The sequence below is a fragment of the Cornus florida genome, unplaced genomic scaffold (assembly GCF_030987335.1).
Source record: "Cornus florida cultivar Cherokee Brave unplaced genomic scaffold, ASM3098733v1 CherokeeBrave_3.0.0_Hap2_Chr05, whole genome shotgun sequence".
Classification (NCBI taxonomy): domain Eukaryota; kingdom Viridiplantae; phylum Streptophyta; class Magnoliopsida; order Cornales; family Cornaceae; genus Cornus; species Cornus florida.
In genome coordinates, this window is record NW_026775575.1 from 115,717,453 (window position 1) to 115,778,400 (window position 60,948).

Sequence of the window (60,948 nt, forward strand, 5' to 3'; positions counted from 1 at the left end):
CAAAATCCCAAACATGTCCAAAACAGTGCCCAAAACTGTTCCGGAAATCGTCAAAACAAGGGAGCCTGCTCTTTAAACAACAGAGCAAGCTCCAAGCATCATGGAGCCAGCTCCCTAGCCCTTGGAGCCTGCTCTGTGAAGGGTGGAGCCGGGTCCCAACCTCCTGGAGCCGGCTCTCTCCCTCTTTAAGCCTACTGGTCCACTTTCTACTCCGTTTCTGATCATCTGCCTTATCACCGGCCTTTTCCTACCCTTCTGTTCCTCCTTAAAACTGGTCCTAACAGACTAATATATATCCAGTAGCATCCCCATAATTTGTTTACAATAGTTGGAACTCATACAACGATTAAAACAATACCAATTTGTTATACCGTAAAAACAGACGATGAACTTCCAAACTTGCAAGAATTATTTCAAACAAAAATTAAACATATACAGATGATTAATTTGACATATAATACGAATGCAAAAAAACTCAATTAATATTTAATTAACATCCTAGAGACCATCTAGGTATGCACAGAATACAGGCCAAGGGGAGAGAGACAAAATAGAACTTGCCTCTTAAGGTTTCGGTTTGAAACCTTTAACCGCCTTCTTCTTAGGTGACCTTTGTTGCCATTGAACCTCCTCTGCTGCTCTTGGTTTAACCCACAAGTCAACCCCTGGTCCTCCTCCTCCTTGGTTCAGCCCTCTGGACTGAACCCTAGATTCTCTTTCTCTCAGTTTCTCTCTATTCTCACTGTTCGTGAATAGGGTTTGTGCTTTCCACCCTAAGCAGACTTATAAAGATATACTTATATGCTCGACAAAAACCTAATTCTAATCCTAAGAGGAGAATGAAAAGGAAAAAAAAATAAAATAAAATATAAAAGAAAAATAAGTATAAGTCGGCTACCCTGACCCATCGTGACAACATATATATATATATAAACTGAAAATCCCAATTAGTGTAATTACTAATGACAATTAATAATTAACAAAACACTATATACATATATTTTAGATAACACATAGAACTATTTAAAATAATTTAAAAAATACAAGCAATTTAATCAAATAATTAACACCCAATTTAAATCACATAATTAAAATAAACAATTTGCTACATAAGCACATAGACACAAAATCAATTAAAAATGCACATAAATAAACTTTAAATTCTAATTTTATCCTTTTGAAAATTAGGGGTATTACATATATGGTCAATGAGGGTGTTGTGTACCAGTTTTTCTGCCATTGACGCTCAATGAATTGAGGTGTCAAATAGGAATAATAGAATTCTGCTTAACATGGTTAGATCTATGATCAACTATGCTTCATTATCTCTTTCATTTTAGAGTTTAGCCTTAATGATATCGATGCACATTATGAATTGCATTCCATCTTAGTCTGTCTCAAGGATATCTTTTGAGCTGTGTTTTTTACTAAATCTTAGTTTGAAACACATGCACATATGGGGTAGTCTTGCACGTGTGCGCTTGATATGGACAAGTAAGTTAGAAGCAGATCATGTGCATGATAGATTTGATAACTACTCTAAAGGCATTAGGATGGATTATTTTATGATCTCAATGATAAAAGTTGATTGTTTACACTCACTATTTATCTATAAGAGGATCATATTATAAATCACATACCTAGTAGCATAATGTTAGAGAATATGGTATGAGTACCAGATGTACCACATATGAACACACTTATTATAGAGATTAAGAATTATATATGAATTCCCTATTGGTGTCGGCATCATCTAGTACACAAATTCCTGCATTGGTACATTGATGTAGTGGGAGGATTATCATCCAATTTGACAGAATCATGTTTTTAGGTAAGACCTTTATGTACATACCTGTTAAAACATGAGTTGGACCCAGTAAGCTACACGGAAGCGTGAACCGATATAAATACAGATCGTTTTGGCAAGTTGCTATGAAATCAGAGTTGGAATCTATGTATTTTAAAAATATGGGATCTTGTAGAACTTTCTAGTAGGGTGATACCTATGGAAGGCAAGTTAATCTACAAAATCATACCAGAAGATTTCTTAGTGAATGAATCATGTGTGCAAAGGGTAATGTCATTATTTTTCTAAATTTTATATATTGATGACATCCTACTCATTTATAATGACGTGGAAGCTTAGTCATCAGTAAAGAGGTAATTGTTCAATTATTTTGAAATGTAAGATCTTTAAGATGTAAGTTATATTCCTATGATCAAGCTTTTGCAAGATTGGGTTAAAAGGAAAATAGGCTTATCTTAATAATCCTACATTGATAAAGTTTTGACCAGGTTTAGTATGCAAAACTCAAAAAATGAGTTCTTTCTTTATTGACATAGATTACTCTCTCTAGTAAGTAGTTTTCCAAGACTAGCAGAGAAGATTGAGCAAATGAGAATGGTATAATATTCTTCGGCATGTGGGATTCTCATATATGCCATGGTCTATACCAAATAGGACATCCGCTACATTGTAGGGATAGTCTGTAGATATCAGTCCAATTCCAGACTTGATAACTGGTTTGTTGTGAAAAATATCATAAAGTACCTTAGGAGAACCAATAATCTTATACTCATTTATGGATATGATGATATGGTTCTAGTCAGGTATGCTGATTCTGATTTTTAATCAGATGCAGATACTATGAGGTTCATGACTTAGTATATGTTCACTCAATGGAAGAAAAATCAATTGGTATATTGTTAAGCAGATTTCAACTGCTAACTCAAACCTAAAGGCGGAGTACATTGCAGCCTTAAAGGCAGCAAAGAAAGCCTTATGGTTTGATCTCATTGATTTAGAGGTTGTGGAGCATACTAGCCTGCCTATTGAGCTATATTGCGACAATAGTGTAAAAGTAGTCCAAACCTATGACCCAAGGTTCCATAGAGGAATAAGGTACACTAAGAGGAAGTATCATGTACATGATATTGTCCGGCAAGAAAATGTACTCGTGGCTAGAATATTACATTGAAACACAACTTTGTTGATCTATTAACAAAGGTGTCATCGATTAATAGTTTTGATCGTCACCTGGATAACATTGGAGTTAGATGCAATTCGAATTGGCTATAAGGGCAAGTGGGAGCTGTTGGGATTTATATGCCCTGGCATAGCAAATTCCTATTTGCATTATAGTGACATATGTTCTTGACATATCTGAAATATTTATGATTTATATAATTGGTGAATTTAATGTATTATGTTTCGATTCATTATGGAATTGATAATGTCCATTTGATTACAAGAGATATTTATATATGTATATAATGGTGATCAATACATGAATATAAATAGTAATCATAAATTGTTCATAGTCGGTAATTACGGATGAACTCATTATTAATTAAAATTTGAATTGGATCTGCGTTAGGTTAAGATATATTGTAAGAGCCTTCGTATATAATTGCTCCCTATCACTGTCATAGCATTTATCTCTTAAGCATGAGAAAAGTATAGACACTTTTATTAATTAGTAATTATTTTGATTTGATCGGCGGAATCTTCAGAATCCATAGACAGGCACTTTGGGTAATTATGTAATTAATAGTTAGAGGGTTATATTTTCAATATTTGCATCATTGCTACTTGTATTTATTTTGTATTGATTATGGTTGATCACAAAGTAAATTTGAATGCCTTCGTATATTTTTAGATAAAATGATTTATTATAAATTTATTTATTTAAATTATTATTTTTGTCAAACAAATATTTTATTGTGATCAAGACGAATATAATCAAAGGTACCAAAATAAATATATTAATTAAGTAGTTAGATTGATTACTTTATTTATCCGATAACTAATTATGCATAGAGGGGTCAAAGTGCAACATTGACTTGAAGGTTATTTATTATTAAATTGGAGTTCAATTAATTTCTTTTAGTGGAGTAGAAATTAAATTATGAATTAATTGAATTGGGTCCTGGATCGGGTCAATTATTAATTCATTGTAGCCAATAAAATAATAAGTCAAAGGATTTTCACTCATAGCCCAACTTGATATTGAAATCCTATTAGATTTGAGACATGTTTATTAGAGATTGAGAATGATTTATTGTTTCCTTTTCTTATCGTTATGTTGCATATATATACATAGTCCATGTATATTTTAGGTGACACTTTTTGGATGAAAAGAAGGAATATATTATTCTCTCTAGAAATTTAGGGTTATTGTTCTCATTTAATAGAGACTCCCACAAGCTTAGTTTTCCAAGATCATTCATAGAGGCTTATGGGTGATTCCTAAAGGTAAGACGATTACCAAGAAGATGAAAATCCAAGGAGAATGCATCTAGCAAAGGGATCTACAATAAGTGAGAACATTCACTTTAGATGAGAGATCTAAGGTTTACTCAAACCTTGATGTAAGTATTCAATCTATTAATTGAATGATACATCATATTTTATTTTTGCATAAAATTTGTCTCTATATGATAAATCAAAATTTATGTATGAAAATCCCTCAAAAAGTTTTTAAAACTTACACGTTTCCCAACACATCCGACTACTTGGTCCCTTCCGGAGCACGCCAATTAAGTATTGGCCAAGTGTGCTTAGTTTCCACTTCAACAAGTGTCGTGGCACGTATATCAACAATGACTAAGTTTGATCCGTTGTTTTGATATATAAACATTTTTATTATGTGATTAAAGTTACTTAGTGAATATTTGTCAATTTTGTGAGTGAATGGTCCCTTTTTATGATAGAACAGGATTTTACAAGTAATTCTTTTTTCTTTTCTTCCTGGTTGATTTGTGTTTCTAATGCCAAGAAAGTTAAGGAGTGATATTCCATTATTTGAAACTAAAATGTTCTTTAAAATTTTGGTGAATCTTAGTTGGCTACAATAAAGAAGATATAAGAAGATGAGATACAAGCACAGTTGGTTTGAGTTCTTTAATTATTTAAAAGCTGATAAGAGCATTTGTGTCACTCAATAATACAAATAAGTTCAAATTATGATCCAATCACCAAGAGTTTAATAATTTCAATTAACTCTTTTTCTTTTTTTTTGACAAACATATATTAACTCTAACATGAAATATGCACCTTTAAACAAATATTATTGAAAGAGAACTTGTAATATGTGATTCTAAATTTCAGCTCCAAAGCATGGATTTTATACTGTCAAAAAAACACAATTTACTCAATATTCATGTTTTAAACGAGGCCAATTAGCAACCACACGTTCATGTAGCAGAGGAGCCATAGTACATAAAACAATTAATACACACATCATTTTTCAATAGGGTGCAGACTTCGGACAAAGCTTGACCACTAACACCGATTTTGGCAAATTATATGGGGATGACGTGCCGGATATTTAAATGGTGATGTGACCACTATTTGAATGGTGATCCAATCACTAAGAGTTTAATAATTTCAATTTTCTGACAAACATATATTAACTCTAACATGAAGTATGCACCTTTAAACAAATATTATTGAAAAAGAACTTGTAATATGTGATTCTAAATTTCAGCTCCAAAGCATGGATTTTGTACTGTCAAAAAAACACAATTTACTCAATATTCCTGTTTTAAACGAGGCCAATTAACAACCAGACGTTCATGCAGCAGAGGAGCCATAGTACATAAAACAATTAATACACACATCATTGTTCAATAGGGTGCAGACTTCAGACAAAGCTTGACCACTAAGAGCATATGGGGCGTTACCCAATAGGGAGAGAGAGGTGTCAGTATGGAGAGAGAATGGAATGGTATGTTGAAAGAATTTGACCAACTTTATTGTGGGCCCTACAACCACACTCTACATCATGCTCCACTGACAGATAACCATTTAGACAATACTCCACAAATTTTTTTTTTTCTTTGTTTAAATCAAAAGGCAGCTTCAACAGAAATAAAACAAAAGGCAGCTTCAACGGAAAAAAACAAAAGAATGCTCCAACGGTCAATTACATTCCAAACGGTAAATTACTTTCAAACGGTAATAAAACGGCTATATTATTAGCCTATAAAAACCAATTTCATCTTCAATAATTATCATCTTCAATAATTCTCTTTCTCAATATTTTTTTTAACATTCATCTATATGGATCCTCGACCTCCGTTCTATCACCCCCATCTCAACCAATCTCATAACTCTGAATTACCACCGCAATCCAATTATAATTTGGATTCTTTGATTTTTTTTCAATCCAAAAATCCATCTCAACCCCAATACTCTTATTTTTCATTCCAACTTTCTTAATACCAACCCATACCACATCCCCAATTCCAACCCCATTACCAATTACAACCTTATCTATATCAACCATCTCAGTTCTGACCATCTCAACCCCAATCATCTCAGTTCCAACCATCTCAATCCCAATCATCTCAGTTCCAACCATCTCAATCCCAACCTTCTCAGTTTTAACCTTCTCAATCCCAACCATCTAAAACCCAACGTAAATCTAGGCTTTCGAAAACAAATTGGTCCATTGAAAAAGATGAAGCATTATACAAAGCATGGGATGACATTTGGGAAGATCCAATAACGAGTTCGGATCAGAAGCAAATCACATATTGGGAACGAGTCCGTGAAAATTTTATTCAGCAATCAGGGGGCACGACGTCCCGAAATGTACCAAGTTTGCAAAATCGTTTCTCACATATTAAAAAAGTTTTTAACAAATTTTCTGGATATTACAAATAGATCCAACATCATACTCCTAGTGGCTTCAACGTTGAAGATGCAGTAAGTTTTTTTCTTTATTTTAAATTTTTATTTAATTTAATTGGCAATCTAACTAATTTCATTTATTTTTTACTTTTTTATAGCTCAATGAAGCAAGTAATGTATTTAATACGTCAGAAAATGAGCCATTTAAGTTGGATCACTGTTGGTGTATTTTAAAGAATTCGTCAAAATGGAATTCAAGCTCCAACAGCAATGATAAAGGGAACAAAAGAGCAGTGAAGATCGATATGAATGAGTCTGGGAATTGGCCAGAAACTGTTCAACCTACTTCATCAACAGCCCAAACCAATCCATCTACTTCGTCAACACCTGGAGTATCAACACTAGGTTCAGTAAACCTTGGCGACGACGATTCACCTGCAATTAGTGTTGAAAGTTCGCATGGCATTGTACGACCCCCTGGACGAAAAACATCTAAGAAAGGTCACAAAAAAAGCAAAGAAGAGGTACAACATAACTTATTTCTAGAACAATTTAAAGATTTTACCCATCAAAGTGAGTTGATGAATGCCTTGGCAGTCGAATCTCAAAAAATGAAATTGAAAGCTACATTCGATTTAGGCTTGGAGCAAGAACGTACAAAAAGAATGGACATTGAGGCGCAAAAAGAATTAAAAAGGTTAGAATTTGAGACGCAAAAAGAAATGAAAAAATTGGAATTTGAGCAGAAGCAACTTGATTTCAAAAGAGAAATGATGCTTAAAAATCCAAATGATGCTCCAATAGCAGCAACAAAAGCATGGATTATTGATCAACAAAATGAAATTTATGCACGTTTTAGTAAAAGGGGTAGTTTGTGAAGCTATGTAATGTAATTTCTTTTTTCTACCTATGGGAAGCTAATGCAATGTAATTTTCTTTTTCTATCTCTGGGAAGTTAATGTAATGTAATTTTTTTTTTTTTTTTTTTTTTTTTTATCTCTGTGTAATGTAATTTTTATTTATATATGTAATGGATATTTCTTTAAATAATAGTTTATTTAAATTTCTTAACAAATCTAATCGAAATAAATAATTTTTAAAATATTTTTTATTCATCAGCAATATGAAAATTACATTTTATTCGACTACAACAAATTTAAACATCTTCATTACCAAATTGATTCCACAAATGTTCCATGAGATCTCTCATAAGATCAGCATTGCCTGATCTATTGCGAGTCCTACTTAGGCGAGATGAAATGTGTGCCGCCAACATTGATGGGTTTCGAATGTAATGTGGAAGGGAGATTGGGTCATCTGTCGGAGGTGTCCATTGCAAAATGTGTTCGCCCTCATCTTCAATGATCATATTGTGTAATATGATACGCGTTCTCATTATCTTGTTTAGATCTTGTGTATTCCAATAAAGTACCGGTTGATGCGTTATAGCCCACCTCATCTGCAACACGCCGAATGCCCGTTCTACATCCTTCCTAACAGCTTCTTGTTTGTTAGCAAATAATTTCTCTTTAATTGTTGTTGGGTGCGGGATGGTCTATATCAAAGTTGTCCACTTAAGATATATACCATCAGATAGGTAATACCCCATTGTACGTCGATGCCCATTTACCACGTAATTAATTGGAGGCATTAAATCATTGATCATGCTTTTGAATACTGGGGAATGATCGAGAACATTCAAGTCATTGTGTGAACCAGCCATACCAAAGAAAGCATGCCAAATCCATAGATTTTTCAATGCAACGGCCTCCAATATATGGGTAGGTTTATGGCTTCTTCCCGTGTGTGTGCCATGCCATGTTATGGGGTAGTTCTTCCATTCCCAATACATACAATCTATAGAGCCAAGCATACCTAGAAAACCTCTCTCTTCCCCTTCTCGAAGCAGACGTGCAATGTCATCTGCATTTGGTGAGCGTTAGTACTGCTCCGCATACACAGCAATTATAGCATCACAAAACCTCTTCAAGCTTTCGATCGCAATGCACTTAGAAATCTTTATATACTCATCACAAAGATCAGCTGAAATTCCATATGCGAGTATACGGATTACAACAGTCATCTTTTGTATAGGAATGAACCCCATACGATCGAGGGCATCGGGTTTCTGGATGAACCATTCGTCATATGTTGTAACACCGTTCAAAATGCGAAGAAACAACTCTCGTCGCATCCGAAACCTTCTACGAAATATGTTTGGTGGATAAATCGAATTTTTAGCAAAGTAATTTCGGAATAGCCATTGTGCTGCCTCATCTTGATCACGTTTAATATACTTTCTCTTACGAGGTTGAAAGAATGCCCGCACCCTATCGGGCGATAATAATCTACTTACATCGTTCATCCTTTTTCGATGGATTTCAAAAATGTCTTCCCCATCTGAATCTGACGAATTCAATGGAGAAATAGACTCAGAGACGGGTATATCTCGTGACGATAAAGCCATTGTTTTTTTATATAAAAAATATGAAGACTTAAAGAATAGAGAATGGGCTTGAGAATGCAAAGAAGTGGACTTGATAATTGAAAGAAGATAGAATTGAAAAAAGATAGAATGAGTAGTTTATATAGATATTGAAAGAACAAATAATGGACTTGAGAATGCAAAGAAATAGATTTCATAATTGAAAGAAGACAGAATGAGTGGTTTATATAGAAATTGAAATATAACCGTTGGAAATATAACCGTTGGAATATAGCCGTTGAGAAGAAAACAAAAAATTATTAAATTCAAATTCAAAATTTTTATTTTATTTTTAAATTAAATTAATAAAATAATAAATAGAGAATGAGATAATTGGGTTCCACTCCATGAAACATATGCATAAAAAAAAGTAGAGTACCACTTCATCACTTTTTAGCTTACGTGGCACTACTTTTTAAAAAGTAGATAGATAACTTGTGTTGCCCACACCACTTGCTCTAACACCGATTTTGGCAAATTATGTGGGGATGACGTGCCGGATATTTAAATGGTGATGTGACCACTATTTGACTTCAGCTGGTTTCTAGGATAGTAATACACAAGATAAGTCAAAATTGGAGGATAAAGCTTGATTTATTTAGATTTTGATAAGATTATTAAGTGAGATCAAGATGATCCAATTGACTAATGATGGAGTGATTTTGGAATTCTATAATTAATTGTAAAAGTCTCCGTGAGGTCTAGCACCTTACAATTAAAGGCATCAATAGATTTTCATTCTAATTCATACGTTCCTAATTTAATTCATTCTCAATTTAATTTAACTTTCTTTAGTTATTTATTCTAGTTTAGTTTCCTTAGTTAATTGAACTTTCTTTTGTCTATATTCTTTCCTACGCTTCATTTCTTATTCTCTATTATTTCCATTTACATGGAATGAATTTCCAGTAGCTTTCCATTTTAATTTCAGTTTCTGTCAATTTAAATCGCTATTTCATTACTATTTGTTTTTATCCAATTAATCCTAGATAAGGCTTTGCAAATTTAAGAGACAACATTTTGGCATACCTGGTGGGACCCACTCCTAGGCAAAAGAATTTTAATGGTCAGCCGATTCCTACTAGTGGATATGCTGATGGCGAATCGGCTATGCAATCTAACCTCCCATTAATACAGATCATGGATATAATGACACGAATAGAACGTAAAATGTATGTTCAGGCCTCTATGCTCAACACACATAAAGTTGATGTGCAAGCACAGATTAGCAAAAACATTAACAGGATGAGGGCTGAGTTACAGGTGTAACTCGGCGAATATAATCACAACATGGATAATGTGATGGCCCAAATATCGGCTCCTCAGAATCGGCAGACGCAGGCTGGAAGTTCCACGACTTATGACATGGTTTCTTAGCCGATTTCATTACCTTTGGTGATCGTTTCTCCACCAAGCTGGCATTAGTGATTTCAACTTAGCCGGATCAGCAAACAAACTTACCAGCAAACCTGCTGCCGATCTGGACAGAGAATCAGCAGCAGCTTGTGATATTCGCATGTAAGTGCAAAATTTCGCTCAACCAATAATGAGTGAGAAAAATAAAACAACTCACTCAATAAACAATAAAAATAAACAAGAACAGTGTATAGAGAGGCGTAGAAGTGCTTGATCCCTTTATTGGAGGTCTAGGCCTCTATTTATATACAAAAGTTAGAAGAATTATGGTAGGACTCGCGTTGCTTGTCCTCTAATTCTTTCTATATATCAATTTCTTTACAAATAGAATTCTTTCCTCTTTATAATTCTTCCCTTACTAGATTTTCCTTACACAGAACTTGCTTCCTTTGGTGAATCATTTTCCTTGCAGGACTGGCTCCTTCTTTAAATAGATTTGGGCCGCATTTAACTTGGTCCACATGACTGCTGGCGTCTTGATTCAAGCTTTAGTAAAGCTGGTAGTTAGATAACAGTAGCTTTGGGCTAATGACCAACTTAACTTGAGCTTTTAATGAGACGGGCTTTGAACTTTCTCGAAGATAAAGTTATATTTATGATGACGTGGACTGCTCTTATTAGAAGGAGATTTTTCCCTCCACACTTTACCCCCAATTCCCTCTTTAATTGGATTGCGGCTCCTATTAAAAAGGGAATTAAAGTTACACGGTTGTCTATTTTACAAAAAGACTGTTCGAAGATTGCCCATTGCCATTCTGCCTTAAGAGATTCCATAAGGGTTACTTTTGCTCTCACTACGTGTCTTGAATTCTTTACTCCGTCGTCTTATCAGGTTAGTTCTTCATCTTTTTCTCTTCGATCTTGCATTATGAGTACTTCGACTACTCCTGAACGTATAAAGATCGTAGATTCTGAGTCCACTCCCTCGTCTTCCCCTAATCTTATTAGGGTTCCCCCACCTAGGGTTTCGAACTTTCCTAAACCTGTAAGTGACTCGGCTAATCAGCCAGGTGCTTCCACCTCTGGGTCGGATAATATCCTCACTAAGGAAGAAAGAAATGCAATTTTGTCTATTCGTCGCATCCTGTTCTCTATTGAATCCGTAATGGAAGAATTCGAGATTCCCAAGGGGGTAGCAATTGCAGAGTACCCCAAAGGCGCTGATTTTTGCGCCGGCGAGGGCGTCGGAGAAGATGAGTTGCTCCTCTCTGTTGGGCACCTCAACGCTCTTAGGTTCCCCCTTCATCCTTTCTATCACTTAGTCTTCAACAAATTGGGGATTGCACCCCTGCACGTAAACCCTAACTTCCTTCAAGTAATCTCAACACTCCTCATTCGCCAGTGGCGGGAGAGTCTTGACCTGACTATGGCTGACTTGCTGATTACTTATTCTATTTCTAAGCATGGAACCGAACCTTATCGTTTTTTTTTCACTTCCCCCTTGCACCAAAGGATATGTATAGACCTCCCTACTTCTGAGAAGAAGTGGAAAGAGAGGATGATAATTGTTAAAGGGAGATGGGCCATGCCCCAATCGAGAAAACTCCCAATCCCTCGCAAGTTCGGGAATTAGGTATAGAACATCCCCCCTTTCTTCATGAAGATTGCTCTAACTGTTTCCCATGTCGAGTCTTATTCTTTCGATATATTTACGAGTTTCTTGGTGTTTTTTCAGCAACATTTCCTTCTTTGGCTACCAAGAAGAGGCTTTCCTTCCCGGAAAGGCAGGTCTGGAGCTACCCTCCCTTGGTCGAGAGCTTACTCACTTCTGCGAGTCTTAAAGCAGTTGCTTCCAGAGCTGTAGCCACTGATCTCATGGACCTCTCACTTCCATCATTTGACAGCTTCCCCATGACTGAGGAAGAAAAACAGAGGGCTGAAGCCTTGAAGAGGAAAGCTGCAGAGAATGCTTCGTTGACTATATTGTGTATAAATGAGCAAGAAAAGGAGATTGACGAAATCCCTTTAAACAAAAGGGCAAGGCTGAACCCCTCTTCAACCGCAAAATCCAAGGGTGCTTCCTACCCAAAAAGCAAAGGGAAGAAAACCGAGGAGATTAACCCTGAGGATGAGGTCAGCGCTTACGTCCTTGCCGAGGCTGGGGTACCTTGGACTCCTTCCTTCTCGAGGGCTGACAAGTCCATCCTCCATGTTGGTGATTCTATGATCACTAACTCATCTGCAGCACTGGCCGTTGCTCGGGGAATGTGGCTCCCCAAGGATGAAAAAATTATCGGCAGAATGGGGTTGGAACAGCTACTCCCATCTGCCCCTGTTCGAGCCATAGAGGTTTACTCCTTTCTTTATTTCCATTGTCATAATTGTCTTACAAACTTTCTTACATTGTTATTATCTCATGATGCAGGGCTTGTATCATACTATGGCCCTCTGTGCTACTACTGAGGCTCAGTCTCTTTCCTTTAAGAAGCTGGAGAAAGACCTTAGTAATTCTGAGAAGAAGGCATCCCATACCATTGCCAATGCACAAATTGCATACGAGGCTCGGGATGTTTACAAGAAGCGTCTGGCTGCTTCTGATGCCAAAGTTGAGTCGCTGGAGGCTGAAGTCCAATGCTTAAATGACGCCCTTAGCACCTGCATCGTTGGCGGGAGGCAAATGCAAGGTCGTTACTCCAATCTGGTGCGTTTGTCAAGTGCAAAAGCTTACCAGTCCGGCTTCAATCAAGGCTCAGGCCCCAAATCGATGGATCTTGATGCCTTTGATGTGAACATGGGGGTGTTCTTCCCTTATACAGAGGGTCCGAAGGCTCAGGAGGCTGAGGTGCTTTTTGCTGAAATGGTGAAGGCTCACCCGGAAGATCCTCCGAGCTCATCAACTCCTGTAACTCTTGATCCTTCAATTCCTCCACCTGCAAGTCTAACTGTAGTAGATGCTTTTGAATCTGCCCCGTTTGATCCAAAGAGGAAGTAGGATCAAGCATATATATATATATATATATATATATTTCCTTGTAATGAAACAATTTTGAGAATGAATGATATACCATTTTCTTTTATTCTGCTTCGATTGAGTATGCTTGTATGCTTCTGATATTGCACTTTGTTGAGAGATTTTTTTTTTTTTTTTAGAAGGAAGGTACTCTGCTTGAAGGTTCCTTATTTGTTTTAGTCCGAAGAAAAATAAATAAGAGGTTTTCCAAGCCGGACACTCAGTGTCCAAGGCGAGTTTTTGCCAAGCCGAACACTTAGGGTCCGAGGCGAGATTTTTGCCGAGCCGGACACTTAGGGTCCGAGGCGAATGAATTACTCCCTGGCGCTGAGCCGGAAGGAGGTTTTGCCGAGCCGGACGCTTAGGGTCCGAGGCGAGATTTTTGCCGAGCCGGACGCTCAGGGTCCGAGGTGAGATTTTTGCCGAGCCGGACACTCAGGGTCCGAGGCGAGATTTTTGACGAGCCGGACACTTAGGGTTCAAGGCGAATGAATTACTCCCTGACGCTGAGCCGAAAGGAGGTTTTGACGAGCCGGACACTTAGGGTCCGAGGCGAGATTTTTGCCGAGCCGGACGCTCAGGGTCCGAGGCGAGATTTTTGCCGAGCCAGACGCTCAGGGTCCGAGGCGGGATTTTTGCTGAGCCGGACACTTAGGGTCCGAGGCGAATGAATTACTCCCCGGCGCTGAGCCGGACGGAGGTTTTGCCGAGCCGGACGCTTAGGGTCCGAGGTGAGATTTTTGCCGAGCCAGACACTTAGGTCCAAGGCGAGATGCGCTGAGCCGGAAGGAGGTTTACATACATATATTCTTTTACTCATTGTTTTTTTTTTTTTTTAAAAAAAAACAACTTGCCGAGGACTAAAAAATGATAGGAGGCCAAGAAAGCGAGTAACAATGGCTGCGAAGTTTCCTATTTGTTTACTTTGGAGACTTTCCTCTATTGATACTCCCTCTTGGCAACTATATGTCATGGACTATGCATATATTAACCACATTTCCTTTCTATTTTTATTCGATGTGGGACAAAGAGCTTTATCCATAGGTCAAAACGCATGGTTTTTAATAACTTGCTTCCAACATTACTTTGCATAAAAGCATAAAATTGCATAATGATAGTGTAGTATGAAAATTTCTTTACATAAAATTTGAAATTTTCAAATTTCTTTCTTTGCATAAAAATTTCTTTGCATAAAAATTGCTAATGCATACTGCGACGCAATTGCTAATGCATACTGCGACGCAAAATTGAATAATCATAGAATGAAGGTATGGCCCCCATTTTTATGGAAAAAAACAAATAGAAGCAAAATAAAGTAAAGCATGGTTAACTATGGGCTTACGCAGCCTTATTTGTATAGAATTCTTAATAAAATTGACAAACTTAACTAATGGAAATACCGTTTAAGGTGTATTGCATTCCAAGGACGCGCAATGGGACGTCCGTCAGCTTCAGCCAAACGATATGCTCCCTTCCCCACTACTTCAGTAATCCTATAGGGTCCAGTCCAATTAGGTTCTAGTTTTTTTACATGAGCTGTCTCTTGCTTCAGAACCCAATCGCCTACCGCAAAGCTCCGGAATCTGACACGTTTGTTATAACTGTTGCGCAGCTACTGCTGATATGAAGTAAGCCTAATTGCTGCAGTATCCCTTTTTTTCATCGAGGAGGTCGAGACTATGTTCGAGCTACTGACTATTGTTTCCTTCAAGCAACAAGGATGTCCGAAGGGTTGGAATCGCCGCTTCGGTTGGAATCACTGCTTCGGAGCCATAAGCCATGGCAAAGGGACTTTCCCCCATGGGCCGCCGTGGTGTGGTTCGCTACGCCCAAAGCACCTGAGGGAAATTCTCGTACCATTTCGTTTTGAGTTTCTCCAATTTCCTCTTTAAACAACTAAAAATGGTCCGATTAGTTATTTCAGCTTGTCCATTCCCTTGTGGATGACTAACTGCAGCTAACTTTTGTATAATTCCATGCTCAGCAAAGAATTTTCTTGTACTTCTATTGTCGAGGTTCTTACCATTGTCAATCATAATGACTTTTGAGACCCCAAACCGGTAAATGATGTTGTTCCAAAGGAAACTTTTTACCTGCTCGTGGGTCACACTTGAGTAGGCCTCGGCTTCTACCCATTTAGTGAAATAATCTGTAGCCAATAGCACGTACTCCTTTTGTTCCACAGTCTTGGGTAACGGGCCCACCATATCAATCCCCCATTGTGCGAATGGCCATGGATTTGCCATTGCGTGCAAATCTTCGGCAAGTTGATGCTTCATGGGACCGTGACGTTGACATTTGTCACACCTCCGAGTATATTCTTCTGCATTCCGGGCCAAGTACGGCCAGAAGTAACCTTAATTCAGGACTTTATGCGCGACGGATCTACCCCAGAATGGTTACCACAATCTCCGTCATGGATTTGTTTCAACACCACAAGAGCCTCAGTAGGGCTTAAACATTTCAGGTAAGGACCTGAAAATGACTTTCGGTATAACTGATTGTTAATGATGGCATATTTAGCTACGGTGAGATGGAGCTTCCGTGCTTTGGCCTTCTGGTCTGGAAGAACTCCATGCTTGAGGTAGGCTTCCAATAGATCAATCCAGCATGGTTCTCGAGGAATAACTGGAATCACCATTACTTCCTGCGGAGGATTAATGTTGGGCTCATCCAAGACGTCAATCGACACAATCCGAGTTAGATCTTCATTTGAGGATGACGCTGATGTGACCAATTGATCTGCTTCGGCATTCTCAACACGAGGTACCTGATAGAATTCGATCTGATCGAATCCCCGTGCAACGTTCTCTACAGCTTCTTTATATGCTTTCATTCTTTCCTCTTTGGGATGGTACTGACCTGTCACTTGATTTATAACAAGCTGTGAGTCACTAAAAACCTTTAAGCAACGTACCTGGAGGCTGCTAGCCAATCGAAGACCAGCAAGTAATGCCTCGTACTCGGCCTCATTGTTCGTAGCCGGGAACTTCAAACAGATAGATTGCTGCAGCTTGGTGCCTTCGGGTGTTGACATTACAACGCCTACCCCTGCACTTGCTTGATTCGAGGAGCCATCGACTCGAAGTTCCCACTGTGGTTCAGGGTGTGCCGGCTCTTCGGGAGTATCTTCATACTCGAGAAGAAAGTTTGTTACGACTTGTCCTTTGTGCGACACCCTTGGCTCATAAGTTATGTCGAAGGAACTAAGCTCAATAGTCCACTTGGTAATTCTCCCAGATAAATCGAGCTTAAAGAGTATAACCCGTATAGGATAGTTGGTGAGTACCACAATGCTATGAGATTCAAAATAATGCCGAAGCTTCCTTTTGGCATAGATCAAGGCTAAGATGACTTTTTCTGCTTTACTATATCGTGTCTCCGCATCTGTCATGGTCTTACTTGTGTAGAAGACTGGATATTACCTCTTTCCTTCCTTTCTAATTAATGCTGCACTTGTCGCTATATTAGAAATTGCCAAATACATAATAAGAACCTCCCCGGGTTTTGGAGCGGATAGAATTGGTGGTTCGGCCATGTAACTTTTCAACCGACTGAAGGCATCCTGCTGCTGAGGTCCCCATATATCTTTATTCTTATATCGTATAGCATCGAAGAATAGTTTACACTTATCTGACAATCGAGATATAAACCAGCTGAGGGCTGCGATCCGACCAGTAAGAACCTGCACCTCCCTGCGATTTTTTAGTTCCTGATTTTGGATGAAAGCCTTAGCGTGAGCCGGACTTACCTCTATCCCTCTTTTATTCACTATGTGGCCGAGGAATTGACCTGATGATACCGCGAAGGAGCACTTGGATGGAATCAGCTTCATGTTGTACTTCTTCAAGGTATTGAAAACTTCCTGTAGATGCTTCAAATGATCTTCTTTCTTCACACTTTTAACCACCATGTCATCTATATATGCTTCAACTATCTTTCCCAGCAGATTATCGAATATCTTGTTGACAAGGCGTTGATAAGTAGCTCCAGCATTCTTCAGTCTGAAGGGCATGACCCTGTAACAATAAGTCCCCTTTTCTGTAATAAAAGCCGTTTTTTCATCTTCGGGGTTCATAGGAATTTGATTGTATCCCGAATATGCTTCTAGGAATGTCAGCCTCTCGTAGCCAGTGGTAGCATCAACCATCTGGTCTATCTTGGGCAGAGGGAAGCTATCTTTAGGGCAAGCTTTGTTGAGGTTGGTATAGTCTACACAAACCCTCCATTTTTCATTCTTCTTTTGTACGACTACCACGTTCGACAACTACTGTGGATATTGCACTTCTCGAATGAAACCTGCTTGCAACAATTTGCTCACTTTTTCAGCTATAATGTGATTGCGTTCAGGGGCAAACCTTCGGTGTTTCTGCTTAACCGGTTTGAACTCTGGATCCATCTTCAGACTATGGTAGGAAACTAAGGGATCGATCCCTACCATGTCTGAGTGATCCCACGCAAAGGCATCTGCATTGCTCCGGATAACATCAATTAATGCCTCATTTTCTTCGGACGTGGAAGAAGAGCCTAGATAAGTAACTTTCTGAGGGTCGCCTAGGATAACTTCCACGGCTTCGAGGGTCTCCTCGGTGGGCTTTGCAATTTCCTCTTCCTCTTTTACCTTAAGATACTTAGACAGAGGGCTTTGTAATTGCTATTTGGGTCCAGTTTTGGAAACCACACCTGGTTGCTGTTGAGTTGACACCCTCTTCGCCTCAACTTGTGTCAACATATAGCATTCATTCGCTACGACTTGATCGCCCTACAGATTAATTACTTCTTTCTCGTCCGAAGATAAGCACCGCATCACCTGGTAAAGGGTGGACGGAACTCCTCTCATCCGATGTATCCAGCCTCTTCCCATGATGAGATTGTAAGAATGATGGATCTCTGTTAAAACAAAGTTCTCCTTCAGAGTCCTCTTCGCCACGGTTACGGACAAGTCTATTACTCCAAGGGGATCTACTCTTGTGCCATCAAATCCCATCAACGGGCTGGAGGTAGGTCGAATAGATGATGACGGGATCTCTAACTGATCAAAGATCGTCTTTGTGATTATGATGGCGTTACTTCCTAGATCTACCAAAACCCTTATGATCATACAATTGGCCACTAAAAGAATGATGACCAATGGATCCTCGTGGGGGAGTTGCACTCTGGATAGGTCGCCATCTCCAAATCCAATACTGATGCTACCCGAATTGATAGCATTGACCAAGGATATCTTCCTGAGCTTGTGGGTCGCCCTCAGTCTGAATCTGTACACCTCCTTGAACTCTTGATCATCTTCAGACCTGCCATGTATTGCATTGATAACTTTTACTTGCGTACCTTCTACCTTGCGGGGATAGACCTCGCGGGGCTTTACATACTCCTTTGTCATGAGGTAATCCGTCAACTCACCTCTGGCGATCATATTCTCCACCTGTCGCCTAAGGGATCTGCAATCGTTGGTTGAATGCCCATAATCTCGATGATAAGCGCAATGCTTGCTTTTGTCCCTTTGCTCTAGGGGTTGCTTTATTGGCTGCGGAGTTGTGAACTTCGTCTTATTCTCTTGGAAGAGCCGAGCCAAGGTAGTTCGGAGAGGTGTAAATCCTTCCTCTACCCTTTACCTTTTTTCAGGTGCCTGGGTGATCGACGTTGAGGAACGTTGGCTTTTTTGAATCTTTGGAGTTGGAATTCTTTCTCGAGGCTTGTTTTCCACTGTCACGAGGGTGGCGTGCTGCGCTCGGTGGGCTATATTTTCCTCAAGCCAAATGTAGATCTGGGCCTTGGCATTTAGAGTCTGCATGTCGGGAGGAGAATACTTGACTAAGGAAGTGTGGAACTTCGTCCCCTGAATTATCGCGAGTTTAAATGTCTCTATAGCAGTTGCGGGATGACAATCCGCTATTTCTGAGGCCTCCGTGTTGAATCTTGACAAGAAATCCTGCAATGTATCCCCCCTTTTCTGCCTTACGGTGAAGAGGCTGGCAATGCTCTTCTTTTTCTTCTTATTTCCGCAATACTGTGCCAGGAACATGGTGCATAGAGTTACGTAATCCGGGATGGACTTATGCGGTCTATTCCTGAACCACTCTAGTGCTGCTCCTGTCAAACTGGTAGGAAAAACTCTACACATCTAAGGATCATTACGATCATCCAAAGCCATCTTTTGAGCGTAATGATCTAGGTGCCGAGAAGGATCCCCTGTTCCATCAAACTGGGTGAAAGAAAGCATGGTGAATTTCTTGGGCCTCTCAACCAGATACACATCGTCAGTGAAAGGAGTTTTGACCAAGGAATTTTTGTGTTCTCTAACCATCTCGGCAGGTGTCTGAATCTTCAGGAGTCTCTTCTCGTCAAAGGCATCCTGAACACCTGCACCATCTGAGATTCCATTAGACCACACCGTAAGCTTATGGCTGGATTCGACTTGCTCATCCTGCGTGCGACGAGAGATGTTATCTGAAGCCGCAGCCTCGGATCTTACCTTCCGTTGTTGCTGAACCTCATTTGGCTGAGCCTCATTGGGTCGTGCCCCATTAGGTGGAATCCCATCAGGCGGAAGTCCAGTAATCGGAAGAATATTCTGACTAGGGGGTGCTGCTGTGTCACCCACTGGTGGCGGTGGTGCCTACTGAGCCAGCGTCGTTTGCAGAGTGTTATTCTGCTGTTGAAGCAAGGCGATCTGAGCTACGCTTGCTTCGTTTGCCTGACGAAGTACGTCAAACTGGTGTAGAAACTCTTCACGCATCTTTTGCATCAACTCCGTCTGTTGATCTGCTGAAGATCCTCCGTTCGACATTCTGGATGGTAGCTGCAGGATTCACTTGTGAAACAAAAACAAGAGTGGGAATATATTTGCACACGTTTCCCACAGACGGCGCCAAAGTGTAAGTGCAAAATTTCGCTCAACCAATAATGATTGAGAAAAATAAAACAACTCACTCAATAAACAATAAAAATAAACAAGAACAGTGTATAGAGAGGCGTAGAATTGCTTGATCCCTTTATTGGAGGTCTAGGCCTCTATTTATATACAAAAGTTAGAAGAATTATGGTAGGACTCGCGTTGCTTGTCCTCTAATTCTTTCCATATATCGATTTCTTTACAAATAGAATTCTTTCCTCTTTATAATTCTTCCCTTACTAGATTTTCCTTACACAGAACTTGCTTCCTTTAGTGAATCCTTTTCCTTGCAGGAACGGCTCCTTCTTTAAATGGATTTGGGCCGCATTTAACTTGGTCTACATGACTGCTGGCGTCTTGATTCGGGCTTTAGTAAAGCTGGTAGTTAGATAACAGTAGGTTTGGGCTAATGACCAACTCAACTTGAGCTTTTAATGAGATGGGCTTTGAACTTTATCGAAGATCAAGTTATATTTATGATGACATGGACTGCTCTTATTGGAGGGAGATTTTTCCCTACACACTGCATATCAACCTTCTGCACTATATCAGCGAATTCAAAATAAGCAGGTAGCTTCTGAAGAATTCTTTGACCAGGGGCAATCAGCCACATATATAATTAACCAAAAAATTATCAGCTACCCTCTACCGGCAGGTGGTAAATGAGCCGCCCGCAGCTGATTATCCACATGTGGTACTCGGAGGCCTCTTCGTATTCATATTCGTGATATGGGCATGTTATGTGCGAAGGGTTTCTTGCGCTGAGGAACTCTCTTTGCCACACAGGAGTCACAGAAGGTGCATTTGGTGCACCCAGTGCAAACTCGGTGATTGTGCTGAAAAATTTGACAAAACCAACTACATCACACATTGTGCGGTTTAGGCGCAGTGCCCAGACGAATCCACCACAAAGAAAACGAGTCATGCACCTGTACGCATTTGAGAGAAATTTTATTCTTAATTCGGTTTATTAGCTTGCAAAATGTTGTCATAAGGGAAATGCAAGGAGGTAGTCATGTACGTTTCCTTTTTGGTACATGTATTGTACGTGGTTCAAACACAACTCAATTAATATATTTAGGATTGTCTTTGATTTAGAAAGTACTTTTAACTCGTGAATATAAGAAAAAATATCTTAGAGGATCCAAATCCAACTCTAACTTCACATTTGGGAGGCTGGAAGTTCAAAACTCAACTCTCTGGAATATCACTTAAGCGTAATCCTTGAGAAGAAAATTAATGAAACTTGACCAACTATCTACAAAATTTACATGGTGCTAAAAATAAGAAGAGTCTACAATAAATTTTCATGGTTGCTATCATGAAAATAAAAATAAAAAATACTGCAGAATAGTGACTTCTTTTTATAGAAGTGTACGTTTTTGTTGCTTCTATTACATGTCTAAAAATTACGAAACCATGAACTTGCAAGCTACACTTTTCAAAATACAGAATCGTGAATTTCCGTTTTCATTATGAATTAATTAAGGCAGCAAGTTAAGGCCACTACAAATTGTGAATAACACAACACACCTGAAAAACCAATGATTCCATCAGAGGCAGGGACATTAGTTGGTCCAAGTAAGGAGAGGGTGGGTGAAGCATGTGGTGGTGGCCGGAGCCCAACATTTGCATCAGCCTCTATGAAGACGACTCCTTGGCCAATGCAATCCACCATAAGTTTTCAGTTGGAGGCTTCAAATTAAAAGCCTACCTGCAAATGGGTAGTAAAAAACCAGTGTCTTAGCCAGTGCTTCTCTGATCACTCTCGCAGGATCTCTTCCTTCCATGGAAGGACTTCTCTTGTAGAACATTATCAATGGAAGTTGAAAACTAGCGAAAGCCTTCCTGGTCATCTATGTCTGAGAGCTGCTTTATTTCATGCATGTACCTAGACACTGCAGGCAATACAAGTTGAGGCTCATGCCTCATCACTGTCAAGACTATAGAGGATGGACATGCCAATTCTAAGGAAATATGTTCGTGTTTGAAGAAATGATGGAAAACAAAGGAGCTAGATTGACTGTAGAGTCGAATGGCTTTTTTTTTTATTATTTATTTTTTTATGTGAATATGTCAGTTGGCGGGAGAGCTATATAGAGCTCATCCATGCTTATATAACAAAGAGTAATGCTTGGATCCTGTCCTATCAGTGTAAGTACGTTTTGTCCTCCTCCCTGACTTGCCTATATGAAAACTTGACACCTATTTCAATATTGTATAATATTAAAAAAGAAAAGCATTTGGATCAACCCGTTACAAACGGGTTTTTTTGCTAAAGATTTGGTGCGAACTCCACGGTTCCGACGGGATATCGCCACCTACATCCTCACAATCATTGGTTGTAGAGGGCAGTGAAGGTGGGGTGTTGCTGAGATCGAGGTTGGAGACAAGGGTGAACTAGACAAGGATGTAGGCGGCTGAGAGCTCAGCGGTGAGCTTGCTGTTGGAGGGTTCGGCTTCGGATGATGGCGGCCGTGATGTGGAGAGCTCAGCTGTGAATAATCTAACTGGCGGTGGTGATGGCAGACCGGCGAGGATGAAGACGGTAGTGGGCTTGCGGCGGTGCTTGGCGAGATTGAACGGTAGTGGGTTTTCGACGCAACGCCGAAGGCAAGGAGAAACTCGGCTGTGGATGAACTGCGGTTGACTTGCGGCAAGGTGTGCTGAACTTGGCCGGAGGATTCGGAACGGTGACAGGCGAATATGACTGGGCTAGTTCCGCGAAGATGAAAGGACTGAAGGAGAGAATTTCCAAATAATAATAAATAAATAAAAAAAGGACCGAAGAAGAGAGAGAATGTGAATGGTTTTCTATGGATTCTACCATTAACCCAAATTTTATCCAGATGATTCAATTTTTTTTTTTTTTGGATGAGTGTCAAGTTTTTATAGGACCACGTCAGGATGATGGAGAGGTTCCAAGCATTGCTCCATAACAAATGTCATGTCATTTGATTTGTCAAAGCTAATAAAACTTGCACATTTTTTACACCTTTGCTTGCTTTCGGGATTGATTGGACCGGACGATGTACCGGTCCACATATACTGTAACTTGGAATCTTTAATAATTCAATCTGGGCCATGCTCTTTATGTAATTATCCGCATACTTACTGAAATCCAATCCCATTATTAGAATGATGTAAAGTTATTATTCAGAGGTGGAAGGGTTCATACCAGTTTATTCAAAACACACACGTTTTTTCTTTTTTTCTTTTGTTCTTTTTTTTTTTTATTCAACAAAAATGAACTGTTTTCTGTTTTTTGGAAAGGTAACAAAAATGAACTTTTTTTATTGTTTTAATTACAACACGTAAGTGTGCATATAATTACAATGACAAAGTCATAAATTTATTACAGTTCAGAGCAGAATATCTCTATACAATAAGGTATTAACTAAAAAAACTATTTACAAACTCAATTATGACAATTCAATAAGATGGTGTCTGAGAAGTAACACTCTAATTAATTAAAATGGTTAAAATGTTGAGGGTACATTAGGAACCGGCCATATCTTGGGGGATCTTCTCTCTTATTTCGTATGGCGGTTAGAAGGACGCGTCTCCAGAAACAAATACACACTACTTTAGCATAGACTAAAAGGAATTCAATGTTTTCTTTCTTTTATGGGATTGAATTTTTATTTGTGGTCCACTTGGGGGACCAGTACTAGGAATATAGACTGCCAATATAACGAATGAATATATAAGCTTGAAATGCAAGCTTTATGTCGGTCGTTTTATATATAATTTTAAAATATGTAATGGGTGAATTGCAATAAGCTACTCTTTAATTTTTATTTTTTTAAAAAAATCCTCCAACTAACTAAAAGAGTTACTTTTTGATTTATTGTCAAAAACACTCCTACCAAATCAATGAAAATTTTATGTAATTTTCTGAATTATATATAATTGATCGAATTTTATTAAACTATCTTGGCTTGGTGGGGGTATTTTAATAAAATTAACCTCCTCGATTAGTTACAAGGGTCTTATTGGCAAACAAAAAACAGGATTAAAAGAAAAATAATAGAAACAAAATTTTGTTTACGACAAAACGTTACAAGCCTGCAGGTGGAATATATTGCAGCCTTAAAGGCGCGAAAGGAAGCCTATTGGTTTGATCTCATTGATTTAGAAGTTGTGGAGTATACTAGCCTGCCTATTGAGCTATGTTGTGACAATAGTGCAGAAGTAGTCCAAACCAATGACCCAAGGTTCCATAGAGGAACAAGATACACTGAGAGGAAGTATCATGTTCTACATGATATTGTCCGGCAAGAAAATATACTTGTAACTAGAACATTGCATTGGAACACAACTTTATTGATTCATTATTAAAGGTGTCATTGATCAATAATTTTGATCATCATCTAGATAACATTGGAGTTAGGTGCAATTTGAATTGGTTATGAGGGCAAGTGGGAGCTGTTGGAATTTATATGCCCTAGTATAGCAAATTCCTATTTAAATTAAAGTGATATATGTTCCTGACGTTTCTGAAATATTTATGTTTTATACAATTGGTGAATTCAATGTATTATATTTCGATTTATTATAGAATTGATAGTGTCCATTTGATTACAAGAGATATTTATATATATGTATGTGATGGCAATCAATGCATAATATATAAATAGTAATCATAAATGGTTCATAGTCGGTAATTATGGATGGACTCATAATTAATTAAGATTTGAACTGGATCCGCGTTAGGTTGAGATATATTGCGAGAGTCGTCGTATGTAATTGCTCCCTATCACCGTCATAACATTTAACTCTTAAGTATGAGAAAATTATAGACTCTTTTATTAATTAATAATTACTTTGATTTATTCGGCGGATTCTTCGGGATACTTAGACCGGCACTTTGAGTAGTTATATAATTAATAGTTAGAGGGTTATATTTTCAATATTTGCATCATTGCTACTTGTATTTATTTTATATTGATTATGGTTGATCACAAAGTAAATTCGAATGCCTTTGTGTGTTTTTAGACAAAATGATTTATTATATATTTATTTATTTAAATTATTATTTTTGTCAAACGAATGTTTTATTGTGATCGTGCCAGAAATAATCAAAGGTACCAAAATAAATATATTAACTAAGTAGTCGGATTGATGGCTTTATTTATCCGATAACTAATTGTGATACCCCTCGATTCTAGAACCACGGGTGATCAAGTCCGGGCACAGATCCGAAGGATACCAGACAATCAATATATAAATAAGCAGGAATAAAACTGAATTAAGAATAAAATAATTATACGCTGAAAAGAATTCTAATTGTAAAACCTCCAAAATAAAAGTTTTAATATAAATAAATTTCCAATCCGTACAACTCAGGAATCCATCTAGTGGACCCCTAATATTTCCAACTGGTAAAACATTTACAAAATTAAAATACAAAACCAAAATAAGAAAGAAAATCCTATGTAGTCGGAAGAGTGAGTGACTGTATCTGCATCACCACGATCAAACCCTAAGCCTGGTACTCACGAACACCTGAAAAATAAAGCTGGGTCAGGCCCACATGCAAGTTCCATCCTACTACAATCCGTACATAAACCCGATACGCAGATACATCCTAGATAGCTCGGCAATATCTACAATAGTCCATAGATATATAAATACACACTATAGGATGCTCACTAGCCTATAACATAGTTCAGCCTGGGTAGAAGGTGACATATAAAACACGCTTTTCAGCGGCCAAGTACCTAGACCTACCAGGGAACATTAGCTATATCTAGCTACTCAACCTTTGCAATATACGCACCCTAACCGTGATCAGGAGACTCAAGCTCGTATCACGGTACCATAAAAATATATATAAATTCTTTCCTAATGCAGAAAAATAAAACAAACATCCGTTATGTCGTTCAACTGTTTTAGTTGACAGGACATGCATCCATGTAGGATTTAACTATTTTAGTTAATCCATTCCGTATGTATGAAAGGGGTAGGACTTAGCTTTTTGATCTAATCCATCCCTGATATGTCACCGTCCCATACCGGTACATATAATGCATATGATCCACACATGATGCACACTCAAAATGAACATCAAGTATATCCAGAACCAACATAATAGAAATCAGATATAAATAAGCTCCTATCATGCATCCAGTGTATGATTATATTCATAGATCCTCCTTTTAAATTGTTAAAATAAGAATAAACAATTTAAACCATCCATTTCCATGTAATTGATAGAACAGAAAATTAAGACAGTTCAGCAATTATCCTTCATAACATAATATAATGAATATCAGAATTTTAAACTGCACATTATACTAGAATTCCAAAACAACACATCCATATTAGTTCGTTTAAGATGTTAAAATGATGACTAGCATTTAAATCCTCCCATCCTTTACGGCATGCAAATGTATAATTAAAACTCATGGCATCTATGTAATTCCCCATTATAAATTCTGTGTCGGATATAATGACACTCCAAAGTTTAAATACATCATATGAAACTTCAAAAAGTATTTTATATGAGTTCCATTTAATTTGCTAACACAAAACTAGCAACTAATCTTCCACTATTCCCGACAATATGCAGCTTATTAGATAAGGGTACATGACGTCATAACCAACATTCCTGGAACTGAGCTACGCTAAATATATCATTGATATAAATTCTGACAGTAATTACAATGTCAATCCAAATTAAGTTGTCAAAACAACTTAACAAACCAAGCAATCCTCCTTCCTTGACAGTAGGCCTATTATACGCTTATGTTTTATGACATGCATTTAGGTTTAGCACCTTAGCATAAACCAACTATTTGAAGGCTTTAACAAGTTAATTTTAATCATTTAAAACCCCCCATCACTTTTCGGTAATTACCTTTAAGCCCCTGAACTTCAGAAAAATTACAGAAAACACCCGTAGGGGTTTTTTTCCCATGAGAGCCGGCTCTCCTTTATTGGAGCCGGCTCCTAGGCTTCTAGAGCTGGCTCTCCCTCATGGAGAGCCGGCTCTCTCTTCATGGGAGCCGGCTCCCACCATTTAGGAGCCGGCTCTCACCCCTGAGAGCCCCTCTCTGCTTCACTGCTTCGTCTTTGCTTCCGGCAGAAGTTCCAACTATCTGTCCTAAGTTTCTTAAGGATTTTAATAGTTCAATTTAAGCCCTAATACTCCTAGAAACTCCTTTGATTTCCCTAAGAATAGTTTGGCAAAAATCTAATTTGAAGACAAAAACAGTTTATGCAACCAACCAATTCAGTTCTTCTTCGCTTCCGGCGAAGTCCAGTGTCATATCCCAAACTTTTGTAGCATTCTTTGGATACTATTTAAGTTCTTATAGTCCTAGAACCTCTCATACTCCAGTGTAAATCAAACGACAGAAATTAAACTCACAACAGAATAGTTTAAGCAACAACGGGTTTAAACTTTAAAAACACAGAACAGATTTCAGAAATCATCTAGCAATGCATAAAATCCGTTGTTAATAGTTAAATTAAGTTCCTGGAGTCTATATAAGATGCACTAAACACAAGTTTATGGGGAAAGAGATAGTCTGAAACTTACCTTTAGGTTTCGGTTCGAAACCTTTCAACGCCGTTGCTAAATTCTCCAAGACTGTTCCCTCCTCTCATCACTGTTCTCTACCCTTGTTATGTCTTGGTTCAACCCACGCACAATCCCCTTAATTCACCTCTCAAGACCCTCACTGTGTATCTCTCTTCACATTCCAGAGCATCTGTTTTTTTCCTTTTCAAGATATTAAAAGAATAGGGTTGCAGACATAAAAGAATATATATATATATATATATATATATATATATATATATATATATATATATATTGCCGTCCCCAATCCTAAGTTTGCTTATAACTTTATATATATATAGCCTTCTATGAAGCCCTAATCCTAGATCCAGCCTAATGATATGTCGGCTATTATATGAAATAAAACCCTAACCCTAAACTATAAATACAACACACATAATTTTATAAGCTACCCAAAATTAAATTAAAACAATAATCAAATATTTAAATTAACCAAAAATTAAATTAAAACAATTACAATCAATTTAAACAGACACAATTACCAATTAAGCAAATAAAACAATTAAGCTAAACAAATAACAAATAAGTCCAATTATTAAATAAAAAAAAATGAAACACAAATAAAAATTAAAAATTAAATTCCCATTCCCATTTTATCCTTTTGAAAATTAGGGGTATTACACTAATTATGCATATAGGGGTCAAAGTGCAATATTGACTTAGAGGTTATTTATTATTTAATTGGAGTTCAATTAATTTCTTTTAGTGGAGTAGAAATTAATTTATGAATTAATTGAATTGGGTCCATGAACCGGGCCAATTATTAATTCATTGTAGCCAGTAAAATAATAGGCCCAATGGATTCTCACTCATAGCCCAACTTGATATTGGAATCATATTAGATTTGAGACATGTGAATTAGAGATTGAGAAGAATTTGTTGTTTCCTTTTCTTTATCTTTATGTTGCCTATAAATATACGTGGTCTATGTATATTTTAGGTGTGATTTTTGGAAGAAGGAAATAAGAACTTATTTTCTCTCTCTAGAAAATTAGGGTTTATGTTCTCATCTAATGGAGACTCCCACAAACCTAATTTTCCAATGTCATCCAAGGTCATTCATGGAGGCATATGAGTGATTCCTAAAGGCAAAACAATTACCAAGAAGATGGAGATCCAAGTATAAGGCGTCTTGCTAAGGAATCTACAATAAGTGAGAACATTCACTTTAGAGGAAAGAATTAAAGGTTTACTCAGACCTTTGATGTAAGTATTCAATCTATTAATTGAATGATACATCATATTTTATTTTTGTATATAACTTGTCTCTATGTAATGAATCAAGATCTATATATTAAGATCCCTCGAAAAGTTTTTAAAACTTGCACGTTTCCCAACAGTTGTTTCCTGAGGGCTATTAATTCTTCATGTCCGAAAAAGAAAGACCTCTGGATCAAGTTGTTGTTGTCCATGGCCATTGATGTGTCTCTTACCTCTTCGAATTCGTGATGTGGGCATGTTATGCGCGGGGGGTTTCTTGCGTTGAACACTACCCTTTCCCACACAGGAGTCACAGAAGGTGCATTTGGTTCACCTTGTGCAAACTCACCAATTGTGCTGAGAAATTGGAACAAACCAGCTGCATCACACATTGTGTGGTTTAGGCGCAGTGCCAACACAAATCCACCACAAACAAAACGAGTCACCTGCGCATGCACCCATTGATTATTTGAGAGAGATTAATTTAATTTAATGCTCCTGTGTAATACTAGTATGAGTTTGCAAATGAACCAACACAAGTCCAATATGATATATATATATATATATATATATATATATATATATATATATATATATATAGTAACAGAAGTTATGATGCAAGGTAGGTTGAACACACCTGAATCAACAACAAAGGGCAACCAATGATTCCATCAGAGCCAGGGACATTGAACAAAAGCTGGTCCAAGTAAGGAGATGGTGGCTGAAGCATGTGGTGGTGGAGCCCAACATTTGCATCAGCTTCTATGAAGAGGACTCCTTGTTGGGATTTATATGCCCTGGCATAGCAAATTCCTGTTTGGATTAAAGTGACATATGTTCCTGACGTTTATGAAATATTTATGTTTTATACAATTGGTGAATTCAATGTATTATATTTCGATTTATTATAGAATTGATAGTGTCCATTTGATTACAAGAGATATTTATATATATGTTTGTGATGGCAATCAATGCATGATATATAAATAGTAATCATAAATGGTTCATAATCGGTAATTATAGATGGACTCATAATTAATTAAGATTTGAACTGGATCCGCGTTAGGTTGAGATATATTGCGAGAGCCGTCGTATGCAATTGCTCCCTATCACCGTCATGGCATTTGACTCTTAAGTATGAGAAAATTATAGACTCTTTTATTAATTAATAATTACTTTGATTTATTCGGTGGATTTTTCGGGATCTTTAGACCAACACTTTTGGTAGTTATGTAATTAATAGTTAGAGGGTTATATTTTCAATATTTGCATCATCGCTACTTGTATTTATTTTGTATTGATTATGGTTGATCACAAAGTAAATTCGAAGGCCTTCGTGTATTTTTAGACAAAATGATTTATTATATATTTATTTATTTAAATTATTATTTTTGTCAAACAAATGTTTTATTGTGATCGAGTCAGAAATAATCAAAGGTACCAAAATAAATATATTAATTAAGTAGTCGGATTGATGGCTTTATTTATCCGATAACTAATTATGCATAGAGGGGTCAAAGTGCAATATTGACTTAGAGGTTATTTATTATTTAATTAGAGTTCAATTAATTTCTTTTAGTGGAGTAGAAATTAATTTATGAATTAATTGAATTGGGTCCATGGACCGGGCCAATTATTAATTCATTGTAGCCAATAAAATAATAGGCCCAATGGATTCTCACTCATAGCCCAACTCGATATTGGAATCATATTAGATTTGAGACATGTGAATTAGAGATTGAGAAGGATTAGTTGTTTCCTTTTCTTTACCTTTATGTTGCCTATAAATATACATGGTCTATGTATATTTTAGGTGTGATTTTAGTAGAAGAAAAAGGAATATATTTTCTCTCTCTAGAAAATTAGGGTTTATGTTCTCATCTAATGGAGGCTCCCACAAGACTAGTTTTCCAAGGTCATTCATGGAGGCATATGAGTGATTCCTAAAGGTAAAACAATTACCAAGAAGATGGAGATCCAAGGAGAATATATCTTGCTAAGGGATCTACAATAAGTGAGAACATTCACTTTAGAGGAGAGATCTAAGGTTTACTCAAACCTTGATGTAAGTATTCAATCTTTTAATTGAATGATACATCATGTTTAATTTTTGCATAAAACTTGTCTCTATGTAATGAATCAAGATTTATGAATTTAAATCCCTCGAAAAGTTTTTAAAACTAGCACGTTTCCCTACACTCCTTGGCCACTGCAATCCACCATAAGTTTTCGGTTGGAGGCTTCAAAAAGCCTACCAGCAAATGGGTAGAAAAAAACAAGTGTCTTAGCCAGTGCTTCTCTGACCACCCTCACAGGGTCCTTTCCCTCCATGGATGGATTTTTTTTGTAGAACATTATGACAGGGAGTTGAAAGCGAAGACCTTCCTGGTCATCTATGTCTGAGAGATGCTTTATTTCATTGGGTGTGGACTTTGCAGGCACTATAAGTTCTGGCTCATGCCTTTCCACTCTCAAGGGTACAATAGTGGATGGACATGCCATTTCTAAGGAAATGTTATGAAGAAAGTAAAAGAAAGGAGATTTAGTCAGTCGATGGTGTGTTTCTTTTATGTGAAAAATGAAATGGTATTTATAGGACGCGTCTGAGAATTGAGCATATTGTTTTGAGCACGAATATTGTTGGATCGTCGTCTCTCTCCTTTTCCAATGGTGATAAATAAATACACACTACTCTACTCTAGTACAGACCAAGGAATTCTATGTAATCTGGTCGGTAACACGTTTTAAGTTTGAACTATTTTTTTTGTTGTTGACCCAAGTCTCACCCACCCACACAATTTTTAAGTCAGTTAATTGGGACTTAAATCCTTAAACACGTAGAGGCATGATTCGACGTATTAGTAATATTTTGACCCGTTATTAGTAATTTTCATGCGTAAAAATTATACACCGTTATTTCGATATACAAACATTTTTATTACTTAGTGATATATTTTTTTTTTTTTTTGGGAAAGTCAAACAAGAATATATATAGAGTCAAAAGATAATTAGAAAGAGGGCACATCCAAATAGCTGGCATTAGAAAGAGGGCATTGTAAACACAGCCAAACAGTGGCGCGCGGCAGATACTAACCAAACAAAGCTTTCCCAACCATCCATTGATTACAACAGACCAAACATACAATATAGTGAATGGTCCGCTTTATATATAGAACAGGGTTTTACAAGTAATTCTTTTTTCTTTTCTTCTTGGTTGATATGTGTTTTCGGTTGGAGGCTTCAAATTAAAAGCCTACCAGCAAATGGGGTAGTAAAAAACAAGTTTGTCTTAGCCAGTGCTTCTCTGATCACCCTCGCAGGATCTCTTCCTTCCATGGAAGGAGTACTTCTCTTGTAGAACAATATTATCAATGGAAGTTGAAAGCGAAAGCCTTCCTGGCAATCTATGTCTGAGAGCTGCTTTATTTAATGGGGGTGTACGTGGACATTGCAGGCAATACAAGTTGAGGATCATGCCTCATCACTGTCAAGACTATAGAGGATGGACATGCCATTTCTAAGGAAATATGTTCGTGTCTGAAGAAATAAAGGAAAACAAAGCAGCTAGATTGACTGTAGAGTCTAATGGCTTTGTTTTTTTCTTTTTTAATGTGAATATGTCAGTTGGCGGGAGAGTTACATGGAGGGTTAAAGCATCCATGCTTATATAGACAAAAGTCATGTCATTCAATTTGTCAAAGGTAATAAAACTTGCACATTTTTCACACATTTATTTGCTTTCGGGATTGATTGGACCGGGGACGATGTACCACATATACTGTAACTTGGAATCTTTAATAATTCAATCTGGGGCTGGGGCCATGCTCTTTATGTAATTATCCGCGTACTAACTGAAAAGACTTGACTTTTCAACAAATATCATCCAAATCCCATTATTTCAATGATGTAAAATTATTATTCGGCTACTTTAAGGTGGAGGGTTCATAACAGTTTATTCAAAACACATTTTTTTTTTTTTCTTTTTCTTTTTTCTTCAACAAAAATTAACTTTTTTCGTATTTTGGCAAGGTAACAAAAATGAACTTTTACAACACGTTAGTGTGCATAAAATTACAATAACAGAGTCAGAAATTTATGACAGTTCAGAGCATAATATCTCTATACAATAAGGTATTAATTAAAAAACTATTTACAAACTTAATTATATATTGATTGACAATTCAATAAGATGGCCGGTGTCTGAGAAGTAACACTGCAATTAATTAAAAAGGTCGAAATCTTGAGGGTACATTTGGAATCGGCCATATCTTGGCGGTTAGAAGGACACGTCTCCAGAAACAAATACACACTACTTTAGCATAGACTAAGGAATTCAATGTTTCCTTTTATGGGGTTGAATTTTTATTTGTGGTCCACTTGGGGACCAGTACTAGGAATAGGGACTGCCACTTGGGACCATTATATATATATATAATGGGTGAATTGCGTTAAACTGCCTATAACTTGTAGCGTTTTAAAATATAATGGGTGAATTGCATTAAGCTACTTTTTAATTTTTATTTTTTTTAAAATATCCTCCAACTAACTATAGTTGACCGAATTGTATTAAACTATTTTGGCTTGGTAGGGGTATTTTAATAAAATTAGCCTCCTCGATTAGTTAGAAGGGCCTTTTTAGCCCAAAAAAAAAAAAAAAGATTAAAAGAAAAAAAATAAAATCAAAATTTTGTTTACTACAAAATGTTAAAAGTTAAGGAGAGTATAATAACTTTCATCCATATACAAAATGTTTTTATTTCGTGCTTTTGTTTTTACTCGAAGTAAAAGTAATGTTTCTGCTTTCAAATGTGTTCAACGTAAATTTGTAACAAAATTTTTAAAAACAAAAATATTAAAGTTTGTTTGGTAAAAAGTATTGCAAGTTTGAAATTTTGAATGACTAGTTAAAAATGTCATTTTAGAAAGAAAAAAATTCTTTTATTATGACTAATTAAATTATGTACACTAATAAAAACATGAAAAAAAAGCATCAGCAAAGAGGCCTTAAGTCTTCAATTATGTCATTATTAGTACAAAATTATGATATGAACATGTTGAGTTAACCACTGAACCACGTTTAAAATGAGGTAGGTCTGTAGGTGCATGAGAGTGCTATACCTTGACAAGGTGCATGTAACATTTCATTGTCCAATTTGACACCAAAGTGGTCGTGTTTAGAACATTAATATAGAGTATATATAACGAAATTAACATTACTATAAATTCCTTGCATTGAAGCTGAAATTTAGTATCACATCATAACAAACATTAAACTAGTTTTCTTTCAATAATTATATATGGATGAATGTCATAAAACTATCCATATAACTAATCAAGGAAGTTAATTTTATTAAAATATCCCCACCAAGCTAAGATAGTTTAATACAATTCGGTCAATTATATATAATTTAGGAAATTGTATAAAACTTCCCTTGATTTGGTAGGGGTGTTTTTTTATAATAAGTCAAAAAGTAACTCTTTTAGTTAGTTGGAGGATTTTTTTAAATCAACAAAATATATCTGCAAGTGTCTGTGCAACTACAATCAAACTGTCAGTAGAGAGACCAACCCCATATATATGCAAACCCTAATTCATAAAGAGTTGCTAGCAAAAAAACCTTGATCAGATGTGAAACTGAATTTCATCTCCAAAACATGGAATTTATACTGTCAAAAAACGCAACTTATAAGTAAATTCATATTAATAAATTAGATACTATTATTAATTTTGTTATCTATAATATTCTTTAAGCACCACAACTTTGGTATCAAACTCGACAGCTAGCGAGACGTTGATGCATCGGAGGAGGAGCGATCCTACAGAAAACAGTAAACGCGTGATTCTCATTGTTAAACATGTTACACATTGTTAAAGATAGAGTAGGATTCTCATGGGTCCCCATGTCCACATCATAAAAAAACCTTATCTTCAAGATATTATAATCATGTACAAACATCTTACATATTTTTTTTTTGGAGTTGCTTAAATTTTGAATTGTATTTTTTATAATTCCAATCGGTAATTATTAAACTATATATTTGATAATTAGTTTTTCATCTCATTAGAGTTGTACCTATAAAAAATAAATAAATAATAATATATTACCTCCGTCTCAATTTAAGTCTCTTATTTTAGAAAACACAATTTATAAAATGTGAATCACGATTTTCAAACTAAATACTTAATTTGAGACAGAAAAAATATATAATTTATGATGTGAACAAAATATCAGTGGCTCATGGAGAACGCAATTGACTCCACATAACACGAGTGTACCAATATTAGTAGTACCTCATGTTGATTTCCGTGTACGTACTAGGCAATGTCATATTCATGGAGGAAAAAACCAAAAACAAAAAGAACAGTCTACTCTCACTCATGAAGTGAATTCTCTAGGCTATGTTTGTTACGTGACATGAAAACAAACAAATAAATAAATAAATATGAAAGAAATGAGATGATAGTATTAATTACTTGTTGTATGTGTTTGATTGATTAATAAAAGAAATGATAATAATCATATTTGAAGAAAGAAAATAAAAGAAACTAATGTAACGAATTTACAATCATACGGCCATACCCTTTTACATAGAGTTTTTCTTTCTTAAATATAACGATAAATTTAGTATTAACAAAATTTTATTAAAAATATTAATTTTCTTTCCCTTTCCTTATTTTTCTTCTCATTTTTTTTAAGAATAACAAAAGTTAGTATTAATGCATAACTCTATCCCTCCAAATTCTTTCTTTTCCTTCCCTTTCCTATCCAACCAACATTTCCTACCCAACACATTTTTTAATTTTCTTCCATTACCATTCATTTCCTTTCTACCACAGTGACCCTAATGCATTCCCATGCTAAAGTACCTAGCATAATTAAGTACGACTAATTCTTTCAAGCCTCTCCGAGATTTGGAACACCATCAACGAGTGCAACTAGCTTTTTGATACATTGATAATTTACAAAAAATCATACCAAACGTACCGCATTGATTTCTAATTTTTTTTGTTTTTTTCTTCTGGAAATTCAAAGGAAAATTATTTATATTTTCTTCCTTCATAAAATAAGGCCAATCTGAAATTTAAATCCCTACTTCACACGGTACACTTACACAAAGCATCATATTATAATTGTCATTCATTGTTGCTGATATTCTAGCAACCATATATTTTAGACGATCGCAATTAACTCAGAGCATGGATTGAATTTTAGTGGGCTTTATAACATATGAATCTTCCACACCTCCCAGCTGAGTCATTTTGTGAAGCTCATGCTGAAACCTCTCCATGACTGGTGGTGGCAAGCATATTGGTACCACAATCCCATCCTCTCCTTTAGAGTTTTTGAATGCAACATAAAAGCTAATCAAAGAAATGGCTCCGGCAACTCCGCCATATACCGGGTTTCCCCATCCAAAATCGATTTTATCAAACCCAGCTCGTGTTGTATCCGAAACGATATAGTTCCCAGCCACCGTATACAAGGGTCTTCCCTTGATCGCCATAAGGTCTGTCACTGACCTAACGTACTCCTCACTCATCTGACCCTTTGCACTCTGTACCAACTCCACAGCATACCGTAATGGCTTTCTGCATAACATTTCGGAGGTTGAAAGTGCCGCTGGGTACACAAGTGTATTGCCATAGAAACCGAGAGGTATACAAAGACCCTTCTTAACAACACGCGCAGTGACAAGGCAAGAAACGCGAACAATCTTATCAGGATCTACTTCAAGTGCAATTGTGCGACATCTCCATAAACATGCCGTTATTACCTCAAATTTTGAGCAATTGCGAAGGCATGGTGGTAGTTGCTTCCGGAGGGCTATTAATTCTTCATCTCCGAAAAAGAAAGACCTCTGGATCAAGTTGTTGTTGTCCATGGCCATTGATGTGTCTCTTACCTCTTCGAATTCGTGATGTGGGCATGTTATGCGCGGGGGGTTTCTTGCGTTGAACACTTCCCTTTCCCACACAGGAGTCACAGAAGGTGCATTTGGTTCACCTCGTGCAAACTCACTGATTGTGCTGAGAAATTGGAACAAACCAGCTGCATCACACATTGTGTGGTTTAGGCGCAGTGCAAACACAAATCCACCACAAACAAAACGAGTCACCTGCGCATGCACCCATTAAATATTTGAGAGAGATTAATTTAATTTAATGCTCCTGTGTATTACTCGTATTAGTTTACAAATGAACCAACACAAGTCCAATATGATATATATATATATGGGTTAATTTAAGTGACACCTTCAAATTTGACCAAATATCACACTAAAATATCTTTTAAAAATTACTATAACTTATGCTCCAAGCTTTTGTTCAGTCTTTCCCTCACACCCCAAAATACTTTACAAAATGATTTAAATACTCTTTGACAAGAAGAGCTCTTTTAACCTAAATAATTAAATTAAAAGACTAAAATACCCTAAATACTTTACAAATTTATAATTTTATTATATATATATAGGCATCACCGTCGGAGATGACAAAGTTTTCCAATCGTTGTCCGACAATACAAGCCTCAAAACAACAATTAAATTTAGGGCTTTTGTTATTCTACACAATCCTAATATGATGGTGAATTTTTTTTTATCCAATATTGAGTTTTGTGAATTATGAATTAGTGTCTATGACACATATACAGACTCTATTGTTTATTGCTGCTCTGATCAAACCAAGACTCAGCCTTATATATATATATATATATATATATATATATATATATATATTGTGAACTCCAAAGACGAACCACCATCATTATTACCAATCAATTACCCATTAATACTATTTCTTGCAATTGTAAACTTAATGCAGAAAAGAATCCGAAAGAAGAAATTCCAAAACAATAACCAGAGACGATGAAGTTAGCCAAGGATGAAGACCACAATTATGTTTGGTGTTACAAAGAATACTGAATTGATAAACCCCAAAACAAGTTGAAACCCACAGTTGCAATTGATGCTGCCGAAGTGTATCCAAGCAAATAGAAACTGAATCAGGTTTTTGAGCAGGTTGCGAACTAGAAAAAATGATCGTTGTGATCGTTGTGATGCGATGCAAACTATGTTGCTAACATTGTATATTCAATAATACTTTGTTATATTCAACAATACATTGTTGTGTGATCAAGAACAGAAAACAAAACAAATAAACAGAATCGGTGCAAGGTGAGATCTACAATCAGTTTGATCAGAGAAGAGAAGAATTGTTGCAACAAAAGGTGTGTAGTTGCGATTCACATACCCATTTGTGCGATTTTTAGAACAAATAAATTGTTGACTGCCAAATCAAAAAGAGAGAGAAGAACATAGATGAGATGTGATTCTCTGCAATTAGGGCATCAATGTTAGTAGTGTGCAGGGGTTTCATGGTTGCAGGCCCTTCAGAAGTCAGGTGAAGAGAGAGAGAGAGAGAGAGAGAGAGAGAGAGAGAGCGAGAAAATTGAGGGTATTTAGGTCCTTTCAATTTTTTTGATATTTTAGAATAAAAACTGTTTAAAAATTAAGAACAAAACCATCATTTTATATGTTTTTAAAAGTGTTATTAAGGGAAAAGTAAAATTTGGTCTAAGGGGTAATAACTTTCGAAATTTTTTTTAAAGTGATCCTTGAAATAACGATATTTTAAAGTGATATTTGAAATAACTTGAGGGGTTTCACTTAAATTAACCATCTATATATGTATATATATATATAATAGTAACAGAAGTTATGATGCAAGGTAGGTTGCACACACCTGAATCAACAACAAAGGGCAACCAATGATTCCATCAGAGCCAGGGACATTGTACAAAAGCTGGTCCAAGTAAGGAGAGGGTGGCTGAAGCATGTCGTGGTGGAGACCAACATTTGCATCAGCCTCTATGAAGAGGACCCCTTGCCCACTGCAATCCACCATAAGTTTTCGGTTGGAGGCTTCAAAAAGCCTACCAGCAAATGGGTAGTAAAAAACGAGTGTCTTAGCCAGTGCTTCTCTGATCACCCTCACTGGGTCCTTTCCTTCCATGGAAGGACTTTTTTTGTAGAACATTATGACAGGGACTTGAAAACGAAGACCTTCCTGGTCATCTATGTCTGAGAGCTGCTTTATTTCTTTGGGTGTGGACTTTGCAGGCACTACAAGTTCAGCCTCATGCCTTACCACTGTCAAGGGTACAATAGTGGATGGACATGCCATTTCTAAGGAAGGAAATGTTATGAAGAAAGTAAAAGAAAGGAGATTTAGTCAGTCTAAGACTCGATTGTGGATTTTTTTATGCGAAAAATGAAATGGTATTTATAGGACGAGTCTGAGAATTAAGCATATTATTGGATCATCGTCTATCCTTTTTCCTATGGTGGTTAACAGGACACGTCTCCACACGTTTTAAGTTAGGATTTTTTTGGTTGACCCAAGTCTGACCCACCCACATAATTTTTAAGCCAATTAATTGGAACTCAATTCCTTCACCGGGGTCATAGCTCATCGTATCATCCAATACGCGACGTATCATTTATTGTTTGTAATTTTTTTATGAGGGACTGATACTGTTAAATTTCTTCACGAACCAATTGGTTCGATCAATTTACATGATATTCATCCGAACCTGTTACACCGCATTTACGAACCATAAATAGAAGGTATACATGTTCCACTAATGACTAAGTTTTGACCCACTATTATTTTGATATATGAACATTTTTATTATGTGATTAAAGTTACTTAGTAAATATTTGTTAATTTTATGAGTGAATGTGCCCCTTTATATCTAGAACAGGGTTTTACAAGTAATTCTTTTTTCTTTTCTTCCTGGTTGACTTGTGTTTTTAGTGCCAAGAAAGTTAAGAGTGATATTCCATTATCTGGAACTAAAATGATCTTTAAAATTTTGATGAATTAGTGGACTACAATATTAATAAAGATGATATAAGAAGATAAGATGCAAGCACAGCTGGTTTGAGTTCTTTAATTACTTAAAAACTGATAAGAGTGATTGTGTCACTCAATAATATAAATCAAGTTCAAATTATGATCCAATTGCCAAGAGTTTAATAATTTCAATTAACTGTAATATAAAGTATGCACCTTTAAACAAATATTATTGAAAGAGAGAACTTGTAATATGTGATTCTAAATTTCAGCTCCAAAGCATGGATTTTATACTGTCAAAAAAACACAATTTATTCGATATTAATGTTTTAAACGAGGCTAATTAACAACCAGACGTTAATGCATCAGAGGAGCCATGGTACATAAAACAGTTAATACACACGTCATGGTTCAATGACGTGCAGACTTCACACAAAGCGTGACCACTGACACCGATTTGGGCAAATTATGTGGGGATGACGGGCCCGATATTTTAGTGGTGATGTGATCACTATTTGACTTTGGCAGGTTTGTAGGATAATAATACGGACTCCGTGTAATCAGATTTTTCCCAATCGAACCAAATTCATTGGTTCTGACACGCTCACATGGCCAATTTCTAAATTGATAAACTTTGCAGACTTAAAAGGTCAACATCAAATTATGTTACTCTCTTGCACCGACTTTATTTTAAATGTGATTCATTCATTAGGTCACCATGTGTGCCACATAAGTACAAAGTGAGGTTCATTTCTTAGGTCACAAAAAATGAATATGTTACTCTCTTGCACCTACACTATACATAGATTTTCTATTTTTCATTTGTCAATCAGTTATACAATCCGACCTGAACTCTTATAATTTTTTTTTATTAATATGAATTATGTTATATTTGGAAGCACCAATTTGATATAATAGTGTTTTTTTCTTAAGTAAATTACAACACCACTTCTAAGATTTGTCATTCTAATAATCATTTAGAGCATCTCTAACTCACCAGTTCTATGGACTGTCAATTCAAAACATAGCACGTGAGTTGAAATTGAGCCCTCCAATGGACTGCTATATCATTTGTCAAAATTTGACTTTGCTATTTTTGGTGCCAAATATAACAAAACAAATAACAATAGCTATTTGCCTTTTTTTTTTTTTTTTTTTTTGTCTGCCGTCTCTCTCTCTCTCTGCCAAAATCTCTCTCTTCAATGTGCCCTCTGCTTCTTCACTCTTTCTTCTTCTCTCACTTCTACTTCTCCGCCCTCAATCGCTCTCCAATTCCGGCAATTTCCTCGGCAATATTGATCCATTTGGATTCTATCCCTGGGATTCTTCCGACAAAGACGGTGAATTTCTTTCTTGATGTTTCTTGGTGACTGAGTTGAGAGACAGCGGCTGAAGCTTGCGAACGGCGAACCCGAACTGGAACAGCGGGCGATGGAAACTGAAAGATATGGGTTTTGATTTTTTAAACAATCTGAAATGATACGCCGATATGGGTTTTGATTTTTTAAACAATCTGAAATGATACGCCGATATGGGTTTTGATATAGGGCAAGTTCTTAGAGTTTTGATATAGGTTTTGAACTGGAACAATCTGATTTTTTAAACAATATGAGAGAGAGGGGCAAGTTCTTAAAGTTGAGAACGAGAATAGAGATGGAGGCGATTGGGGAGGCTGAAACGATTTGCCCTATATATATATATATATATATATATATATATATATATATATATATATTGTCCTTTTTTGACCAAATATTTTAAATTTTTGCTTCTTTTTAATTATGTTTAATTTAGTTTCCTTCTAATATCTACAACTTTACTTGGAATGTGCCTAATATTAATATTGTTGATGCAAATATGAATGGTGGAAATGGTAGTTGAAAAAGAATGGTGGTTGTGTCAAAAAATAGCATTTTGCATTAAATGCACCATTGGAGCAGAATTGCTAAAATATAATATTTTGACACTATAGTACCTGTCAAAATATAAATTTGGCATGCAAAAATGACTTTTACCATTAAAGATGCTCTAATAAGTTGACCCATTTTAAAACAATAACACTCCATTAGCTTTGCTCCATTTCATATATGTCTTTTGACTTGTGAAATAACACTTTTGAATATCAAAATTACCAAATAACCTATTCTAATTGAAATATCCAAGCCTCCCCCACAAAGCCGCCACTTCCTCTCTCTCTCTCTCTGCTACAAGAATTGTGGGCAATAGGAACGAATTATTAAGGACGATTTCAAAATTGTCTAAAAAAGGTAAAGTTTTTGGGGCGGCAGGAGGCTAACTGTCCCAAATGACACAAAAATACGGCCGCCAACATTTTGAAGGGAAAATTTTGTTGAAAATTTTCGCGAAACGGCCTTTGGGGACAGATGTTACATATTTAGCGACATAATTTTGTTCGTCCTAGATTTCTATTTCCATGTGGTACCCAAAAAATTAATTTGACATTAATAATAATAATATAAAAAAAATACTACGTTGTTTTGGGTTAACCCACGATTTCTCTAGAAAATCCTTGCCCATCGCCATCTCTGCGCTCACACTTCTCTCTCTATGACCACCACACACGATCTCTCTTCTCCCCTCCTTCTGTGCAACCCAATCGATGCCTTAGAAGGTCATTCACTCTAAGTGGGGGAGCAAGAGGTGGATCAGACGGCGGCGGGGATATACGGCAGCTGCGTAGAGCCAGTGCGGCGGCGATGAATTCTGTAGGGTTTCGATATCGGAGGAAGAAGAAGAAGCAGAGTAACAAGAGGATTGAGTGGATAGAGGCAGAAGAGTTGTGGTGGCCACCGATTCGACTCAACTGGAACTGGAAGTGAGGTCATCGATTCGACGATCCGTCTGTTCGCTGTCGTCGATTGTCATTTGTGTAGTCACCGTGTGTGACTAAATTTGTGGTGGGTATCTACGTTTGGTGTTGATTGCTTCGTCCTTTGCCATCGGTTGGTCCTTTGCTATCGCCGAGAAAAAGTTGCAGAGGTCACCGTATCCTCGCCGTCGTTGAGCTGTAGTTTGGGACTGGATGTGACGAAGAAGAGGGGTGATTGGCTACGGGATTTCGGGTGTTTGGCCACTGCAGTTGGGTTAACCCAGACCAATTTTCTCCAACCCAGTTTCTGGGCGTTTATATTTCCATACTTTTAAAGGATTTTTGTGTGTATTTGTATTTGTATGTCTCTGTGTGTTTTTGTCTTCAATTTTATGTGTGTACTGTGTAGTTCTTTTACACCGATTTAAAGCTTAAATGCTTGAATTTCCTACCATTCCAACCTGCAATTGCTCCTAAGTCCACTGATTGATAATGAATTAATCTAGTGACAGAAAAAAGCAATAAACGTATAATATGGTGAGAAATAGAGAAAAAGAGACTTGATTGAAAGTAATTGAGATATTTTGGTTTTACATGCTTTTGACATTTATTTTAGTCATATTATTTTAAAATTTAGTTTTATTGAAGTAAGATAATAATCAATTTTAATTTTTTCTTTTCCTTTAAATCTGCCAAACCTATGTGTAACTTAGTAAAATTGGGAAATGGAAGAGGTTTCACTCTTCTCTTATTTATGACATGTGATACCCCCGAATTTCCAGATGCGGGTTGGCCAGGCCCACGCTCGATAACCCGAGGATATCAAATCAATTAGTAATAATCGAACACAGAATACAAATAAGAAAAACAAGAATAAATAAATTGCTGAAAAGAAACTAGAATAATAATCCAAAAACCTCAGAATAAAATTTAATTAACAAAGAATGATTCTGATACATCCTACTTCTCCATTTCTATTACAACTCGGGAATCCATCTAGTGGAGCCCTAAAATATCTCACTGAACTCAAAAGATTGGAAATGAATCCCAAGTCTAAAATATGAAATAAAACCCTGGTCATCGGTGGAGTGAATAACTGTATCTGCTCAGCACGATCCAGCTCTAAGTCTGGAACTAACAAACACCTGTAAAAATAAGAGTGGGTCAGGCCCACATGCAAATTCTTCTCTAACTACAATCCAAACAGTGACTCGATACGCAGATACACCCTAGATATCTTGTAATACCCCTAATTTTCAAAATGATAAGATTTGAAATTTAAATTTTGTTCTATGTGCAATTTTCTTTTGATTTTGTGGCTAGGTGCTTATGTGTCAAATTGTTTATGTGTTTGATTTTATTTTAAATTAAGTGTTTGTTTTATTTTGTGGATTTAAATAGATTATTTTCTTTATTTGTATTTTTAATTGATTTAATTGATAAATTGTTATTTAATTGACTCGTTTGATTATTTCTTTGTATTTTTATTTTCTTTAATTAAATTAAATAGTTTTTTTATTGTGTAAATGTTTTATTGGTTTTTGAATGGAATTAATTGGATGAATGGAATATTCCTAGTTGTAATGAAAAATAGGGTTTAGTCTCTTACTATCTCACGCCGACTAATCTCTTTCTATGGTGGATTAAGATTCGGCTTAGGGTTTTGATTAGTGCCTATATATATACTGTAGTATGTCTTCAAAAAGGGTTAAGAACCCTATATACGTACAGTGTTGATAGAGAGAAAAACAGAGAGAGTAACAAAGAGTTACAGGGAGAATTACAGAGAGAGATAAAGGGAGGAAGTCTAGGGTTTTGCCTTAGGCTAGGGTTAAACCAAGGAGGAGGAGGAGCAGTGGTTAGCTCATGGATAAAACCAAGAGCAACAGAGGTGGAACGGTCGTCGGAGATTTCATCAGAAAATTTAGAGACGGTTAAGGCAAGTTCTTTCCTTTCTCTCTCCCGTTGCCTGTGTTCTGTGCATCCTTAGACTGTCTCTAGGGTTTTAATTGATCAATAATTAAATTATACATGTTTGTTATATACTAAATCAGATGTCTATATGTGTGGAATTATTCTGTTAAAGTTCTGGTACCTCTGGTTTGCAGTTTGGAGTGGAAGCATGTTTAATTGGTTAAGGTTTTAAACACTGTAATTGAATTGAACTATTATGAACAAGTCATGGGGATGTTAATGGGATGTTATAAGACCTTAGGTTCAGTTTTGAAGAGGAGCAGAGGGGTTGGAATGGAACTGTAGTTACAAGATTGTATTCAGTGTTTGATCGTAAAAGCGTGTTAAGACGATTGTTATTTTTGTTGTTGTTTTAATTCCTACTGTTATAGCAAACTGATGGGATGCTACTGGGTGTTAATTAAACTCCTAAGATCAGTTTTAAATACCAACAAAGTGTTAGGAATACACCAGAGGTGAAGAGGACGGACTGAAACAAAGCTGGAACGGACTGAAGCTCGCAGAAGGGGAAAGAGACGGCTCCACGGAGGGAGGAGACGGCTCCCCCATGAGTAGAGCCTGCTCTAGAGGAAGTAGAGCAGGCTCTACCTCTAAAAGAGGCGGCTCTAGGCAGGTTAGAGCCTGCTCCATTTATTTGGAGAAGGCTCTGTGATCCTCTTTGTGTTTTGGGCCTGTTTGTGTATTGTTTGGTTCGATGGTGGTTTTTCTGAGCTGTGTTTGTGTTAGGGAAATGGATTTATATATTAATTCAAGAAATATTAAAGCCCTAGGATGTATTAATTTATTTATATGCTAAGGTTTTAAACCATAGGAAAATCTAAGGCAAGACGCAGGCAGTTTACGGACTTAGCGGACCGAAAGGACTTAATTGTGCAAACTGCGTCTGAAAATTAAAAAGAGTTGGAACATGGATTCCAAGCATTATATTATGCTATAGTAGAGCCATGTTTAATAAATTAAGGTCTTTATGCTCAGGGGTTTAAGCGTGGGAAGGTATACAGTAGTGCAGGTTGTTAACGAATGAAAGAAGTTTAATTGTTTTTTTTAGTTTAGCAATTTAACGGAATATGTATATATTTATAAATCTTGTTGGGGTGCCATGCTAGGATCATTTAATTAACAAGTTTGATCTGGGCATATCCTGGATGTTAATTGTTGAAATACTAAATACTTTTCTGGAATGCATGGACTTAAGCTTGTAATCTTAATTGCGGTAACATTAAGCATTTCACTGCAATTACTTGGATTAGGGTTTGGACTTAAATTGCTGAACTAGTACTTCGGTTCTATCAATCTAATTGGATGTTGGCCTGGAATTAATTGAAGAATTAAATATATATTTTCTGTCAATTACAGGGATGAATGCTGGAATTTAACTTGACGAATTAGTAAACTTTGTCTTGTTTGATTACATAGATGGATTCTGGATTTGTAGTTGATAACTTGTTTAAATTATATGTTTATCAGCTATATGGATAATGTGGACTTTATTTGATGTACTGCTTATATTGTTGCATCATTTACGGATCATATGCATGGTATGTACTGGTATGGGACGGTGACATACGGAGGGACGGATTAGATCAAAACGCTAATTCCAACCCATTCATACATACAGAATGGATTAACTAAAATAATTAAATCCTACATGGTTTCATGTCCTGTCAACTAAAATAGTTGAACAACATATTGGATGGTTGTTTATATTTTCTGTTAATAGAAAGGATAGGGATTTAATTAAAATATTTAAATCCTAATTATATGTTGTGTTTTGGCGACGAATAGTTGACCAGCTCAACATTGTATTTGGATGGGTTGTATATACATTTAATGTATGTTAGTCTGTGCGGCTGAACAAGCTGAACGACTAGCTGGATTTCTTATGGTTGGATAGGATCGGACTTTATATATATAATTATGGTACCGCGATCTGAGCTTGAGTCTCATAGTCGACGGTTAGGGAGCGTATATGCAGTAAGATGCATAACTAGCTATGTTGGTTGAGGTATACCCTGTTAGGCTTAGGTAGTCATGCCCACTCAGGTGCATTTTTGCATGTTGCCTTCTATTCAGGTTGAGACCCTCAGCATAGTCTAGTGAGAATCCTGTAGTGTGGTTATATGTATATATCTATTTACGGACTATATAAATATGGTTGAGGCATCTAGGATGTATCTGCGTATCGGGTTTCTGTTTGGATTGTAGTTAGGATAGAACTTATTCGTGGGCCTGACCCACTATTATTTTTCAGGTAACGGACGGTTCCAGGTCTTAGAGCTTATTCGTGCTGAGTAGAGACGTCTTCTCATTCTTCTGACGACGTAGGCGTTTCCTGTATGGTTTAGCATTGGATTCTTTTCCGGTGGTTCATTTCTCAGTGATGATTTTTATTAGAGGTCCACCAGAGGGATTCCCGAGTTGTATTAGGAATGAAGAATTTGGTTGTATCAGAATAATTCTTTATTAATTTAATTTTATTCTGAGGTTTCAGTATTTGGTTTATCATTCTAGTTTCTTTTCAGCAAATTTTTATTTATTCCTGTTTCCTTAATTGTATTCTGTGTTCGTTTATTGCTAATTTGTTTGATATCCTCGGGTAGTCGGGCGTGGGCCTGGCCAACCCGCATCCGGAAATCCGGGGGGTATCACATATCTCAACAATATCTATCTAGTCCATACATATATATATATATATCCACACTAAGGGACATTCACTGGACTACAGTAATGGTCTCAACCTGAATAGAAGGCAACATGCGAAAACGCACCCAAAGGTGGGTATGAGTACCTAGACCGAACAGGGTACACCTTAACCTACTATAGCCAGCTACGCATCCACTGCATATACGCACCCTAACCAACGAGTCTGAGGCTCAAGCTCATCTCGTGGTACCATAAACATATATATAAAGTCCGTCTAAAACCAGGGTATGTAGTTCAAATATTTATTGAACTGACATACAATAAATAAGCTAGCTAATCTATCAACTTATTCAGTTGATATGACTTAACTATCATCCATTAATCCAGGAAGCCACTTAACTTAGTTGCAGTTGATTTGACTTAACACAATTAGGATTCAATAATTTTAAATCCATTCCTTTAATCCATTAGGTTAGGTTTAGGTGTTTTGAGCTAAACCTTAAATCCATTCCTCTAATCCATTAGGTTAGGTTTAGGCATTTTGAGCTAAACCGTCCCCTAGTATGTCACCGTCTCATACCAGTGTATACAATCCTCCATATTTATGTAATTGACAGAATATATTTATTCAGCAATTTATATCCAAAACCATGTAAAAGTTACAGACTATCAATAACAGTACAGCAATTTAATAACTAAAACCAAAAGCCAGGTAATTACAGAATAGTTTATACCACACTACAGCAATTACAGTTCAAAACCATAATCCAATTACTTGTATGATAATATCTAAGATCCCACAATTAACATCCAAACCATGAAAATTACAACCTATAAATAACAGTTAGCAATTTACAATCCAAAACCATCCCACATAATTACAGAAGACTATCTATAGTTTCAGCAATTTAAATCCAAGAGTTAAACCATGTATTTGCAGGAAATGGTTTAAAGGTTCAACAACTAGCATCCATAGCATGCGTAGATCACATCTAATATATCAATGACTCTATCATGCATTAAAAATAAGTTTTTAAATCACATTATAGTCCCATAAATTGCCAGATTAATATGAGCAACTTAATTTTCTCCATCAGGTAACCGCGTGCTAAGTTGTATACTGATATTCTGTTTAATCTGTTAGCACAGAGCCCCAATAAGCTACAAGTCTAATTGTTATTCAAAATACTCCATCACACATTTAAACTTTAATTTAGAACTATATTATAGCCCCTTAAATTGTCAAATTAAAATTAGACAATAAATTTCCTTCCAGCCGTTACCAGTACGCACAATTGTTAAATTAGCACACTGTTAATTTCATTCACTTAGAGGTCAACCTTACTCAATTTAAGGACTTAATAACTCTCAAAGCCAACCCCTCTAATCCCTCTGTAAAACCCCAGAGTCAACAGAAACGTTCCCATGCTCCAACAGTATCCAAACAGTTCGTAGAAAAAAAAAAAAATCAGAAACTACTATTTGAAAGAGCCTGCTCTAAATTCCAAGAGCAGGCTCTTTTTTGACCCTGGAGCCAGCTCTAAGAATGTAGAGCTGGCTCAATGAGTATGGGAGCTGGCTCCCACATCCATGGAGTCGGCTCTCACCTCCTTTGAGAGCTTCCAGTCCCCGTTTGTTCCGTCCTCGTCCTTCTGCCTCTTCTCCGGCCTATGTCCACCCTTCAGTTGATTTCTAAAACTTATCCTAAGGTCTTATTAATACCAAAACAGACTCCCAATGGTTTTAGAACAACAATTTGAAATCAAATATAGAGATTTAACTAAGCAATTTACTAGCATGCTTAAAGAGCAAAACTGGAACAGACAAGAACGAATTTATTTCAGACCAATTTCTCAGAGAACTGATAATGAAATTTGACATATAATAATCATGCAAGATCCATTTAAGACTCAACAAATTCCCTAGAGTCTAAAATTACAACCAGACTAACAAGCTTTTCCAACAAAACTGAAAACAGATGTGTACGAATTCTGTAATAGATTCGATTACAACCCAAACAGATTATCAATATAACATACAATTAACATGTAAGTTTTAGTTTATAATTTATTTAATCCTAGAGACTACCTAGGTGCACAGAACACAAGCCAAAGGGAAGGAGAAAGTAGAAGAACTTGCCTGTAGCTTTGGTCTCAAAACTGTGTTGTCGTCTTCCTAATTTCCAGCAACCACTGACCACCTTTAAGCCTCCTATGGTTTTGGTTTAATCCACCACAACTCTCCCTTGGCCCTCTCTATTCTCCTTCTAAGTTTTGTTCTGTTTTTCTCTCGTTCAATTTTCTCCAAACTCTCTGTATTTTCACTGTGTCGTGAATAGGGTTATCAAACCCTAGGGACGTATAAGTTATATATTTATAACTAACTCCAAATCCTAAGCCAATAAAAACCCTAAACGTAAATCCTAATTAATTATGTCGGCAAGCCAATAAAAATACTAAAACCCTAACAGATAATTCATACACTTAATTTAATTAAGCAAAGAAAATAATTAATAATACAATTAAAGTAAGCATAGCAACCAAAAATACAATTAATTTAATTAAAATATACTTAACCAAATAAGGTAATTCAAATACAAAACTAACATAAAACAAACAATACAATAACTCAGATAACTAAACAAACCATAATTCAAATAAAGAAAATAAGACAATTAAATAATTAACCAAATAAGGCATTTAAAATACAATTAAAAATAAAATAAACAAAATACAACAATTACAAAAATCAATAGACAAAAATGCACATAGAATGAAATTTAAATTCCAATTTTATCCTTTTTAATTTTAGGGGTATTACATGACAGGCTGTGACTTACATGCTTGTGATAATTTAATTGTTTCAAAAATAGTGAAGTTTTTGTTACGCTACTCGCTTGAGTGGGTCTGAATGCTGATTATGGTCATTCTAGTAAATGATCTTGTGAGTTCATTCTGGTTAATTATGATTGCAAAAAATTCTATAGGCAATCACATTCAGCTGATTTACAATCTCTTTAGAAAAATTATCAATCAAATTTGCATGAAGTTTATTAGGCAGAGCTATTTTCTTAACTAACTCGTTCATTGCTTGATCTTGGACTTGGAACATGGTTTAACATACAAGTCTATTGCAGATGCAATATACAGGAAATATCTATAAAGCACATGAATAAATTAATTCTCCTTGAAGCTTTAAGAATTCCAAAGTACCATATCAAATACTACATTACATTGCCATTCTAAATTTCACTGACTTTGGCATTCTAGCATTTGTGTTATTTCTTTCGTCACATGTATTTTACTGATATGATTATTTAAATATTACTATTTACATTATTGATTGTCAAACTTGATACTGATTATAGCCTTGAAAATGCTAATTTCTAAAAGGTTGTCAATGTGAGCTTAGGAGGCAGTGTCAATTGGGATTGTTTATTTTCGGCTTTAAAGTTTGAGGTGCATAGTTTGTACTCTCTGGTGGGTGTTGGGATCCAATAATGGTGTAAATAGATGTTAAGCTTGTGCAATGTTTGTGAAATAAAGAAATGTTAGTAGTGACGTATAATATATAGCTTAGTTATTTTGTTTTGGCTGCTAAGCCAGATTTTCTACGATAAGTCACTGTAATTTTTAGCCCTGTTTAGCTTAAAATGTTCATAATCTGTTGGTATTGCTTGTTGTCTAGATTTTAATTTTGCAGTCATTTATTCTGTTTAATGGTTGTGCATTCACTTATTCTGTTTGATGGTCGTTCATTCACTTGTTTGATAATGTAGGACAATATGGTGAGCCAATCATCATCAAAAGCATTTGATAATTTGGATGCCAGGGAGTCCATTATTGGATTGAAGGTAATTGTGAATGGTATGTTTGAGTATCAAATGATGTCCTCTCAATTCATGTCTACATAGTTTGGTGCATATCGACTCTCGTATTGCAGCAGTAATAGCTTTATGGACCCTTTGGCAGCCTGTTCAATAATTCGTAGCCATTGATGTTTGGCCAGTTTGCCCATAACTCACCATTTCACTCTCATTCACCAACAGATCAATGTTTACTCTTCTATAATTGGATAAATGTATTTCAAACATTGATGTCTAGATACTATGTTATTTGGTAATGATTTGAGAAGAATTTATGTAAGTGTGATTTGTACGTTGTTTTTTAAATTAATGGCCGATAAAATTTAGCTTCTTTATTTGTGTAGACATGAAATTTAGCTTTTTTTATTTGTGTTTACATGATATCTAGTTTCTTATTAGTTTTAATGGATGGAGCAGATCAAATGAAAATAGGAGAAATAGCTAGCACACATATTACCAATAAAATAAAATAATATTAAAAAAAAAAGAAGAAAAGAAAAGAAGATTGACAATTTTCCATCCCAAATGAGTATCTGGGACAGAAAGTTGTTCCAGAAGTTCATTTGAGACAGAAAGTTGTTCCGTCCCAATTGGTCCGTCCTTAATTGCTTTTAGGACGCTACATATTGGGACGGTTGCATCTGCCGTCCCTAAAAGGTATTAGGGACGGATTAGGGACATTTTGGGACGATTCTTTTTGTCTCTAATACCCTAAATTCTTGTGGCAGACTATCACCACTCTCTCCCACATCTCTTTGTATACAATATTGTCAATATATACAAAACCTGATATATATATATATATACACGCACACACACATATATATCACATACATTTTCCATAGTAAGTACAATATCTAATTGTCTTTTCTAATCGATATAAATTGGTCCTGTTAATCGATTATGTTTTTGTATATTTGCAAGTGGATTGAATGGACTAGTCATGATAAATCTGAAAAATAAAAGCATTCATATAATAAATAAGGTAAATAAAAATAATCATGCAAAATAAATTAATTAATTAATTTTAATTAATTGTGGGTTCCTTAACCACGTCGCATAAAAAATCGGACAATCAATATGCCAATAACTTATCTAGTTGGCGGAGTTCATTATTACTATTGACGAAAAAAACTCATCATTTCCATATCTCTCTAGACAATGCCTTATTTATTTATGAAATGATTCTCGATTATGTTTAATCTTTCTAAAATCACCTAGTATAGATCACTCCATAGGGGAGCTAACACTATTGATTTTAGATTGAGTGTATAACGTTATTAATGCTCCAACGAAAAATACAATATTAAATATATTGCCATTACAAGTTTAGACTCTTTAAATCATGTGTGGAGCCTTATTTTTAAAGATCTAACTACAATGAACATTTAATAATTTTATTTTCTTGAGACAACCATTCTAGTTATTTCAGACTTTTTAAATCATGCTTGGAGCCTTATTTTCAAAAATCTAATTACAATTGTTATAATAACGAAGGCTATGGAGTAACGTATAAAAACCCCGCTCCACCTCAATTTTTGATCATTTAAAATTAGGGTTTGTCATTTACTTACATGATATAATGTATGCAAAACGTCTTGATTTTAATCCAATTAAATTTAAAAAATATTTGGACTTTTAAATGATTCACTAATATTTAATTTGAGACACACTTTTAAAAATAATCTTCAAAAATAATTTTTTCATTTCCCTTTAAGTGCCCTCTAATTAATTAGTAATCAAATCCAATTAATTTTCATAATTTAATTAATATAAATCAAGTCATTTAAATAAATATCATAAATCCAATGCATGAATAATAATAATTAGCAATTATATATTCCATGCATTTCATATATCACATAAATAAATAAATAAAAGACTAAAGCAAATAAAATGGCCAATGAATTTAGCTTTTAACATTAAAATGCTATAATTATTGCACGAGGGTCTACCATAGGCTTGTGTGCACCTATAGGAGGCTGGCACCTGGCCCCACGGGCTATCGTACCCCCTACACGCATGGAGAAGTGAAACAGTGTGTGGCACGCGCTTCTATGTGCCTAGAAAGCGAGACAGTGCGTGCCCATGCGCTGGCACGCGTCTGGAGAATGAGGTAGCGTGTGTCATGCATTGCCACGCGCTAGCACATCCCTGGAGAGCGAGGCAGCGCGTGGTCCTGATGCATCAACTGGTTGGGTATGCTACATGCGCACCGCACTGGATTCCTATGCCCACTGATCTTCGATCCAATAGCTATGGATCCATGATCCCGGCGCATGGTACTCTGGTGTACCACGCCACACCAGATCCCGCGGTTTACCTCAGGCGCCGCATTTGCTGCCGGCAGCCCTCCGATCGCTAGAAATTGCAGATTCATTAAAAAAAGCCCCAAAAATTTTGGAAAAATTCTAAAAATTTTCAAAAAATTCCTAGAACATTATTTAACACTCTTGAACCTTTTTGAAGCTTCATAGTACCCATTGATAAAGATTATAGGGCTTTAAAATTAATTATAAATATGAAATACAATGAAAAATAAATAAATTACATCATTGAACTTTCAAATGGCTAAATCAAAGCTTTAATTACATTCATCCAAAGATAAAATTACATTTAACCTATAAACTTCATCCATAGCCCAAAAATACATCATTATCATCCATTCATAAATATACATACATCATCATCATGTATCAAAATATATCAATATATTAAACTATACATCAATATATACATATGCATATATAAATTGGATCCATGAATGATAATTTTCATAAAAAGCATGATCTCTATTCATGAATCAAACCAAGCTCTGATACCATTGTTAGGAAAATTGAAGTTTTAAAACTTTTTGAGGGATTTTTATACATGGATCTTGATTGATTGAACAGAGACAAGTTTTAGCAAAAAATAAGATGATGAATCATTCATTATTAGATTGAAAACTTATATCAAATGTTTGAGTAAATCTTCAATCTTTCCTCTAAAGTGAATGTTCTCACTTATTGTAGATCTCTTAACTAGATCCTTTCTTCTATAATCTCCTTCTTTTTGGTAGTGATCTTCTGTGATACCCCTCGGATCCGAGACACGGGTTGATTAAAGTATTTTAAAATGAACACAGAATATAGAAAGAATTAAGATTTTAAATAATCAAGCTGAAAGAATTATGAAATATAAAATCTTCCAAATAATGCTGAATAATAAAAATCCAAATCTCCAAAACCACCAAGAGGATAACTTGGGAATCCATCTAGTGGACCCCTAAACAAAATCCCATCTGAACTAAATACTGAAAATAAAACAAACTAGAACATCGAGAGAAACCCTACGTAAGCAGATGAATGAGAAACTGTCCTCGACAAGCACGATCAAGCTCTAAGGCTGGAACCGTCCTGTACCTGAAAAGAATAAAAGAGTGGGTCAGGCCCACGAACAAGTTCTAATCTAACTGCAATCTATACAATGACCCGATACGCAGATACACCTTAAATACCTCACAATATCTATTTAGTCCATAAGTATATATATATCCACACTAAGGGACATTCACTGAACTACAATAATGGTCTCAACCTGAATAGAAGGCAACATGTGAAAACGCACCCATAGGTGAGCATAAGCACCTAGACCTAACAGGGTACACCTCAACCTACCATAGCCAGCTACGCATCCACTGCATATACGCACCCTAACCAACGAGCCTGAGACTCAAGCTCATCTCGTAGTACCATAACCATATATCTAAAGTCCGTCCAAATCCAGAGTACGTCTTTCAATTATTCATCGAGCTGACATATTAAACACAGTCCAGTTAGTCACTCAACTTATTTAGTTGATCTGACTTAAAAATAATTTAGGATTCAATATTTTGCAATCCATTCCTTTTATCCGATAGGTCAGGTCTTAGCGTTTTGAGCTAAACCATCCCTAGTATGCCACCGTCCCATACCGGTGCATACAATCCTCCATATCCATGTAAATTACAACACATAAATAATAATTTAGTAATGTACAGTCCAAAACCAATATCCCAATAATTGCAGAAGAATGTCTAATATTATAGCAATTAAAATCTAAACGACAATTGCAGAAAGAGATTTAATATTTCAACAATTAACAACCAGAGCATGTATAGGTCAAAACCAATAAATAGATGACCCTATTATGCATTTAAAACAAGATTTATATTCATGCTATCATCCGATAAATTGTTAAAATTACATTAAACGGTCTAGTTCCTTCTATCCGTTAATAGTATGCTACATTGTATATTTTTATACTGTTCCATCCTTTAGTGTAGAGGCATAAACCATACAATCAGAGGTTTTAATAACTCTTAAAATTTAACTTAAAAACCCTAGTACACTCACAACACAGTTCAGGAAGCTTTAAAACCATCCAAACAACGCCCAAAAAGTTCAAAAAACATTCCCCGTGAGAGAGCCTGCTCTTAAACTTGTAGAGCAGGCTCCAAAAACAAAAGAGCAGGCTCCAAAACTTCTTAGAGCCGCCTCTATATGGGTAGAGCCAGCTCTACACCTCCTAGAGCCGGCTCTACACTTGGGGGGAGCCGGCTCCCTCCTCCATGGAGCCAGCTCTCTCCCTCTCTGAGAGCCGTCTGCAACTTCTGCAGCCTTCTGCTTCATCTCCGGCCGCTTCCAACCTATCTGATTGTTTTAAAAACTGAACCTAGAAATCCTAAATATGTCCAGTAGCATCCAAGTTCATTATTCAAACCAATTTGCATTACTAAACTCCTTTAACACTTACCGATTAAAACATGTTTAAATAACTAAATACTGTAACACAACTTGCAGAAACCATCACAAAACTAATTCAAATCTTACATATGATTAATTTGACATATAAAAAAGCATGCATGATTCAGTTATTAATCCATTAAAACCCTAGAGCATATCTAGGTGCACAGAACACAGGCCAACGGGAAAGAGGAAGAAAAGAACTTGCCTATGATTTCAGTTATGAAATCCCGGCGTCGTGTCCATGTTTCCGGCAACACTGAAATACTGCCTAGCCTCCTATTACTTCTACTCTTCCTTTCTCCTAGGTCCGACCTTTGAGCCGCAGTCGAAACCCCCACCGAACGTGCTCTATTCTCTCAAAACCTCACTCGGTTTCTCTCTGTAACTTTGATACGTGAATAGGGTTTTTCCAACCCTTGCTACAGACTATAACCGTGTATATATAGGCACAACTATAACCTAATTCTAATGGTAATCCAAGACAGAAACCCTAATCTAAGTTAAACCCTAGTCGGGCCATAGGATAAAACCCTCGTTATAACCTTTATCTGTTTCCACCTACGGGACTTCTAACAGAAACCCTAAAGAACTTATTAACGTAATTTAAAACTCATTTAACTTATTTTAACTTATTTTAATTTAAAACTCATTTAACTTATTTTAGCTTATTTTACATTACAGTTAATAATTACTAAATTAATCCAATTACACAATTCAATTGCCTGAAAAACCATAAATCAATTAAAAAACAATCAAACCAAATAAATGCAATTTAAACACATAATTAAACAATTAAATCAAATATCCTACTAAAACAATTAAACAATTAACAAATAAGCCAACTAGTCACACAAAAATACAATAAAAATAATAATGAAAGTACCGAAACTATCATTTTAAAATTAGGAGTATTACATCTTCCCTTTAAGAATCACTCATAAACCTTGATAAATGATCTTGGAAGTAAGGCTTGTGGGAGCCTCTTTTAGATGAGAAAGCTACCCTAAAAATCTAGGGAGAAAAAATAAATTTTTCTATTTTGCAAAGGCGTAACCTAAAATATACATGGACCCATATAAATATATGCAAAATAAAAATAAAAATTGAAGACAATATATTTTTCCCAATCTCTAAAATTCATATAATATCTCAAATCTAATGGGCCTGAAATATCAAGTTGGGTTATGGGTGAGAATCCTTTGGGCTTACTATTTTATTGGCTACTATGAATTAATAATTGGCCTGGTCTATTATACCATAGACCAAATTAAATTAATTTAAAAATCAATTTTTATTCCAATAAAAGAAATTAATTGAACTCCTATTAAATAGTAAATAACTTCTAAGTAAATGTTGTATTTTGATCCCTCTATACATAATTATTTATCGGATTATAGAGCCATGCATTAATTCGATTACATAATTAATATATTTATTTTGGTACCTTTGATTATTTCCGGCTTGATCACAATAAAAATTTGTTTAACAAAAATAATAATTTAGTAAATAAATATATAGAAAACATTTTGTCTAAAACATACGAAAGCATTCGAATTTACTTTATGATCAAGTATAATCAATACAAAATAAATACAAGTAGTAAGATACAAATATTGAGAATATAACACTCTAACTATTAAGAGCATCTCCAATCCAATGTTATTTGGATTGCTATTTTTAAAATATAGCAGGTGAGCTTCAAAATGGGCTCTCTAATGCAATGTTAGTTGGGGCTGTCAATTTTTGCCTTCGCCAATTTGGCAGAAGAAATAGCTATTGCTATTTCTCTTGGGCTAGACAAATTGAAGGGGCCGGCTCCTCTTTTGCTAGGGCGACAGAGATAGAGAAGAGAACGGCGGCAAGGGGTGACCAATGAACCAGAAACTACGGTGCCATCTCCCACCTCTCTGGCCTACTCTGCTGTTTGTAGTCCACCTCTCTCTCTATACTGTACTGCTTTTCAATGTGGGCCTTGCTTTTCCCATCCATTCTCATGGCTGATCTGATCGGTATCTTGTTGGGGACTCTCTGAAGTCTGTGAATGAGAAATCTTTAGGTAAGAAATAAATTAAACAAAATCCCAATTTTTTATTCTATTCTTTTGCTTTCCTATGAGGCCATTATGTTTTGTTGGATCTCCATAATTGAGTCAACTTTAATCTTTAATTTCCCATTAAATATTTCTCAAATGTATCTATTTTATTGTGTTTTCATGTATATCACACTCACAAACACAAACCCTTTTCATCTTTTACACTTTCCACAAAAGGGTAATTGTAGTTGAAAAGTTTGAAACATTTTTTTGGAGTTATACAAGAATTATATGCAACTCTGGTGTTCATCTCTTTGTAGATGTACTCTTCTTTTTGTGTTGATGATTGGGGAATAATGATCTTTGAAGTTTCTTGAAGTACCAGAAAGTGACATTTTACAGTTGTGTAGATGATTGATGAAAAAGGGGAAAAAAATGATAGAAAACACAGCACATGCCATGTCTTCACTAGCTGCATTCTTTTATTCATCTTTTTGTCTTCATTCTGATCTGCTTCTTATTGGTCTCCTAGTGTGGTTGAGTGGATTGATGCAATGCACATGCTTGTTACAGGCCATGGTGTGATGATCACTGTGTGTATTTTTATGGTAGCTCTGTGATAATTCAACCTTCATGCTATGAGAGTTAATGGGTGAATCATTAGTAGAACCATCGAATGTTAAAGATAACTTTAATCTTTTTGTCCTTTGATCAGTTAAATGTTATCCATATGTTTAATTTGTTTCATCTAATTGTATTTTGAAATTGTCTCCCTTTTTTGTTTTTTATTTATTTTTAGTTCCATCTCATAATTGCAAAGTTCCTATACTGTTTGTTGTTATTTCATTCTGTTTCTTGCTTGAAAATTTGCCTAGAAATTGGATTTTGTGTTATATAAACAGATGGGTGAGTCAGTTGCCTCTTATATGTTGTTAACCAAATTGCATATATGAATAGTTTTTAATTTTTTTATTCAACTACAATTTGCCAAAGCTGTTGTGACTAGTGAGAGGCACTCTCCACAGATTAAAAATAAATAAATAAATTTACTATTAAATTACTTTTAGGTATTATTATTTCTGAAATTCCTGACTTATGACATCTTTTGATGATTTTGCATAGGACATATGGATGTGAGTGGATTCTGATGTTGAAAAATTGATCAAGAATCAGAAAGCGGTGGCCTTTTGTGCAGCTCGAGCCAAAGCAATGAACTAACGGATTTGAGTGGGATCTGATTTTGGAAAATAGTGGCCTCCAGTTGTTGGAGTTGCCATTTAGCTCTACGATCAGGTATGCAATTTTTCTAGCAGCTTTCTAAAACATATGCAGACAATACCAGAATCATTTTTTTGTGAATATATACTGGCACTATAAAAAGGGCAATATAATAATTGTCTCAGCATTTTTTTTTTCCTGGGTAAATGTCTCAGTATTTTTAGGTAATCATTTTGCAAATTTTCGACTGATGGCATTTACTGTAAATGATATTTATCAGGGAATAACAAGACTTCCATTTAATCCTAAAATAAATCTCGTACTATCAATAATGAAAATGGCTTCCAATTATTTATTTATTTTCATGGCTTTATTGATGATGAATTTGAAAAACTAGGTTGAAGACATTGGACCTTCCAAATCTTGTGGTCACAGAAAATTGCTATTCTTGATTGCCAATTTGTTTTGTTTAACCATAGTGTCAAAGAGATTAATCTTTTACATAATGCTTAGCTTATGAAATTGGCCACCAAATTTACTGACTACCCACGACATTGACTGCTTTGATTTGGCATATGCTTAGGTTTAATTTTAGGTTTAATATTGATAACTATCAATGGAAGTCTCTCAATCATCAACCAAGCGGGGAAAGGCATTCACGCCAGATCAAGATATAGCAACTTGCAATGCTTGGTTGAGCATCACCCAAGATCCAATTGTTGGTAACTCGCAATCACAAAGTAAGTTTTGGAACCGGGTATTCCAAAATTATCTTGATCATAACAACGACGAAAATGGTAGAACACAAGTTTCTATCCAATCTCGTTGGGGCATAATCATAAAGTGTTGCAGTAAATATAGTGGGTGCCAAGGAAAAAAAGAAAGAAGAAAAGATTATGATGATGGACCTTTCCAACATGGACCCTCAAGCGAAAGTTTATTACCAGCTGCGCAAGAATGAGATTCTTGCCAAACTACAAGCACGCTCAACAAACTTTGATTATTATGTTCCTTTTCCCCCATGTCCACCATGAAGGACAGGTAAAGTTTAGCACTTTCTAGGAATATGCTATTTTGGTTTGTTCCTCGTATAAAGTTTAGCAGTTTCTAGAAATATGCTATTTTGGTTTGTCCCCTATATGAAGTTTAGGACTATTTTGCAATATGTTATTTTGCTTTGTTCCCTGTATAAAGTAGTATGTTTGACAATGAAAGTAAAGGCAATGGACTGTGTTGTCGAAACTTTTTTTTGTTGTACTTCATGAAAGCATCTATTTTCATAATTTGGTTTGTTCTAGCAATATGTTTTTTTTTTTTTTGAAACAGAATCTCCATTGCAATAAACAAGCCAAATATTTTAATTTTTTGCAATAAGGCAAACACGCCAAATATTTTTATTTATTTTTAATAAGGCAAACAAGCGAAATAAAATACAAACACTTAGAAAAAATAAAATAAAATAAAATAAAATAAAATAAAAAACAAACAAACAAACTCACTTGTACAGTATCTAGTGTACAAAGCACACATACTAATAAATCAAGGATCCAAACAAAAGACAGCTGAAACATACTTCTTCAAATCTGTCCTT

General features: G+C 35.9%; 3 protein-coding genes and 1 long non-coding RNA gene across 4 annotated transcripts; 1 reads left to right on the forward strand and 3 right to left on the reverse strand.

Moving 5' to 3' along the window:
* Positions 1–17,755: 17,755 nt before the first annotated feature.
* Positions 17,756–19,612, reverse strand: LOC132310040 (uncharacterized). The gene is made up of 3 exons (XM_059808282.1): positions 19,104–19,612; positions 18,266–18,929; positions 17,756–18,109 (listed from the first exon to the last, which is right to left on the reverse strand). The coding sequence occupies exons 1-3, from the start codon at positions 19,610–19,612 to the stop codon at positions 17,756–17,758; spliced, it is 1,527 nt and encodes a 508-aa protein (XP_059664265.1).
* Positions 19,613–22,704: 3,092 nt separating this feature from the next.
* LOC132310041 (methanol O-anthraniloyltransferase-like) lies at positions 22,705–31,673 on the reverse strand. Its single transcript, XM_059808283.1, has 4 exons — positions 31,382–31,673; positions 29,809–29,957; positions 29,294–29,617; positions 22,705–23,121 (listed from the first exon to the last, which is right to left on the reverse strand). Exons 1-4 carry the CDS (start codon positions 31,671–31,673, stop codon positions 22,705–22,707), a joined length of 1,182 nt encoding a protein of 393 aa, XP_059664266.1.
* A 4,428-nt stretch (positions 31,674–36,101) lies between these two features.
* LOC132308839 (methanol O-anthraniloyltransferase-like) lies at positions 36,102–39,437 on the reverse strand. Its single transcript, XM_059807091.1, has 2 exons — positions 38,914–39,437; positions 36,102–37,289 (listed from the first exon to the last, which is right to left on the reverse strand). Exons 1-2 carry the CDS (start codon positions 39,352–39,354, stop codon positions 36,363–36,365), a joined length of 1,368 nt encoding a protein of 455 aa, XP_059663074.1. The 5' UTR covers positions 39,355–39,437; the 3' UTR covers positions 36,102–36,362.
* Positions 39,438–57,852: 18,415 nt separating this feature from the next.
* LOC132308840 (uncharacterized) lies at positions 57,853–60,654 on the forward strand. The gene is made up of 3 exons (XR_009482485.1): positions 57,853–58,163; positions 59,262–59,432; positions 59,941–60,654. It is a non-coding gene; the product is annotated as an uncharacterized LOC132308840 (long non-coding RNA).
* Positions 60,655–60,948: the final 294 nt, after the last annotated feature.

Coding starts and splice junctions, on each gene's coding strand:
- LOC132310040 (XM_059808282.1), bottom strand. CDS start 19,612: ATGTGTAGAGTTTTTCCTACCAGTTTGACAGGAGCAGCACTAGAGTGG. Junction 18,930..19,103: donor ACCCAGGCACCTGAAAAAAG/GTAAAGGGTAGA, acceptor CAACGATTGCAG/ATCCCTTAGGCGACAGGTGG. Junction 18,110..18,265: donor TATCTTCGGACGAGAAAGAA/GTAATTAATCTG, acceptor AAGTATCTTAAG/GTAAAAGAGGAAGAGGAAAT.
- LOC132310041 (XM_059808283.1), bottom strand. CDS start 31,673: ATGGCATGTCCATCCACTATTGTACCCTTGAGAGTGGAAAGGCATGAG. Junction 29,618..29,808: donor GCCCTTTGTTGTTGATTCAG/GTGTGTTCAACC, acceptor GTGCATGCGCAG/GTGACTCGTTTTGTTTGTGG. Junction 23,122..29,293: donor AACTGTTGGGAAACGTGCAA/GTTTTAAAAACT, acceptor TCTCTCCTTCAG/TCCTTTCATCTTCGCGGAAC.
- LOC132308839 (XM_059807091.1), bottom strand. CDS start 39,354: ATGGCATGTCCATCCACTATTGTACCCTTGACAGTGGTAAGGCATGAG. Junction 37,290..38,913: donor GCCCTTTGTTGTTGATTCAG/GTGTGTGCAACC, acceptor GTGCATGCGCAG/GTGACTCGTTTTGTTTGTGG.